Source organism: Balaenoptera physalus, assembly GCF_965194825.1.
Source record: "Balaenoptera physalus genome assembly, chromosome: 5".
Taxonomy (NCBI): Eukaryota; Metazoa; Chordata; class Mammalia; order Artiodactyla; family Balaenopteridae; genus Balaenoptera; species Balaenoptera physalus.
In genome coordinates, this window is record NC_138884.1 from 59,281,498 (window position 1) to 59,348,638 (window position 67,141).

The 67,141-nt window shown below is 40.1% G+C and overlaps 1 protein-coding gene, 1 long non-coding RNA gene and 1 pseudogene across 5 annotated transcripts in view; 2 read left to right on the forward strand and 1 right to left on the reverse strand.

The window, feature by feature from the left end:
- The window catches only part of LOC309661865 (thioredoxin, mitochondrial pseudogene), a 486-nt pseudogene extending 304 nt beyond the window's left edge, over positions 1–182 (forward strand). The window contains exon 1 of the transcript in view: positions 1–182. This exon is cut by the window's left edge and continues 304 nt beyond it. The product of the transcript in view is annotated as a thioredoxin, mitochondrial pseudogene (transcript).
- Positions 183–22,460: 22,278 nt separating this feature from the next.
- LOC309661871 (cyclin-Y-like protein 1) lies at positions 22,461–57,223 on the reverse strand. The gene is made up of 10 exons (XM_082464012.1): positions 56,559–57,223; positions 47,388–47,462; positions 45,467–45,501; positions 39,317–39,417; positions 35,721–35,756; positions 33,465–33,516; positions 32,373–32,492; positions 28,400–28,566; positions 24,963–25,125; positions 22,461–23,402 (listed from the first exon to the last, which is right to left on the reverse strand). The coding sequence occupies exons 1-10, from the start codon at positions 56,782–56,784 to the stop codon at positions 23,286–23,288; spliced, it is 1,092 nt and encodes a 363-aa protein (XP_082320138.1). The 5' UTR covers positions 56,785–57,223; the 3' UTR covers positions 22,461–23,285.
- Positions 27,482–32,420, forward strand: LOC309661884. 3 transcript variants are annotated; one of them, XR_014264334.1, is made up of 4 exons: positions 27,483–27,793; positions 28,676–28,728; positions 29,042–29,460; positions 32,282–32,420. It is a non-coding gene; the product is annotated as an uncharacterized lncRNA (long non-coding RNA). The 3 variants fall into 3 exon arrangements; XR_014264333.1 differs by having other exon boundaries at positions 27,482–27,793; positions 28,676–29,460; XR_014264335.1 differs by lacking the exon at positions 28,676–28,728 and having other exon boundaries at positions 27,487–27,793.
- Positions 57,224–67,141: the final 9,918 nt, after the last annotated feature.

The following is a 67,141-nucleotide window of genomic DNA, read 5'->3' on the forward strand; positions in this document are numbered from 1 at the left end:
AGCATGGAAAGGTGGTGATGGCCAAGGCAGATATTGATGACCACACAGACCTCGCCATAGAGTATGAGGTATCAGCTGTGCCCACCGTGCTGGCCATCAAGAATGGGGATGTGGTGGACAAGTTTGTGGGCATCAAGGATGAGGACCAGCTGGAGGCCTTCCTTAAGAAGCTGATTGTCTGACAAGCAGGGAAGCGTCCTGACTGCCCCTGCCCACCTGGGCCCCGTGGTCCCGGGTGACCCAGATAGAACTCATAGCCCTTCTGTGCCGGCCCTTCCTACCTCCTCCCTCTGCCTGGCCCCTGTGGGTCCGTGCTTTGGAGACCAGGCCTCCAAACACAGGAGCCTCAAGTGCTCCCAACCTGGCTGACCGCCAGGGTGGCCGCCCAAGGAGCAGTGCCGCCACCGAGCTGGGACAGCCGTCTCCTCACCCACTCTCTGCTCCTTCTAGGGCTTGTTGCCGTGCTCCCAGGATGCTGGGACAGAGTCCCGGGGCCAGCCTGCAGTAACAGCTTGGTCTCCCTGCTCCCTTCTGATCTGAACCCCGGTGCCTGGCTCATCTGCCTCCTGCATTTTTCTTTCTTGCTGCTGTTTTGTAAAAAAAAAAAAAAAAAAAAAAAAAAAAACAGAAGAAGCAAAAAAGAAACCCAGGGCTTCCCTGGTGGCGCAGTGGTTGAGAATCTGCCTGCTAATGCAGGGGACACGGGTTTGAGCCCTGGTCTGGGAAGATCCCACATGCCGCGGAGCAACTGGGCCCGTGAGCCACAATTACTGAGCCTGCGCGTCTGGAGCCTGTGCTCCGCAACAAGAGAGGCCGCGATAGTGAGAGGCCCGTGCACCGCGATGAAGAGTGGCCCCCGCTTGCTGCAACTAGAGAAAGCCCACGCACAGAAACGAAGACCCAACACAGCCATAAATTAATTAATTAATTAATTACAAAAAAAAAAACAACCCATAGAATACAGTACCAACAGCGGACCCTAATACAATCCACGGTCGTTGGTGATAACGACGTGTCAATGTAGGTCCATTTATTGTAACAAATGTACCACTCTGGTGTGGGATGTTGATGATGGGGAAGGCTGTGCATGTGTGAGGGCAGGGGGAGTATATGAGAAGTCGCTGTACTTTCTACTCATTTTGCTAATGTTTTGTTATCTGTAATTTCTTCTTCTAAAAAAAAGAGGATATTAAAAAAAAAAAAAGAAATGAGTTATCAAGCCATGAAAAGACACGAAGGAACCTTAAGTGCATATTGCTAAATAAAAGAAGCCAATCTGAAAAGGCTGCATACTGAATGACTCCAACGATATGACATTCTGGGAAAGAAAGTAAAAAGATGTGATAGTCAGGGGTCAAGGGTCAAGGCGGGGTGAGGAAGTGATGATTAGGTGAAACACAGGAGATATTTAAGGCAGTGAAACTATTCTGTAGGATACCGTATTGATGGATACATGACATTATTTGTCAAAACCTACGGAACTGTATAACACAAAGAGCGAATCCTAATGCAAACTATGGACTTTAGTTAGTAATGGTATATGAATATTGGTTCATCAATTGTAATAAATTGTAACTGCACTAAGGCAAGAGAACTAAGAGAGAACTAAGAACCGCACTAAGGAGAAACTGTGAGTGGGAAAAGGAGAGGATATATGGAAACTCTCTGTACTATCTGCTCAATTTTCTTTTTTTAAATTTTATTTTACTTTATTTCTTTATTTCTTTATTTTTGGCTGTGTTGGGTCTTCGTTGCCGCACGCGGGCTTTCTCTAGTTGTGGTGAGCGGGGCCACTCTTTGTTATGGTGCACAGGCTTCTCATTGTGGTGGCTTCTCTTGTTGTGGAGCACAGGCTCTAGGCGCACAGGCTTCAGTAGTTGTGGCACGCGGGCTCAGTAGTTGTGGCTCACGGGCTCTAGAGCGCAAGCTCAGTAGTTGTGGCACATGGGCTTAGTTGCTCTGTGGCATGTGGGATCTTCCCAGACCAGGGATCAAACCCGTGTCCCCTGCATTGGCAGGAGGATTGTTAACCACTGCACCACCAGGGAAGCCCTATCTGCTCAATTTTCTGTAAACCTAAAACTGCTTTAAAAAATTGTTTATTAATTTTGTAAAAAGTGCAACCCATGGCTTGACCAGTTCTGTATATACCACTTTCTTAGGCAGTAAATTATCTTTGCAGAGCGCCTTTGGGCAACAAGCAATGATGCAGCATAGCCCACATAGACAGAAGGGTTTTGAAGACAACAAGCCTTCAAACTCATCCCCCCACTAGAGTGTGAGCAGGAATGACAGAAGGGGGAACAGAATGTGGTGTGTGGAACCCTGGGTCCCCCTTTTAGCTACAATCAAGGAGTCACTGAGCACATGAAGGCAGCCTCGCAGGGGTAGCACCGCTCTAAGAAACAAGCGACACTTCTGACTTGTTTTACCCAAATAACTTAAATAAGTAAATAATAACCAAGTGATTCATCCTACATGGTCTTCAGTTTTCCCATTGATACAACTGACAGTATTATGCATTATAGATGCTGCTGTGTTGTTTTCAAGCCTTCCTTGAAAGCCTTAACAAAAACGTCAAAACATCCTCGCATATGATACTGATGATAAGGAAGTGGATATGTGTGATCACATATGAGATATCTTATTAAGGAAAGTGTGGGAGGGTTCTTCTTTAGGATATTTTCAAAAAGCTCTTCTAAACACTAGATATATTTTTTATTACTTTTACTGCTGTTATTCTCCTACTTGTTACCTGAAGTTTTGTCTAAGGACCGCAGGGGTTTTCTTAACCTTACAAGTAAGTTTCTGTTGAGTAGAACCTCGTCATGCTACTTGTTGCTATTGATAGAGTTTGTTAAGCCAACAGTGAAAGCAATCTGTCCTCTCAATGCATGGTAGCACTTCAATAGTGGAGATTCTGTAATGAATTTTAAAATCAGAGATGAGAAGCATTTCCCCCACTCACCTGGGATTGGAAAGAGAAAATTCAGTAAGACAAAACAGGATGCAGAGCTTAAGAAGTGGGTTAGAGCCCACGAAGTTCTAAGAATCACAACTGTTGAAGAAATATTAAGCAGACCAGAAAATTAGTGAAATGAGTCCAGGTTGAGTGAGACTGAATGCTTCCCCCAAGTCCCACATGGTAACTGCCTTTTTTCTTCTGTAGGGAGAGAAAGAATTGGGAAGAGATTTCAGATTTCTAGAGATTCACTTGAATAGTTCCTACTGCACTGCTCACTGGGACAATATTCTTTTTCCTCCCCAAGGTGGCCATATGCAGCAGCAGTTCACCCCATCCATTCACTCTCATCACTTAGAATGGAGTTGTCCCCATGCAAACATCGAGCAATGGCACCGTGAGAATTGATAGGCTCATGAAAGCAAGGCTGATGGGAGCCCTGGGGTGCACCCCCAAACTAAAAGGACTCAGGTTGCAAGACCTGTCACTTAACAGTCACAGCAGGATATATTTTTGGTAATTGAAGCCTAATTTGGATTGTGTTTTTGGAAAACGATAACATTAGTTTTCTAAAAACTAGAAAATTTTTTAGGGGGGAGTGGTGGTTCTCTCCAACTCAACTTTGAAGCTAAAATGGCAAACTGTTTAGAATACAAACTTTTTCTTCCCGTGGATTTATGTAGTAGATGTTTCAAAATGACTGGCAAATACATAGAATTCATACAAAGTTAGAGGCAAAAGGGTGCTCCAGAACCCTCTGGTTGAATCTCTTCACTCTATAGTTGAGGAGAATGAGGTCCAGAGAGGCTAAGTGTTATGCCCAAGGGCACACAGCTGGCTCACAAGATGAGACTTGAATCCGGATTGCCTATGTACTGGCCAATGCTCTTCCCTCTCTACTGTGCTCTACTTCCCAGCACCACAAGAGGACACCTACTGTGTCTTGCAGAATCTAGACTAGTTTTTGAAAGTTTGGAACTAAACTTGTGACTAATTAGAATACAGTGTTCCACCACCTTTAAGTCACCAGCTAAAATCCACTGCTCCCCGTCGCAGCACGCCCGAGGCCTTCTGGGTAACCAAAGAAAGATTATTGTCTCAACTCAGTTCTCTGTGTCTAGGTACCCACACAATGGAAATCACTTTACTTGGGGAAGAGCAAGAGGACAAGATGAGATGAAAAGGAAGCATGTTTAAAATGGATAAAAGGAGGCACTTTTTTCCCACTGCACACAATTGAACTGGGGAACTCACTGCAGCAGGATATTAAGATCAATGGTGAAGATTTGTGTTTTAAAAGATTAGACATTTCACATGCATATCATCAACAGCGACACTCAATGGGATGAAAGAAAGATGGATGAAAGTTCTCAAGCTTCAGTGCATAAGTTGATCACCAACTGGGTCAGGTGAAAAGAAAAAAAGTTGTCTACTGGATTAAAATTTCACAGAAAGGCAGATCTGGGGGGTTCCAGTCATTGCTGCTGTGTAACAAACCACTCCAAAGTAGTGGTGTGAACCAACAGGCATTTTATTATGCACATGGATACGGTGGATCAGGAATTTGGAGAGGGCACAGCAGGGATGGCTTGTCTCTGATTCATGACATCTGGGGCCTCAGTTGGGAAGACTTGAACAACTAGGAATGACTTGAGGTTGGGGGCTGGAATTATCTGGAAGCTTCTTTACCTAACCTGGGATGACTTGAAGGCTCACTCAGCTGGGACTGTCAAGTGGAGCATCTATATGTAGGTGTCAAGAGGGAGTGTCCCAAGAAAAAGCACTTCCAAAAAACAAGTGTCCCAAGAGACCCAGGTAGAAACTACACGGCCTTTTATGACCTATCCATGGAAGTTTTAGAGCATCACTTCCAACACAGTCCATGGGTCAAAACCGTCACAAGCCCACTGAGATTCAAGAGGAGGAGACTTAGGACCTCCTACATCCCTCCCTTATGGGGAATGGCAAGATCACATTGCAGAAAAACCTGTGGGAGGGGAGAGGTTTTCGCAGCCATCTTTGGAAAATGCAATCCCCCAGGGAAGTGGTGGGTGATGTGAGGTTACAAGAACACACAATCTAGTGGAAAAAACTGACATATGAACAGAGAATCACAGTACAATAAAATAAATTTCAAGGTAGTTATTTCCCCCTCTTTTACAAGAATTCTTTTTTTTTCCCTTTGATAAGAGTCATCACATTAAAATATTTTCATTCATTGTCTGTCTTCTACTAGATTGGAATCTCCATGCATTTAGTTTCCTACTGTAACCCCTGTGCCTAAAACACTACCAAGCCCAAAATAGGCACTCAATAAATATTTGCTGAAAGAGTATATGAGTAAAGTGCTGTAATAGAGAAGTAGTGGGAGGGCTGTGGGAGTACAGGCAATAACAAAGCACTCAGCTTGACAGAAATGACATTTGAGTGGGTCTTGAATGCTCTTGAAGGATAAACAACGATTTTTCTGGTGGAAAAAAAAGGGAATAAATTTTTCTCCTTAAATCTCCTCCAGAGACTTCATTAGCCAAATTTAAGTGGGCAGAGCTCATCCTAAGTGTACAAACTGCATGTAGTAGTTACAATGTTCTTGGTTGCAAGTGAAAGAAAACAGGGACTCAAATGTATTAAAAAATAAGCAGCGTATCGTATCACATAACAACAAGTCTGGAGGCCAACAGTTCAGGCAGCCTCAATGCCATCCTTCTTCACTGGGTCAACTTAGCTCCTTTGTGGTTGCAAGATGGTGCCCACAGTGGTAGGCATCACAGGCAGACAAAACAATACCCAGCAGGGGAGAGGACTGCTTCTCCTTTGGAGTAAGATCTTTCCCATAAGCCCCTGACAGACTTACCTCACACTGGCCCCCACACCACGCCTTATTGGCTAGAACTGTGTCCCATGCATGTATGTAACCTAAACGCTGATAAGAAGAAGGGGAGAAACACGAGCAGTTAGACTAATCACGTGTTACTCCTTGGGGCTTGACCTGAAGCTCCTGCCTCTCCTGAAGCACAGGGCTATGCAGAAAAGGGTGGATTCCCCAACAAAACAGAACAAAACAAATAACGGGGGTTTTGTTAGGAAGGAAAAAGGGGAGATGACTCCTCGGCACATAATCAACAGTGTTTGCAACATTAGGCTTGGGGAAGGTTAATGTTCTGTTTTCTTTGTGGATGACTATTACCTAACAATTTTATTTATTCTTTTTCATGCTTTTTGCTCCTTTCCTTTCTCCTCTGCACTAGTAGTCAGTTGAATACATCAAGCGCTGTATCAATAGGAAAGAGTGTCATGTGTACAGTGTACATACGAATCTAATTAATCAAAAATATGTTGATTAGACGTGAGTGCACTTTCAGGTAAAAACCTTGATTCAGATGCTTCTGATAGCATAGCCATGCCCAGCTGTTCACCACTTGAATCGTGCTCTTTCATGGCCTTGTGCCCGTTACTTGTGCTGATTCCTCTGGCTAGGAAGTCCTTCTCAGTTTCCTTACCTATAGTGGATACTAGTGATTGCCTCTCCAGCGTCCATTCTATCCTTCTAGTAATTTGCTTGAAGAGATGGCGAACTGCCAAACTACTTTTTTCAGACTCCCTTGCAGCTAGGGTCTTGATCTGAAATAAGTTCAGTCAATCAGGTGCACCTGTGTAAGATTTGGAGGCAGATGCAAGGAGAAGGCATCGTTCTGTTGCTGTTGCTGTTGGCCAGCAAGGTTTGAGCAATAATGTTAAGAGGCATTTAATGCTGTTGGACTCCATGTCCTGTTTCAGTGTCCAGTCACCAGTTTCATGGGTGTGAAGTGCCCTTGCTGCAGCACCATCCCAACTTCTGGAACATAGCTACTGTGGTAGGCCCATGAACTCAATAGCCCAGGGGTACCCCCCTGACTTCTGCCCCTCCAGCTCATCAATTTTGTAAGCCTCTGTTTGATTCTCAGTATTAAATATTTCTCTGTTTGAAACACCTAGAGTGGTTTCTTCCTGTACTAAACCCTGACTCATAGATCACCTAATTCATATTCAGCCTTCCAGGCACAGCCTGGGTCTTCCCTGAGCCACCAGGTTGGGCCAGGTGCTTCCTCTGTGCTCCCACCACGTCCTGCCTGGTAAGCCCATGCCTCTTCATCTTTGCACCCCTGGCACCAGTGTTTGGCTCACAGCATGTGCAGCATCAATATTTACCGAACTGAAGCTCCCTCTGCCAAGATACCAGACAGGTCCTGAAATCTAGTCTAAAGGGTGCCCCACCTCATGCCTGGTCTGCAAAGCCCAAAGAACAAGTGGCTCTAGACTTATACTGGATTCTAGATGAATCCAGAGCCCTCAGCTTTTCCGTACTTTAGTCCCCCACACAAGAGGCCACACCAGAATTGAACATTTGACCTGGTCCCCAGGAAAAGGATGATAAGGAACAAGGGAAGTTGCTTATCTCAAGAGTTACCATCTGGTGGTTTTCAGGACCCTCTACTGCTGGGCCTACAACGAGGCCTGCAATCAATGGCAGCATAGCCTTTGGAGCGAGGAAAACCCAAGTTGGAAGGTGTGTGCCGTTGTGTAGCAAGTTACTTTCTGAACCTCAGATTCCTAATCTATAAAATGGGGTTGATAATATCAACCTCACAGGATTCTTGGGGGTAAAAGAGATTATATATGTAAAATGCTTAGCACAGTGCATGCACATTGGAAATGCCCAATACCCATCAGTTACTGTTACGGCTACCATTGTTGCTGACTGTGCCATCACTGTACCACAATTCTGTTACATATTTTTTACTTCATATACATATACTTTCCTTCAGCCCAAACAGACTCACATGCAGTTAGACTAGAACGTACTTCTCTATACTTTCTCCCGAGGTGTTCCATTTTACATCATGATGTGATTAACCCTTTTCTGCAGAAGATCCAGCTAGGCCCAAGTTTGGGGCTGTGCTGAGGAAATAACAAAACCATCTATGTCAGTGGCTCTCGACCCTAGCTGAAAATCAGGATCACCTGGAGAGCTAAAAACAAAACGGCAACAAAAAGAAACAAATAAAACGAAACCAAGAAACAATGTCTGGGTCCGTCAGCCAGAGATTCGGATTCAGTAGGGCCCAAGCATCAGTAGATCTTAAGGCTCCCCAGGTGATTGTAATGTGCAGCCGAGAGCCATTGCTGAGAGTAGGAAAGATTAGCGCTTCCATCGCCTCTGGGAAAGAAGAAAGAAGCTCTTACTTTTCTATAATCGCCACCACAGTGGAGGAGGGGAGAGGACTAAAGATTACAGTTGAATGATTCCACTTATAATGTGAACAAGGCATTCTTATTATGAACCTGGATAAATGACTCATGATGTTAATCCTCTGATTAGTGTCTGGGTTTCTCATCTAGAGGTGTCTGATCTGATGAGAAGAGGAGTTATCAGAAATGCTCTAGGACATGGAAAAAGCTAGTCTGGAAATACCTGTGAGGGATTTCAAGTTGGCTTGTGGGTGTCTGTCCTGTGCCAGCCCTGGGCACACTCGCACACTTGCGGGCTGGTTGCTGATGTCAGGTGTACGCACTTTGATCCAGGGCAAGTGAAATGATCCCTGCTTTGGCATAAAATCTAGCTAATATCTAAATGCTAGAGATAGCTGGTGACAGCTGGGAGTGTGCTCAGACATAAAGTACAGGCATACCTCATTTGATTGCGCTTTGCAGACTTTGCTTTTTCACAAATTGAAGGTTTGTGACAACCCTGAGTTGTCAGATGATGGTTAGCATTTTTTAGAAATAAAGTATTTTTAAATTAAAATATGTACTTTTTTTAAAGACAGAATGCTCTTGCACACTTAATAGACTGAAGACTAGTGTAAACATAAGTTTTATAGACATTACTGGAAAACCAAAAAATCCATGTGACTCACTTTATTGTGATATTTCCTTTATTGCAGTGGTCTGGAAGCAAACCCACAATATCTCTGAGGTATGCCTGTACATCTAAAAAATGTAACTTTTTTCCCATTATTAAAGTGATACACAAAAGAAAATAGAGTGGGAAAACAGAAAAATAGCATGAACCCAGTAGAAACTAATAACAGACTTAAATAGAGTTACGAGGTGCTAGACATGGTTTTAAGCTCTTCACCATATAAATTCATTTACCCCTCACTACAACTCTATGAGGGGTAACTCCACTTTACAGATGAGGAAAGAGGACCTGGAGCTGTTGTGTGACTTGTCCAAAGTGGCAGCTAGTAAAGGAAGAGCCAAGGTTTGGACTCATGCTGCATTTAACAGGGTAGGGTCAACCTCAGAGATATATATAGCTCATAAGGTAAGCTTTATCCAAGGATTCAATGCCACTTGCTAAAGTTTAAAAAGTTAATCTCAGTTGCCATTTATTCATCCATTTATTTCACAAATATTTACCAAAGGCATCTATGGGCAGCACACTGTTCCAGGCTTGATTATCAAGATACTGAAGAGTATACAGAGGCTACCTGTCCAGTCATTCCTATAGCATTGAACTCTCAAGTGTCTCAATATGTCTAATCAATACAAGTATAGTAAGATTAGAAATGCAATAACTATTCTCTGATTACAAAATCCAAAACCAATACTTCAAAACTTTCAAAATGTCACAGTCTTACTAGATGGAATGTTTGGCATGATCCTCCGTATTTTCATCAATTAATAAGTACACCTTGGACAATAATTTAAGCTGAACCTCATGAATTCCACTTTTTAGCAACACGTTTAATATAACAGTAGTGTCTTCAAGTCAGAAATTTGGTGTTTTTGGATGGATGGATGGATGGATGGCTAGATGGAAGGATAGATGAGTGAATTAATAGCTAAGAATGCCTGGCAATGTTCTAGTTGCTTAAAAATTGCATCTTTAAAAATAATTCAGTGTTTTCCAGTTTGTTAAACAATAACTATGACTCAGAAGAAAATTGTGATTTCTGTCCTTTCCATGGACTAAACATGTAACTTCAAGGAAGCCATTATGATGCCAGTTCCATCTGATTGTTGTGAGGATCAAATGAGCTAACTGAAATGAATTATGTAGCACCCTGCCTAATACATGTTAAACAGCATATTTTAAACTGCCTTTAAAGTGAAATACTATATGCAGAAAAGCAAAAATTCAAATGATACAAAAAGCTATACAATGCAAAATACGTTTCTTTTGGCCAAGTTTTCCCGCTATTATTACTACTATTATTAGAGATCTCCAAGCAAAAATAACATCTCCCTGTTGATTAAGAAGGGAGAGGTTTACAGACTAGGAGATAACATCCTTTGAGTCAGAACCAAGTGAAATAACACATGTATTCTGGTTAAATTCCAGCATGAGTGATTAACATTCTCCAACTTCAAATAATTTTTATTATTAGCCAACACTTGTCCATCCCCAATAATACACATGTTGCATCCAGGCCACAGAATGAGGCAGCCTCTCTTGGCATGTTCACAATCTGTGCATACTTTCCACTGAGGGTTTCCCTTTCTTTTTGATTGCTATTCCATAGCTTTTCAACTCCCACTACTTTCAACCCTGGGATGTTTGCCGACACTGAGTGCCAAGTAGTTCCAAAAAAACCAAAAAAATATAAGCACCTGTAGAATCCCAGGGAATGAAAGAGGTAAAGTCCATTTTAAACATATTTATTAACGGTTTTAATGTTTGTGAAGAGATTTATATTTATTTCTTTTAACTTTGAGGCTGGGATTAATACACGTATTCCTCATTATTTCTCACAAAGTCTTGTTGATAAGCAGGAGGAAGAGGGCTATTCTGCAATTTTGTCTCCCAGTCTGTGTAAGTGGGATCCAGGACACAAGAACGACTCAGCCCTAAAGTGCAGTCCTGAGTCCCTCAAGAACTCAGGCCCTCCTGCCTTTTTCCCGCCTTCTTCCAGTAGAAGGAAGGGGTGGGGGGAGCGGGAAACAATTCAAACCCTCTTTGTAAGCGTGTGAATGAATTTCAAGAATGTTAAACACCTCAGTCTTCCAACCTAATTAGAACATGTAGAAAAGAGGCATTTTTAGGACATTTAAAACTTGCAGCATAATAACCCATCTGGAGAGCGCCACAGTGCGTCCCAGTGGTCGAGGCGCCCAGCAGGTCTTCGCGCGGGCTCCCGCAGCTCCGTGCGCCCCGGATCCCCGGCGGCGCGCGGGTGCGCAGCTAAGCAGCGGGTAGCCCCGGGTGGGGTGGGGGGCGGCCCCTGCCCATCACAGAGCCCGGAGCCAGTGTTGCTTTTCTCTGCGGGCGACTTCGAACTGCCTGGATTTTTAACCCGATAAACTGATAAAGGACTAACACGTCTGGAGTCTTCCAAAGACAGAAAGAAAATCACTTTCTTGTCGCAACAGTAAGATTTTGTTACGAAATGCAAAAGTAAAGGTTAAAGCCTGGGAGATAACCGGTCGCATATGGGGGGAGGGGGGAGGAGGTGGTAAAAACTGTGGCTGTCGCGTCCCAACTATCTCGGTTCGAATCCCGGGTTTGCCATTTGAGAGCCTACTCTGTGCTAGGCGGTCGGAATACCGCGCTGAACAAGATTATCTAGGTTGTGGCTTTCTTGGGGGAACTATCATTAGCTCGGTTCCCTTGGTATGCTTCTAAACTCTGTTTCTTCACCTATAAGAATTGTTGTAAGGATCTGAGACATCCTGTATTAAGATGAGAACGATTAACGCGCCGTCTGACACACAGTAGGGGCTCAGTAAGCATTTGTACTTCTCTCAATTTGAGCTCACCTGGTGAGGGCAGCGCAGAGAGGAGACAGGTGCCACGGTTAAGAATGATTCTTTGAGCAGTTCTTTTAAACAAGCGCTGGACTCTAAGGATGCTTAGCTGCAGATAGGAGACCCGGTAGGTGCCCTGGAAGCTAGGGTTCATAAGCTAGAACATTACGGGAAAGTGAGCCCCGCACCAGTGGACGCCAGCAGAGAACTCAGGAGGGACTTCTAGCTAGGGTTTCCCGCTCCGTGTCTCAAGAAGGCGTGATTAGCATTCGCCCCACCCCCCCATAGCTTCCCGGCCGGCGACTGGCCCACGCTCCTCGGCTGCCAGCTCCAGGCGGGGCCGGAGGGCGCCTGGGGAGAGGCTGAGCCCGAGGGGCAGTGGGCGGGGACGCGCGGAGAGCGTGGCGGGGCGGCCCACCAACCGAGTCCCAGCGCGAAGGGGCGGGGCCGGGGCGGAGCCTCCCGGCGGGCATTAGAAGCAGGTGACCCAGGCTGGGCGGGAGAGGCCAGTCAGCCCGAGGCCGTGACTCCACTGCGGCTCCTCTTCTGAGAAAGCCTATATAGTGATGAGCACACACTTTACTGTTAGAGAATTCTGTTTGCTTTTCTAATCTGTTGAACCATTCCCTCATTTATATATGAAAGCCTATGTATTGATGAATACACGTACACACACCACGCATACATACTTTACTGTTAAAAATTCTGTTTGCTTTCCTAATCTATTTAACCATTCATTCAAGAAGAGTGTGAGGCCATTACTGGGGAAGGGGGTGACAGTGCATTGGCCAGCAGAATACCAGTGACCAGGACTGAGTGGGGACTAAATTTAAGAAGCTAAAATGGCAAAAACAATTAAAATTTGAGGATGTCTCCCTAGAAAAACAGCAAGTGTAGGGATTTGCGCTTCATTTATACCAAAGTTGGAAAAGTCAGATTTAAGCCCAGGTCAGTTTTTACATTATGGATATTAAGTAAACAAGTGTATAGTTTCCATAGTGTATTTAAGCACTTTGCTGGTGGAAAGAAGCCTGGTGTTATAGTTTTCATGGACTTTCAGAAGCTATTCACGTTTCTAAAAATGCACTGCTCTTACACACTCATCCTCTGAATCAAAATTTCAGTATATTCGACAAAACCTTGTACACAGAGCTACAGAACTTTTTGCACATCTAATTCCTCTACTTGTTCAGAAGCTTCTTAGACCCTTGAAATAGATCCCCTGCCTGAGGGCCAGTTCCTCTCTTGTTTTTCAAATGAGGAACTTTTCTGATCACCTTGACCTCTTCCCTCAGTTAACATGTCTTCCCAGAAAGTACATAGATTATTCTGCTGCCTTAGGTCATTGTGCCTAATTTGGGTTTTTCCTCTTCCTTTTTTTTTTTTTTGTGGAGGAGTGTAAAGATGATGCAGAATGTATCTAAAAGTTGTGGGATGATGTGGTTGAAGTGATTTAATTCTTCCTGTTAAAACAACTATTTTTCATTTTGGCAACATACCAAACCTAAAAAGAACAACCAATTTACTTTAAAAAAGAAAAAAAGACAGTTAAGACAAAGGATACTAAGCCAAGGAGAGGCAATACAGGTAATGCATTTGGAGGTCTAGGTCCAGGCCAACTCTCAGAGCTGCCTCTGTTTTCAGCTTCTGTTCTCACCGCTGCTCTCCCCCTCCCTTCCCTCAAAGATGAAGCCCACCTGCTTCCCTCAAGTCTTACCTCAGCCACCCCTCCCGCTACCCAGGGCAGAGAAGCCCATCTACTTATGGTCGCCCCCTATTTCCATCTCATATGCTGTTTTCTTCTGATTTTTATTTTTATTAGGCAAACAATCCACACTCATGAAAACAATTATAAAATGGAAGGTTGTGGGGTGGTTTAGCAGCTTCTTCACAGCCAGCTCTGTGATTTTAGTGAGGATTTAAGGCCCAGTGTAGTTTCACATGTACAGCTTTTGGGCTGTCCCTTTCATGGTTCAATTGTAAGCAACGTCTCCCATCACAGATTAGGGGGTAAAGATTTAGAAGGAACTAATATGTGACCTCTCAGTAAATCAGTTGATAAGACTTAGGAAGTCATTTTAATTTATATTATTAACCTCACACTTTGAAGTTGTCTAAATTGGCTGAAAATAAGTATTCTTGGTGCCTTATTGGTTTATCCTTGCAAACCTTTGTCATGCTTTCTCGTAGTCATTTCCAGTGATAAGCCTGTGTGTGTGTTGTGTGTAATTGTGAGCAATGTACAAGCTTAAATAACGTGCTGACACCACTGTTTCCAAGTTGGTATTCATTAGGCCGTTTCCTCCTGGGCTAGGGCTGCGCTAATCCTGACACCGGCTGCCAGGAGAAAACCTCATGGAGCCCACACCGCACCTTAATAACAGCATCCGTGACCTGCAGTCTCAAGTACAGAATGGGAACCCCAGAGCTAGGAAATGTAGTTGTATATTTTAATGAACTGCTACCCCTGCTAAAGAGGCTTCTTTCACTTTTGTGCTCTACAGAAAGACCAAGGGGGGTAGGAGGGACAAAGCTTTGAATAGCTGCTTTCTAACACCGAATGTGGCCAACAGGACAGAGAACATCACAAATCTAGGCAGGTGTGAGGTACAGTGGCTGAGGATTTCCTGCTCCCCCTGCATGCCCTTTCTTGCCTCCAAAGTCCGATCAAGTGATCCTGGGAAAGAAATACGCCTGGGTTGAGGAGGGTGGTTTTGAAAGAAAAAGCTACCAAGACATTAAAGCAGGGTGAATGAAGGGTAGGCAGGATGAAAGTAACTAAGTAACCTGGCTCAGAACTCTCAAAAGCTTCTAGCAGCTTGATGACAATTACAGGATTTATTTCAGTCTGTGGTACATCATTTGAAGACAATATTACTTCATGTTGTTACAAACCGTATGTATAGTGTGTATGTGTTGTGGGTGCGTATATAAATAATATATATTATATATATGAGAGATTTAGTGACTTTTGATACGGGTTTGGTGCAGGTGAATTTATTACTGAGCCAAGTGAGGCACATACTGAGTCAGTAGTTCGAGTCCAGGGCATTCAGTACTTTTCCTGATTTCCATGTGTGTATAGTGCCTGTCCCATGCGGTATTGTCAGTGTCATGTCAAATCCAGAACTCACAAAGCAGAGCCAGCGATATTTTATTTGTAGACAGTCAACTAGAATCTATAAAATGATTACTGGCAGATGATTATAATTCCAGATCCCTAACACTAGCAAAAGGAAACCCAGAGCATCTTGATAAGAAGTTTTCTGTTTTTGTTTTGTTCCTGGAAGTCAGTAGAATAGCAGTTGTATGTGGTTATATTAGTGTCAAGATACTTAATTTGCTGACCTTATTATTTCAGAAAAAAAAAATTGTATGTATTATATTTGTGGGAAGTTAAAATAATGCTTTGAGATTTATATCAAATATGGAGAGTAGTTATTTATGAAAAACAAAGAAATGTCTATTTTTGTTTCTTTGTTCCCAATTAATGTAGATAAATTTTAAAGTGCATTAAAGCAATGGTAAAGCAAATAAGATGCTGTACAAGTATTTTTCTCATGCTTTCATAGAGAGACACTGTTTTCTAAGAGTATCTGAAGGAGGTATGTGCATTCTAACTTCATGATCAGATTTCTCGGATGTACTTTGAATATAAGTGGCAACGTTTTTATTGATAATAAAATCAAAGAAATTCCAGTCACCAGAAGGAGAACTAATGAAAACATGTTTTACCTGAATGAATATACTTCATAGGTTTCTCCTGCTGATCCTGTGATTGTTTCATGATTCACTTGAAGAAATGAAGGAAAATACACATAAGAACAGAGACATTACCTGAGATTGTGTTCTATTTTATCAACCCTCCATCTATACTCTGTACTGAAGCAATTTGGATAGAAGTGCTGCTGTTGTTGTGTGTGTCTGGTTTGCAGTCAGAAACTCCCAAAACTTCATCATTCAGCAGTTAGATCCACAACTTTGTATTAAGGTCTAAATACAAGTCAGGGAACCCAGATAAGATAAGAGGATATATGGTTCTCCCTCTATATTTGTGGGTAATTGGTTCCAGTAGTCTCCCTCCCCCCCGTGCCACCCCATACCAAAATCCATGGATGCTCAAGTCCCTTATATAAAACGGTGCAGTATTTACATATAACCTACGCACAATCCTCCCATCTTCCCCCGCACCCTCCTTTATACTTTAAGTCGTGTCTAGATTACTTATAACACCAAATACAAATCCTAAGTAAGTAGTTGTAAATACAATGCAAATGGTTGTTGGTGTGCAGCAAATTCAAGTTTTGCTTTCTGTAACTTTCTGAAATTTTTTTCCCTAAATATTTTCAGTCCATGGTTGGTTGAATCCACTGATGCAGAACCTGTGGATACGGAGGGCCAACTGTAAATTGATTTAGAGTTGGCACTTCCCTGACAATCTGGACAGATGCTTAGTAAACCTGAGATAATTAATTTAGCATCAAAGTGAGTACTGTGAGCATTATTAGATTGGTACATGTTAGGGCATTTGGGAGAACAGAAAAACCAGCAGTTGAGCTGGATCCTGGTGCAAGAGCCACTGTGCCTTACCCGTACAGGTCTCTAGTTGGCACATCTTCCCAATGCTTTCTCATTGTTCATTCCCCCCAGTGGAAAAGGGGGGCACTGTTGGACTTAGGAAGTTGGAGAAATAGGTAATAATGCTTCTTTTAGTGATTTAGTTACAGAGCTCTTACGTGCAACAGAATGAGAGGAAGTAGAATGGTTCTGTGCATAGATTTGGGAGCTAGACTGATTAGGGATTCAACTCCCAGCTCCATCATTCATGGGCTGTTGATCCTGAACAAATTACTTAAGCTCTTAGTACTTCGTTTGTGTACTGCATCTTAGTACTTTCTCATCTGTGAAAGGGGGATAATGATAGTACTTATATTTTAGGGTTGAGAGGATCTAAAAGATGAAATCAGGTTAAGGTAAGTAAACCAAGGAGGAAGCAGCCATTCAGGCATGGAATGGAAAGGGAATTGAAAGACTAGTTTTCAAGTTTGTGTCTGCATAAGAATCATTTGGGGTTCCTATTAGAAATGTAGATTCCCAGGCTTCAGCTCCAGGAATTGAGATGAATTTGGGATCCAAGAATTAGGTCTTTTTGTTCTGTTTTAGTAAACTTTTAGAATTATCTTAGGTTTACAGAAAAGTTGCAAAGATATATCCATTTTGCCCTAATATTAACATATTATCATAGCACATTTGTTAAACTAAGAAGTCAACATTAACGCACTACTGTTAACTCCAGACTTCATTTGGATTTCACCAGATTTTCCACTGATGTTCTTTATCTGTTCTAGGATTCCACATTGCATTTAGAGAAGCTTCATTTCTTACAGGGACTTTCAGCCCATGAGAGGCAGGTGGTCTGGAGACCACATCTTGAGAAACACTAGGACATGTCAAGGGCTGAGGAAGGTCAAATTGCCCCATCCTCACCACCATCCTGGTGGTGGGGGTGTTGGATATAGAAATTTGATTTGAAGAGTTGGGATGGAATCCTCTCCCTTAGATGAGAGGGGTTACCTTAAGAAGTGAGGCATCTATTCCTAATGCCAGATGAAATGAGTTTTGGAGTTTGGAAGGTGGGGTTGCTGCCTAGCCTGAGGAGATACATCTAGGGTTGTGGGCAGATCAGGGGAGTGAGTGCAGCAAATTGGGAACAACTACTTTGTGGGAACACAGGAGGGCTCAAGTAGTTGATTAAAGGGGATTACAAGGGGCCAGTTAGCCCGTGAGCCATAGAAATCCTGTATTTCCTGGAACCTGGCGATAGTGTTTTAGAAATGGGTCATAGTAGTAACCAACATCAAGCACTGCCACATTGGACACGAGCAGAGAGTCAAAGGGTGAAGCTGAGATGACCTTGTTGAGAGAGGGCAGTGGGAGGTGGACAAAACACTGATGCCCTGCGTTTGGAAGAGTCGGTTCCCACAGTGAGGAGATAAAGGGCCACCATCTGGGGAGCTAGAAGTAAAGGTCAGTAGAATTGAGAACGGTAAGATGAAGGAATAGATGTTGTAAGAAAAAGCTAGCAGAGTAATTTGAGGTCTTGGAGTAGAGATCGACATATTCTTGAGGACCTTAGGTTCTGAGGCTGTCACTGACTTTCTCTAATCACATTCAAATTATTTAGCTGCCCTCACAGCAGTTAAGTAATCACCTAACCTGTTCCTTTTTTTTTTTTTTTTTTTAAAGAACATTAACCTCTTTTCATTTGACTCTGGATTTCTCTTAATTTCTATACTACTTCACTTTCCTGGTTCTTTCTGCATGTTAGCGATCCTAAACCATAAACTGGTATTCATAACATTTCTTTCACATGAAGTACATGTTATCTCATCTGCCAAACCCATTTAAAATGGACTAGTGGAAATTGCCTCAGAAGCCAAACAGATTGCACCTGTGTACAAGGGACCAGGTGTCTCTGAAGGGCTCCTAGATCTTTTGTATTCTTGCTGGCACGGTGTCAGGCTGGCCAGGCTGGTGAGTGGCTAACAGTTAAGATTTTAGGTGATCTAATCCTTAACTTGATAGATGCTGGGTGTAATCTACAGATTCTGCATAGAAATTAGCACTTACCCCTGGGAGAGCCCCTACCAGCTGTCAAGTGCTTTACCAAACAGCTCTATACTCAAGAATGCGGCTTCTGGGTGAGGGAACAGTCGTAGTCATTTTACATGTGGTTAGAGAGAAGTCTTGGGTGATGAAAGATTTTAGCTAACCTACACGCTATAGGTAAACATTTCCCAAAACATTGCATAACCTGAATACAGAGTGAATTGTTTTCCAGTAAATACTGGCTTCAGCATTTTTCAAAAATCAAGGAATGGTATATTTTATAGAATGGGAAAACTAAGAAATGAAATTTGACCTGTTGTAAAACTAGGATTTAGTGCTGTTGAATTTCAATAATGGGCATACAGGGTACATTAGGAGTAAATGTGAAAGAATAGGGTCATGATGGAATCTGATACAGGGTGGAAAAAATTTCTCTTAACCAGAAACACTGGGCCCTAAGAAGTTGTCTTAGGGTCAACCACATGAATTTAACATACAAAAATGGCAATTTAATTTGGTTCAAACATACATTTCAAACTTTTGTCTTTTCCTTGTAAAGAATAGAGTTCAGTTCACGGTATACCAGAGTTAAAATTGCACAGATGTCAGTATTCCAATAGAGAAAAATAATTTTTTTTAAAAAGCGAAAAAGTAAAATTTGAGTTCAGGTAGTCAGATATTCTTTTATAGTCTTACTACTTTAGGGAACAAACCCTTCCTCGGTATAAAAATCTGGAAAAAAATGCCATAGTTGCCACCCTATTAATAACTAGTTTCCATGCCCCATATTTGTTGGAGAACCTACTTTGTGATGTTTAAATTTTTACCTTAAGTTGCCTCAATTTCCCATTTATTAAAATGGCTGTATTGCCTCTAGAATTAAAGCTGAAGGGGAAAAGCAATTTTTAGCGATTCCCCTTATTCTACCAACTTGTTCTTGAAGCTACAGTCATGCCCAATGTTCCTACCCCCAATTTTTTTTTTTTAAACCTTCGACCACTCGAGATATGTCAGCATTTCTGCTTAGTAACTGGCATATTACTACGCGGTGCAAACTATTGATATAAACAGTGACTTGTGATAGATTTTTTTTCCCTTCTGTACTAAATCAGATCATTTCTCCTCATCAGCAACTTAACAAGAACAAAGTTAAAGATGTGACCTTAGGAAGGTAACTAAGGTGGATGAAATACTACGGCAATACTATCAGGACTGATGGAATATTGCTCAAGTGCAGTGGCTAGGGTCTAAAAGAAACTTTAGAGATCTGGTATATTTCCAACTGAATGTTAAGTGAAATAGCATGTTAAAGTCAAATTACGTGGCTTGTTTAAAAGTCACCCTCTTAACAGCAACCACAATTCTACTGCTTCCTGTTCTTCCATGTTCTTTCCTGTTCAATTGCTTGAAGCTCTCAAACAACAAGTTCTGATTCTACAGTATTCCTGTAATTCCTTTCTCTGTGTATTTACCTACTTTTATCTTTCAATGTGCATTTCCATCTTGGCACCATAACAAACAATTCAAAAATGCCATCTAATGCATTATGCCACTGAGCACTGTAGCCAGTGATTTTAAGTGTACTAGATTATCTTCAGGTTGAAAAGAGCGTAAGCTGAAGAAATAAATGTCTACATCTTAACTAAAGGCAGGGGTCAAAACAACTTATGAATGGTTAGTTTGAAAATGCTTTAAGGCCCGACTATCAGAGCTGACTGAAAACATTTGAGTTAGGCAGAGTTGTAATGTTATGTGAACAGTGAGAAGTGTTACAAACACAGTAGCCATATATTTTAATTGAAATAGAGTTTATTAGCTTTTCTTTTAATATAAACATGAGGAAGAAAAACCACATAAGTTGTAGCATTCTTTTCAAAATAAAACTGCAATCAGTACTTGAATTTCCAAGCTCCAAACTCCATAAACAATATTTTTTGAGGTGGTAGATTGTAGTATTTTATATACCATAATTTATCATTTATGTCTCTGTCCCTTAAAAATGATGGAACCTGCAGCACTCAGTATAATGTGAAGCCTTGCTATAAAGAGAGAAAGTACTTCTGGCCCAGAAATGCTTTGTTTACAGGCAAAATTCCTAGGATTACATTTGAGAAGGTAGGAGGAGAAAGATTTCACATAGTTGAGAACACTTTTTTTTTTTTTTTTTTAAATATTTCAAGTTTAGGTGACATCGTTACCAATCTCCAAAAAGACTGATTACTGGACCTCCCTGCCTTTTAAAGCCTGAGGTAAGGGTTCCTAAGGTTTATATGTTTCCTCTTACATAGAACTTGAAGTGAGACACCTACAGCCAGGTTAACACACAGGATAGAAAAGCTGTTTCGTATCACTTACTCTCCTGTCCCTACTATTAGGGTCCAGTTCCTTTCAATTTATTACATGTGAATTAACACTGTTGTTCATAATTCCTTTACCAAATCTAGAAAAAAGAAACTTAGGTGATCAAGCAGGTAAGCAGCCCAGCCTTGCAAAGGACTATTTTAAAAAGAGGAGGGGAGGTATCCCCTCAAGTCTTAGTGCAATTTTAAGCTTTGATACTTGTAGAAGTATAAATGCCACAAACTTACAAAACATCATTTGAAAGTTTAATCGAATTTCTTCTAAACTCATTTAGTTTTGTAAATTTTAAACGTTAAGCGTTTATTGTTTTATTTTTTAAAATTTATGTATTTATTTATTTATGGCTGTGTTGGGTCTTCGTTTCTGTGCGAGGGCTTTCTCTAGTTGTGGCAAGTGGGGGCCACTCTTCATCGCGGTGCGCGGGCCTCTCATTATCGCGGCCTCTCTTGTTGCGGAGCACAGGCTCCAGACGCGCAGGCTCAGTAATTGTGGCTCACGGGCCTTCCCAAGCCAGGGCTCGAACCTGTGTCCCCAACAAGAGAGCCTGCGACAGTGAGAGGCCCGCGCACCGTGATGAAGAGTGGTCCCCACTTGCCACAACTAGAGAAAGCCCTCACACAGAAACGACCCAACACGCCATTAAATAAATTAATTCATTTAAAAAAATAAAAAAATAAAAAAATAAAAGCTTAATGTTTAAAATGTACAAAAGTAAATGAGTTTAGAAGAAATTCGATTAAAGTTTCAAGTGATGTTTTGCCAGTCTAGCATTTATACTTCTGCGACAGTGTTCTGGAGTATCCAAGCACACTATATTAAAGCTTAAAATTGTTCTAAGACTTTTGGGACACCTTCTATTTCATCACCGGCTTGTTAATTACTGGACCACCATGTTGGCTGGAATTATGAAAATATCCTTTAATACAAGTATATAACAAAGAGGAAAATCATCACAAAATCAGAAGCACCATTATAGTTAACAAGAAATGCAGCACGGACCCAATAGAAGGAAATAACCTACTTTCTCTGTTTATGATCGCAAACATGCTAATATGCTAATAAGTACTGCCTGCAAAGCATTTGGATGACATGTGTTATTCAGCAGCTTTTTGGTTTAAATTGATTGCCAATAATGACTAGCAGCTTCAATGATATAGTAGGGAGGAAGAACCCTGCAAAACCTAATGATGCTACAACAGTCTGTTCTGAAGTTTGGCTTTATGAGTTGTTAGGAGTCCCATGTTTTTTTTTTTGTTTTTTTTTCTTTTTTGTTTTTTTTTTCTTTTTGTTTTTTGTTTGTTTTTTTGTTATTTTGTTTTTTCTTTTTTTTGGTTTTTTCTTTTTTGTTTTTTTTTGTTTTTTTTGTTTTTTTGTTTTTGTGCTTTTTTTCTTTTTTTTTGTTTTTTTGTTTTTTTGTTTTTTTGTTTTTTTTCTTTTTTTTGTTTTTTTTTCTTTTTTTGTTTTTTTGTTTTTTTTCTTTTTTTTGTTTTTTTTTGTTTTTTGTTTTTTTGTTTTTTTTCTTTTTTTTGTTTTTTTTTCTTTTTTGTTTTTTTTCTTTTTTGTTTTTTTTTGTTTTTTTTGTTTTTTTGTTTTTTTTCCTTTTTTGTTTTTTTTTTGTTTTTTTGTTTTTTTGTTTTTTTTCTTTTTTTTTTTTGGAGTCCCATTTTTTGATGGTAATACTGCACCGATTCTAAAGGAATATGCAGCAGTATGGGACAGTGAGGTAAGAAAAACATAGAAGTTATATAGGTAGTGTCTTTAAAGTCTAAAAATTTAAACTATTAATTAAAAAAGTTTGGCTTTATGAGTTGTTAGAAGTCCCATGTTTTTTTTTTGTTTTTTTTTCTTTTTTGTTTTTTTTTTGTTTTTTTTTCTATTTTGTTTTTTTTTGTTTTTTGTTTTTTTGTATTTTTTCTTTTTTTGTTTTTTTCTTTTTTTTTTTGTTTTTTTTCTTTTTTGTTTTTTTGTATTTTTTGTTTTTTTGTTTTTTTTCTTTTTTTTGTTTTATCTTTTTTGGTTTTTTTTTTGCTTTTTTTTTGTTTTTTTGTTTTTTTTTTTTGTTTTTTTTCTTTTTTGTTTTTTTTGTTTTTTTGTTTTTTTTTTTTTTTTTTTTTTTTGTTTTTTTTTTCTTTTTTGTTTTTTTGTTTTTTTGTTTTTTTGTTTTTTTTTTGGAGTCCCATTTTTTGATGGTAATACTGCACTGATTCTAAAGGAATATGCAGCAGTATGGGACAGTGAGGTAAGAAAAACATAGAAGTTATATAGGTAGTGTCTTTAAAGTCTAAAAATTTAAACTATTAATTAAAAAACCTCGCATAGCTCACAGCTATCAGATATCTGTGCGTGGATTGGGAGCAGATATCTGTGCGTGGATTGGGAGCTTTTAGCTTTGGAGTGGTTTTTGTAACTCTGTTTACAATAAAAAGGACAGAAGAGCGTGTTACATTGACGAGGTCCCGTTCTTTCCTATGAGCATAATCTTCGCTTGTGCATCAGTCTCTTGAATTCAATGTCTTTCTTTAAGGTGAAAATACTAACTTTGCTGGTTTCTGAGCAGGAGAGGTGATATTTCTCCAGTCATTGTTTCGAGGGGTTTATGATGTTACAACCCCTCACTTCTCCCTTAAGAGAGGATGGCATTGGAGCGCCGAATACCAATGAAATTTTCAGCGCTGAAAGACCTTCTCATAGCAGCTCTACGCACGTCTTTGTATTTGTCGTCACACAATCTGGAAATGGCCTAGGAAAGTCAATCAGGTAGAACATAGGTATAATTAGGGGGGAAAAAAATGTTCGGACCTTAAAAAAACAAAAAAAGCATCATTGATAAGCCACACATCTACATTCGTTTAGATAGTTCATAGTTACTGCTACTTTGGATAGCTGATATCTACACTAACTGACAGTTCCCTAAGGTCATAACCTTTAAGGGCTATGATTGGATTGCTGGGGCAAGGGGTAACTTGCCCTAATAACTTAGAGTTACTTAAAAATTGGGTTCCTAATGATAGGCTCCTAATAGCAATATCATCTCTTACCTACACACGTGATCCTTAAACGTAATGGACATACACTTGGGCAAAATCAGTGTTTACTCAGCTATTCAACTTCTATTCAGTTTTCATTAGTTATTACATACTCTAAGAAAATTTTAATCAGGTAGGTATGTGCTGAAGGTAGGAGAGGTCTAATGACAAGCGCTGAAAGGTGCTATTTCACTTGCACATAAATTATGGTAGAAAAACATCTTATTCTAAAGTACCACCAAGGTACCACAGAAAGTATCAATTTTAAATGTGTTCATTTCAGTTGTGAATTTTGCTGTATACCCACCAAAAATCATAAGCCATAAGTAGTACTTTGTTCCATGTACGTTACCATTTATATTCAAAACTCATGTACTTTCTACATCCAGTATCTGAATCCACATTATACCTTCCAAGTATAGGTCTCTCAGGTTAGCCACAGATGCTTTGTCTAATAAACTCATGGGACTGAACTGTGATACACATACACACACACACACACACACACACACACACACACACACACACACGAACTGCAAGCTGAGTAAAAAACAGTTAAGAGGGAATTCCCTGGTGGCGCAGTGGTTAAGAATCCGCCTGCCAATGCAGGGGACACGGGTTTGAGCCCTGGTCCGGGAAGATCCCACATGCCGAGGAGCAACTAAGCCCGTGCGCCACAACTACTGACCCTGCGCTCTAGAGCCCGTGCTCTGCAACAAGGGCAGCCACTGCAATGAGAAGCCTGCGCACCGCAATGAAGAGCAGCCCCCGCCCGCCGCAGCTAGAGAAAGCCCGCGTGCAGCAGCGAAGACCCAATGCAGCCATAAATAAATAAATACATTTATTTATTTATTAAAAATGTCAAGACAGTAGAAATAGTCCAAAACATCAATTATAAAAAAAAAAAAAAAAAGACAGTTAAGAGTGGTAAGTAGATTATGTAGGTACATATGATTAGGGATACAATTTTAAGAAATTATTCATGTATGGTTATATGTAAGTGTAGAGGTTCAAATGGAAAACCATTAAGAACAGACTAAATATGATTTAAAGTATTCTGAATTATGGTTACAGAAGAGACAATTTTTTTTTTTATAATGTGGGATCCCTGTATAAACTATAAAAGACACAGGAAATATGATGCCAACGGGTCAATAAGCTCTTCAAACTGTTAACAGCTTTCCATTTTCCTAATCACTGCTTAATATAATTTAGCTACAGATGTGGCTTCGGTGGCTGACAGAAAACCCCAGTTAGTGATTTCACAGCCTTACCTCTAAGTTCTGTGCTCTTTCTTTGCTAAGAGGAGCGAATAGAACATTCAGGTTGTTGTCATCTGCTAAGGAGCGAAGGTCAAAGTAGTATTTGGCATACACACTGAAAGGAACATTCATATTAAACTGAAGTAGCTCCAGGAAGTGCCTTTCCATCTCATTCCTGGGGGAGGAGGAGAAGACAAAACCAACACAGGACAATTTTAGTCAACTGGGCTATCTTCAAAAATACCATTCTGAGCTACTAGGATGGCTCTAAATACTGTTTTGAAACAAATAATGGCTACCCAGCTGGATTAATACCCTAATGCTCAAACAAGGTACAGCTATTTGTGGTCCTTTCTGCGTCCCAGCACTTTGAGTCTGGGACAAGGGGGAAGAGGTTATGGCCCTCTTATGCACTCATGCTGCTGACTCAGGGGCTCATTCTTCAGAGTTCCATTAGTGCAGCTGTACGATTCATGCTCCACACTCACTCACGAGGCCCCGCTCTAGTGATCAGACGAAAGGAATGATGTATGCTGTTTATTAGCTCTGAAGAACTTGCAGACATTTTCACCGGGCTGATGACAGGAAGGGGCTTACTGAAGTAGAGACGAGCCAACAAAAGGAGTGGGCACATCACCACGGCAACAAATGGATCCATCGAGAGCCACTGCTATTATCTCTGAGGGGGGAAAACTCTTGAGGCAACAAGGATTCATCTCAAGTAAATAAATAAATAAGCTACATTCGATGGGAAAGGGAATCCCCCCACCCCCACCCCGTGCATGGGGCTGTGTCAAAGGGCATGATGCAAGTTTCTGTTCACCTTAAAACCTTACTAGGGTGAGTTGTCGTCACCATGACAGGACAGGATGCACTTTTTAAGCTTAGGAAGGCAGTAAGATTATGTCTCAGCTAGACTAAACCCACTTTACGATACGACCTCTGATAGAGCAGTTGTTGCCCCCGGTGTTAGGAGAGCAGCCCAGAATGTTCAGACCTACCGCCCCTTGCCAGGACAGACTGCACACGCCCACAGAGGGCGAATTCAATGAAGTGGGAAAGTAGAGTGCTGGGAGCAGGCTTCTGCTATATGACCATATCCAGCCATTTGCTTGCCAAATGTTTAAGTAAATAAATATAAAGTTAGAGTAAATCTTACCACTTTTCACAGCAATCACTTTAGAGAGTTGATTATATAAAAATGATAAATACCCAAACAAACATGCAAGTGGCTTATTTTACAATACATTTGGTTTCTTGGTTTTAAAGTGTTAATATTTTATCCATTGGATAAATCAACAAATGCTCCATGTTCTCCTGTATGGAGAGCAGAGTATGAGCAGAAATGAGGTTTCTCATTTGTTGAACTTTAAACCTAACTGAACCTACTTCCAAAATTAATTTCCTGTTCATACGGCCAGAAGTCTATAGAAATGTAAATCAGATAATGTTTTGATAATCAGCTAATCAGGACTTAATTTACTACAGGAATAAATGCACTTCACTATCCCTTTTATATTTTCTCCACTAATACATTTTAATTGTGTGGAAATACAGTACTTCATAGGATTAACATGTCTATTAATAGAGCTTTAATCACTGAAGAAAAGCATTATGCCTACAGAATATGCATCTTCTGTGTTTTTTGCTGTTTTTAAATGGCTAGGTGGCTGAAGAGCCTACCACTTACAGGCGCAGCAAACTGTCTGAACAGCAGCTGCTCAGTTTAACTTACTCTTTTGAAGGGAAATATATATTTAACAAGACACAGAGATGTTAGAAAGTTTTAAGGAAAAGCTGATAGACAGCAATTTTTCAATTCAGACTCAAAATGAGACCATTACAAATAGTAGTCAACAGCAGAGGGATGAAACAAATGTGTATTAAACACTTTGTTGCAATGCTTTCCAACTCCCAAAGATCATAAACAAAAGCAGCCTATTGTAAACATAACTCCTGGTGATTCTCCGTTCTACACAGAAAAGCGTTGTTTAGAATTAGTTTCTTCATAGCTGGACAGTGCCGCCAATGCTCCTGGGCTCAATGCCTATGAACACCCACACGTTTCCCTGCATGTTCTCGGATGTTGTACCTGGAACCAGAGCCCCAGTCAGCTCAGTTGCAGATTCTGAGAAAATTTCAGCTGCCATCATGGCAGGGATGGTGTTCACGATTACAAATTTTCCTTCCTTCAAGGCACCAGTTTAAAGACTGATGATAGTGTTGGTCAACGTCACTTTAGTTTCTGCAACTTCCAAAAGTACTTCTATTCATTTCAAATTCATTATCTGCTGTTACACTGTTTGCTAAGATTGCTACCAGCAATATCACCACGACCACCTGGTTTACATGATCACCAAAGTGGGCATTTTCACCAAAAGCCACTTTGACAGCTACTGACAGTCACTGGTCCCTTCTCTTAGTCACAACTTTCCTCGCTTCAGCTGTAAATATGCACTTTGGTAATTGTGAATTATCTAGAGTAAGGGGCAAAGGTAACAAAAACAAGCTCTTGCCCCTGCCTGCCACCTTGATCGGCCTCTGCTGTCCAATATAATCAAGAGGTGTCCTTTCACATTTTCCTGAATGCCACCCACAAAGACAGGTTCACTGTCAAGCGGGCACTTCGAGAGTCTGCTGGAATTACCTCTCTGGCTCATCCTGCTTCCCACCCTTGGGGCCCTTCACCAGAGCCAGATTGGAAGCCTGGCGTTTCATGCCAATGTGAGCGTGCCATCTGTGAGGAGAACCTGCCTAGTTAACTCAAGGCCCCACAAAGTGCCGCTGTGTTTGCTGAGTGCCCTGGGTGAGGCCCCAGGGATGCTTCCCGGACTACCTGAGAGGTAGGTGTTTCCTAACTCGGCAGACTTTAGGGGAGGAGACAGGAACACAGGGATCTGAAACCTTTATATGTGGCTACCTGTACATCATAGTTTCTGTAACAACAGAACCTCAGATAAAAAGGAGAAAAAGACCAGCAAAAGCAAATACACAATGTGTGACTCAGGTTGAAATTATAACCTGTCAGTAGTCTAGAGGCCCTAAGACCTTAACAGTGGCCACTTGCTTCAAAGACCAGGCATGTGCCCCTTAAAAATGGACTGGACCTGGTAGACAGCTTTAAGAAAGCTGTCAAGTTACTTACTGTACCATGTTGTTCTGGTAGTGAGCTTGTAAAATGTTTGGCAAAAACCACCAGAAAAATAATTTCAATTTATCAAGCAGAATATTACAACAATAACACATCAAGACCTACCAATTAATGAGGGGAAATACAAATTGTTATACTACAGCTAGATAGAAAGAAGGCTGTAATTGTATGTCTATTTCAGCTCTCTGCACAAGGTAACCTTTCTTAAAATGTAACATTTCTTAAAAATGTAAACTTACGAGAGCAAATGAGGTATTGGAAAATGGTTAGAAAGTTCATGGTAACCTTACAAACTCACATGTCCTCAACTGTAACGTCCTTGAGGATCTGGCAGTAGTCCACATTCCATACAGCCCGATCGTCCCAAACCTTGGAGGCAAGAAGAATGGCTCCCAAAACAATTCTTTTCCAGTTAGTGGGGCAAATGTCGATCTCAGCATAAGTTAAGAGCCTTTCTAAGTAAACCTGCAAAAGTAGAGCACTGATCTTTGATTTTAGTTCAGTTGAAGTGCTGTGATAAGAATTGTTAGGAATGACAGATTTCATCTCTTTTTGACACCCCTTTTATTCCTAGGTTCTACAAAGACTTTGCTCAGCCAAGCCAAGGCCAGAGGCCAGGTCACAGTTGTTAAGTCAGATATTTCTGTTAGTCTGATATTTCTACTCTGCCCGTGTGAATTTCCAACCCAGTTTTGGTCACAGGAATGAAAGGACATCTCAGCAAAGGGCATTCTAAAGACACGCATTGTATTATTACCTTCCCACTTGTCAAGGGCAGCACATACAGCCCAGTGTCGACTTCAACTGTTCAGTAAATGCTTGAGTGCCTATCACGTGCAATGTTAACTACAAGACTGGTGGTGGTTGCATGGCGATTTTACATAACGCTTGAGTGTGTAAAATTCTGGTAAGACTGAGCACATCTTTACCTTCTCTTCAGAGTCACCAGTCCTTTTGTGGCATGAACTTGAAGATAAAAACTGGTGGTCAAGAGAGCCTCCCAGTGGCTGCTGCGTGGCACAGCAGGACAGGCAGTACAAAGGGGCTTTACAACTGTCAAGTATTCCCATATTTTAGTGCCTTTTTAAGGAACACACATGCATACAAAGGGTAGTCCTTTTCATAGCCCCAATTTTTCACATCTCCATTATCATTTCATTATTCATTTCTGTCTTACATAATCTGCAGCTTAGTCAATTCTTTTGGTTTTAAGGTGGGAAGACCTGCCTGTGTCTGTATCCCTGGGGCTCCTCTAAACCTGCCGGTTTGTGAGATGATTTCATGGTTTCTTTTACATGTATCAAATGTCTACCCTACAAAGAACTGGATGGAGTTACCAGCTGAGCAAAGATTAGAGAGGTAAGCTGTGATTTGTTGTTACCTCTGTAGAAGAGTGTATATGCCATTTGACAAAAAGAAAAATGTCCAGTTTGAAAGAGTCTGTTTACTCTCTGAAGGGTTATCAGATTGACAGCTCAGATTCGCCCATGCCCTCCAAACTCTACTGTGTTTTCAAACACGGGTATTGAGATTATATGTTCTTAGTGAAATTCGGCTCCCATTCCCCAAAGAACTCAGCACTCTCTAGTACCCTAAGAACGACTCTCCCCGCAAGGTTCAACTCTCTACTTTATGGGACTCATCAGAGGCACTGCAACGACACTGGCAATCTCTCAACTTCCTCTCACCTTTGTACTGGCAAACTTGGTACACGTGCCGATATTCATTTATCCCACTTGCCCTCCTGTCTTGGAGGAAGCGAGATTTCTTTCTTTTCACTGAAGCTAACTCTCCTGTGAATGAAGTTGATCCCACCTCACTTCTGCAGAGCACTGTGCCCACAGTTAGTCTCTTTTTGAACAACTTCTCCCTCTCTGTCAGAGGCTTCCTCCAGTGTGAATGCTTCCATGTCCCCAGCCTGTCCCCCACTGCCCCTAGACGGCGTCCTCAGGGCTGAGGCCAGCTCCTCATCTCCCATCCTCTCCTTAACCCACTTCAGTCAGCCTCCTGCTGCTACCACTCTACAGAGACTACTCTTGCCGTGGTCACCGGTGCCTTCACACAAACAACCCAGAGCTCTTCGTCCCAGAGCTCCACTCCCCAGGCCTTCCCTCATAAATGAAAGAGCACTGCCACACGCCCAGTCGCTGAGACCAAAAACCTGCACTTGAGTGTATCCTGCTCCAATCTGTTAGAACTTCTTGTTATCTCTACCTTCACTGGTACCCTGACCGCTTTTCTGTCTGTCACTTCTGACTTGTATCGCTGCCACTGCCTAACTTCTCTGCCTCCCAACAGACTACAGTCTGTTCTCCCCAAAGCAGCCAGGAGAGCCTCTTAAATTAAGAGTACTTTATGCGCCTGCTCCAGATCTGCCAGAGGTTTCCCATCAAACAAATACCTTCTTCCCGTGGCCTGCAAGTTACGAGGCCCTGTGCGGTACGGCCTTGTCCTTCCGTGACCTCATCACCTATGCTCTTTCCCTCATTCCCCGCTCGGATCACAATGGCCACCTTGCTTTTCCTTGAACACACAGAACAAGTTCCTGTCTCAGAGCCTTGAACTTGTCCCCTCTGCCCGTAATGCCAGCGTACCTGATCTTCCTCAGTTCAGCCAGGTCCTGGGTTCAAACATTACCTCTTTAAAGAGGCTCTTCCTGAGCTTTCTAGTAAGCCCCTCTAATCACTTTATCCCTTTACCTTGCTTTCTCTTCATGGTTTTTACCACTACTTGAAATAGTCATCTTTTAAAAAACACTCATTAAAAAAAAAACACTTATACTTTGCTATACACCTGAAACTAACACAACACTGTAAATCAACTGTACTCCGATAAAAAAAAAAAAAAAAAAAATTTACGTCTTCCACACTTGCTCCATAAAGGCAAGAACTTTATTTATCCAACTTGTTCTCTCCTCCACCCCACACATGTAGAAAAGTGACACAGAGTAGGTATTCAGTGGCATGGTATTTATGACATGAGCAACTTCTTGGTAGCATTTAGCGTTTGGACCATACTCTCCTTCTTGAACCTCTCCTGGTGTCTCTTAGGGTTCTCTGCTGGGTTTCCTACCACTGTAGCCACTCCTCTGGGGATCTGTCCCTTAAGTGCTGACAGTCCCTAGTAGGATCTATCTTCTACCCACTTTTTATTTTACATACTTTCTCTGCATTTGAACAGCTACACTTAATTCCCTCCCTCTAGCTCAGATTCATGCTCCAATCCCATATATTCCAATGATTACTAGACACTGCCATTCTGCTGTCTCGCAGGTACATCAAGCTTAACTTGTCTACAAAGAAATGCCCCTCTTCCAACCCAAATACTCTCCTTCCTGCCTTTCCTAGCTCTCCATACGCAAGCACCATTCCTGCCTCTCTCAAGCATGTGCTAAGCACTCCAAGTGGCCTGTAGCTCCAAGAAAAGGCCTGTGTCTGATCCAGTACCCACCCACTGAGGGGTCTCTTTTCAAAAGGACAAGCCTCCTGTCCTAAATTCTGCCCTGACAGGAGCAGGCAGTGAGTGGCCTAAGTATTCCTTCCCTGCAGACCACGCAGCTGACTTTCCCCCCTACAGGTTTGCTATAGGGAGGAGTAAAACAATCCCAACTACCTCTCACTTGAATATGATTTATTATTCAAATGATAAACTCTTACCATAGAAATTAGGAATGGATGACAAAAAGGTCCTTACACAGCTGTAGCTTAGCAGGCTAACTAGAGTAAAGCCTTCTGAAGTCCTACTGGCACCCTAGTCCTGGGCAACTTCACATGCAGGGATGGTTAACACCATTATCCATTATCCAAGGAACAGAGAACTGAGGGCAGTAGTTCTCAGTCAGGACACACATCAGAACTGCCTAGGCAGTACAGTCTGGAATTCAGCTTCAAACTGCCCGGAACCTGTTTCTGCCTGTGGACCAGAGCGCTCAGTGATTGCCCCGCCCCACCACCACCACACGCGTCGTCTGTGTGTGCGTGTGTGCGCTGTGCGTGCGTGTGTCCCCTCAGGTGTGGAAGGAGAAACCAGAAATCTCTCCTGCTGCCTTTAATAGCAATTGTTTTGTGATGAGAAAAGCAATGGCAACATTTTAAATCATAATGATGATTAATGCTCAAATGTGTATACTTTACTTTCTTTTGATAGGTTTCTCTGAATAAAGTTCTAATGATCATTTCAGGAACCTACTTTCATTTGGGAAAAACAGGACCATACCATGTGTACAAGACAGAAATTTCTACAGATGCTTTACGAAAGAAAAACTATCTTACCAAAGTTACTACTGCACATTCAGCAGTTAGCTGTGCGGCACTAAAAAGAGTATGAACAAATCTGTAAATGAATTTGTGTTCAGGATCATGCTCGAAGTATTCCTCTGGAATCTTTTCTCGCTGAAAGGAGAAAAAATGCAATTTAAGTATCCATGGAAGAAAAATACTTAAAAGTACCCTCAAGATAGCAGTCTTCACACTTGGGCCCACGTGCCCCTTAAAATAATTTTGATTGGGTGACATGTCTTGTAGTCTTTTAAATATAAACAATGGGGTCCTAAAATACCACAGTGATCCAGTACTCACCACCATTCATTAAAGAAAAATACAGGCACAACCGCAGAAAATTTATGTATTTCCACGTTCCTCCCCACAGAATTCTAACCAAATGCAAACTACTGGGTTGGCCAAAAAGTTCATTTGGTTTTAAGTAAAAATAAAAGACACAGTTTTCATTTTCACCAAGCATTTTATTGAACAATATATTCACTAACCAAACAAACGTTTTGGCCAACCCAATATTTTTAGGCTCAAAAGTCTTGCTGATCACCATATGGCATACTTTTCTGTAATCAACCTTGAAAACACATTTCCAGTGTCCTGTAACCATAAGGCTCTAAGAATGTGCTGTCCTGTACAGCAGTCGCCAGCCACGTGTGGCCACAGAGCGCCCGGAGAAGTGAATTTTAAAACTTTGTCATTTTAATTCGTTTAAAATGTAAACAGTTTTCTAATTTTCTTCTTAGAGGCCTTATCAGATTAGGTTTATTTACAAATATTTATATTGTTTGATGCTATGGAAAATCATCCTTTAAAAAGAGACATTTTCTGTTACTTGGGTATGTTTACTTACCTGCTCACTATTCACACAAAGTGCAACTCGGTTCATATCCATCAACCCCTTATACAACACGCCTTAGGGAAAATGACTAGACACAACATGGCGTGGGGAAGAAGACTTAAAGGAAGATGAATTTGACTTCGAGCTGGAGGAAGTAATTTTCTTCTAGTAATTAATTTCAAAGCAAATCAGCGTGAAATAAACACAACTGTATAAGAGAAAAATACCACTTCAATAAAACTGACACTTACTGTGAGTGGATGTAATCTCTCATCAAAAATATCCAAGGATCTATCTGCATCTCTATAAAATAAGAATGTGCATTTAAAAAATTAATTCAGGGGTTACTATCTTAGTAACATATCTGCTAGGAGTAGAGAGAGGGGTAGAGGAAGCTTAACCTTCAACGAAGCAAACAGTTTTATAAATTCTTCTCCTGGATTCCACCCTTAGAAAGGTTTCCTGACCTATTTTTACTCAGCACATCAAGTTCTGTGAAATCTTTTCTACAACAACCAGCCAGAGTTGCCTCTATAAGCACTGACCCTCCCTAACAGGCAATGCTAGTAAACCAATATATTTTCACTCCTCTAACCTCACACTGGAATATGCAAGAACATTTTATAAAGCAGTGGTGGTGGGCAATAAATTCTTCTAACTTCAATCAATGTGAATATGAGATTCATGGTTTTTTCCCGTTTTTTTCTCTTTAGTTCTTTATATTCTTATTGTGTATTTCTTCTTGTCTCTTTTAAATAGTTTGAGTTAAAAATGTAATTGTCTTTTTATTTTAAAAGAAACCAGGCTTTTTAATTTAAAATTTCACCACACTAATACACTGCGCTCATTTGAACAGCGGTTCTCTAAATGTGGTCTGCAGGCCTCTGGGATTCTCCCCTATCCCCTCCTTCAGGAGGCCCAAGAGGTCAAAACTGCTTTTATAAGAATACTAAGACACTACCTGCCCTTCACATTGTGTGACATTTGCTATGGATGTATAAAAGCAAAAGTGGGTAAAACTGCTGGTTTCTGAGCATGAATCAAGGCAGTGGTACCAAACTGAATTAGAAGTCATTCAATTATTCACTGCCACTTGCAGTTAAAAAATCTGCTTTAAGAACATCCTTGATAAAAGAGTAAAAATTAATAGTGTTCTTAAACCTTGGTCCTTCTTTTTAATATTCTGAATAAGTGGAAAGTATGCATTAAGCACTTTTACATACTGAAATATGGCTGTGTTAAGGAAAAGCACTTGTGACTTGGCAGTAAGTCATTTTTTTCATAGAACACCATCTTTATTTGAAACACTTTTTTCATCGAACACCATCGTTATTTGAATGTACAACTGACACAGTCATTCTTTCAAAAATGAACAAAGTGAGCCTGTCACTTCAAGGAAAATAACTCTAAAGTTATTTGTTGCCAATGATAAAATTCAAGCCATCAAGCTAAAAATATCAGGATTTTTGGAAAACTTCTACCTTCTATTGTGAACTTGACAACTTCTCAACACTTCAAAGACTTTTCTGGTAAGACTGGTGGTGATACTAACAAAAGTGAGTTTTTGACACTGTCTAAAGAAATGTGAACCAATACTTTCCAAATGACCAATGTATAATATTATAGAGTCAGGTACAGGTAAAAAGATCTACTCAGTATGCATGACAGATCAATGGGTATTAATTTAACATAGTATTTATTACAAGTTCATTGATATGATTTAGAATTCCATTTTAACTAATTTAAGAAACTAGCACATGCAGACTTTTGGTACAGTATCACAGAATATACCAAATTATCTGAAGGCTTTAAAAATACATCTTTTTCCAACTATATATCTGCAAGCGGCTGGATCTTCTTCACATTGTTTCTTCAAAACAAATGACTGAAGACAGAATAGATATGAGAATCAGCTGTCTTCTATTAAGGAGATACTTTTCTCTCAATATTTTTTGTTGTGGAAAATAGTTATTTTTCATTAAAAAAAAAATGACTTATGTTGAACACTGGGGTTCCCAATCAGGGGTGATTTCGTCCCCCAAGGGGACTTCTGGCCATGGCTGGAGACAGTTTTGGTTGTCGTAATGTGGAGGGAAGAAGGTGCTACTGGCATCTAGTGAGTAGAGGCCAAGGGTGCTGCTATATATCCTATAACACACAGGACGACACCCCACAACAAAGCATTATCTAGCTCAAAATTTCAGTAGTGCTAAGGCAAACCCTGTTTTAACATACAATGGATTTAATTTTTTAAATTCTCAATTTCAATTTCTAATACAGTAAATTACCAATATAACCCATATAAACAAATACTCTTTGGGATGCTCAGTAACCTAAGAATTAAGGGTCCTAAGAGAAAAATAAATGATTCACTTCTATATTGTAATAAAAGCACTCTAATAATAAAAGCTTATGCCAGTAACATCTATAGTTATTACCTAACACGAAACTTGATACCTTGTAAATTAATTAGCTGGAATAACAAGATAGGTTTTAAAAGAGCTCACCTGTTCTTTATGTGGTAATATATTGCTAAGGTCATACTGTGGAGGAAAAAAAATACATTGTAATAACTGATTTTTATCATATCAGGCCTGAAGACATTTTTAAAAAGGGGTTAGCAAGGAGGGAAGACCTTCCAGAGGCCCAGTGGCCCCGAAATCCTCGAATTCAGAACAGTACCACGTGGGTGCTTTCCCCCTTGTTTTAGGTTCTTCAGCTTTTAGCAAAATTAGGAGACCCAAAATGCTAGATATGCTGTTAGAAGGCATGTTTTGGTTGATTATTATAATATATAAATTATTACATATTTCCCCTGTCATTTGTCCTTCTACCCACAAAACCTTCTGTCCTGTACAAGTTATATCTATCTATACACATGCTTAAATTGAAGCCATATAGTAGTGTGTGTGTGGGGGTGTGTGTGTGGGGGTGTGGTTTTTTTGTTAGCCCCTGCATTTCAGTTGATTTAGTTCGCTATCCACCTACCCATCCGTTTTCCATTATTTCCCTAAAAGTAAATAATAAAAGTGCTCTATACCAAAATGATTTCAAATCACTTTTACATAATTATTAGAAAATTTAATAGCAAAATTTTATAGCCACAAAACTGATGATAGGTCTAGCTATCCTGAAATAAGCAGTGCTAATAAGACAGCATAATAGTACACAGTATACTATTAATGACAGGTATTTCCAAATTATTTTAAATAAAGTATTAACGAACAGATAGATACAAGTCCTTAGGTAGTCTTTTTTAAGTTACTATAGTCCTAAGTTATTCACAGCTGTTGTATATTAGGCAACAAAGGGGTTCTCTGGTTAAGTTACATGCTCCCCTTTGTTCTCAGTGTCTAAAATGAAACTCAAAATAATTGAGGGAAGGCAAATCTGAATTTTATAATAGGTCTATAGAATCTTAGCACTTGTATAAAGGCCTGTAACACCGTTAGCATCAAAGATGGATACTTCTATAGTGCTTCAGAGTTTCATCTTCAAATTGATTTTAAAATCACAGCATTAGAAGTTTTATGATGGAAAGGACCACTGAACCGTGGATGACATTTAATTAAACAACCCATTTTACAGATAAGGGAACCAAGGCTTAAAACTGACTTACCTAAGGTCCCACTAATTATCAGAAGCAGTTCCCTTTCTCCTGCCCTCTAACCAAATAGTGGCTCCCAAGCTCAGCTGCACACTGGGATCATCTGAGAAGCTTTAAAAACTGCCTGGCTTCTGCTTCAAGATGTTCTGATTTAACCGGCACTGGGTATGACTTGGGCATCAGGACTGTTTTTAAAGATCCCCAGATGACTGCAGCGTGCAGCAAAGTTTAGGGATGAATGAGTTAGGGTTAAGATCGGAGAATCACTCGGGATGCTTTTGTCCATATAATCATGCTTCACATCATTCCCCATCTTGTCAAAAGGTGTGTGTGCGTGGGTGAGAGAGAGAGAGACAGACAGACAGACACACAGACACTGTGTCTTGGAGGCGGGGGCAGGCGGGTGGACTTTGTGCATCCAGAAACATACATCTTGAAAAGTTGCATAAGTGATTCTAATAAGGCTCACCTACCCCACTGAGAACAACTACCCCACTGAAAACTAACCCCATGATAAACATTTTCAAAATCATTCCTAAAAGTCAATTGGCCCTATTAATTTTCTCAGTAAACCTTTATTTCACCAATAATGAATGTGATGAATGATCATTTTTAAAACTTCATGAGAGCAACTTAAAATTTACTGTACTTCCAAAAATTAGACTAGGTCGGGAAAAAAAAGGATGAAACCTACTTGTCTGAGCAAGGTTAATCTTTTTTTTTTTTTTTTTTAAATTTTATTTAATTTTACTTATTTTGGGCTGCATGGGGTCTTTGTTACTGCGCGCGGGCTTTCTCTAGTTGCCAAGAGCGGGGGCTGCTCTTTGTCGTGGTGCGCGGCCTTCTCACTGTGGTGGCTTCTCTTGTTGCACGGCACGGGCTCTAGGTGCGTGGGCTTCAGTAGTTGTGGCACACGGGCTCAGTAGTTGTGGCTCGCGGGCTCTACGGCACAGGCTCAGTAGTTGTGGCGCACGGGTTTAATTGCTCTGCGGCATGTGGGATCTTCCCAGACCAGGGCTCGAACCTGTGTCCCCTGCGTTGGCAGGCAGATTCTTAAGCACTACACCACCGGGGAAGTCCCTGAGCAAGGTTAACCTTCAAAGTACTTTTGAATTATATACTGGACATCAGACTCTTTTGAATTCAAAAGAAGCTGCGACTCTAGCCAAAGCAGAGTGGTTTTTGTACCCACAGATTCAGTGTCTTGGCTGAATAAAAACATTCAGTGATTATGTGATAAGTGCCCAAACTCAGGACTTTAGAGATGGGGCTCAGTTTTTGCTGAAACATGATTTGACTGCAACTATTATTGTAAGCAAGAGAGGAAAGTTACATTATTATGACTGTGAACTTGCTGTCTTTAATTAAAGTAGAAGTTACTGATAATTTAAATAGCTAAAAAAAGAGCTGGCACATTAAAAACCAATTAAAAATATAATTAGCTTATAAAATTAATACAACAAATAAAATTAAGGATAAGGACATTAATATTTTCGAATAGCATTTCCCAAAACTGTGTTCTGGAAAATCAACATTCATATCCTAAGGAGATGTTAATGTTTCGTGGACAACCGCGAGGGAGGAAGCAAGAAGCTCTGCATCCCGTTTGGTTTTTTTCTCTTAAATAAGCTTGAAAGGTTCATCATTAGGGTGTTTTGAAAGTGCATCGCCAATTGTGGACTATGAGGTGCTCCCAGAAATTAAAGAATAGTTTCCATCATCATGACACTGTTCGTGTCTCCTTAAGTATAAGCCTGACCACAGCCATGTTTCCGAAACCTCACCTCTTTTATTGTTCTCTGCTGTGATTGATACAGTGTGTTGGAGATATATTTATATATATAAACAAAAATTAAATGTGTCTATTAAGTTAAAACCTCAGTTGAACAAATTTCATCTACAAAGAAATTAAGCTTGAGTGTGTATTTCTTAAGACTGGTTTGATATATTCTCCCCCTCTTTGGGGGACAGGAAGGAGAAGTCAAATTTCATACAGAAAGAGTGCAGGAAAAAAAAAAAAAGCACAGTGGGATAAATCTGACAAAATCCAATGAAATTTAAATGCAGATTCGCTTTGGTGCCAGTAGGGGACAAGCTGTTCCTTCTTCTAAGAGTAGCTTCCGAAGTAGTGCACATTGTTTGAGGACTACAACTCATACAGAAATAATTGTCTCTAGAAACAGCCAATCAAAAGCACCTCTCTTTCTCATCGTGTTCAACAATGGCTTAGCAACAGAAACGCGTCAAATGAAGATTTATACTTTTTCTGGGATTTCTTATTTGCTAACTGGCTTTCCCTTCTATCATGCGCTCTAAGATTAAAATGGAAACTGAAAATTCATATTTAGGTCCTTGAAATCAATCTATAGTTGACACCAGTTTTTTAACCTGATCACTGAAAAGGACAATTCAAATGAATGAAATTATGTATGGCTAGGATGCTTTTAGCGATAAGGGGGTCTGTCACTCAGCCCTTGGCAAGCTACTTGTACTCACCATTTTACTGTGATTCTAAGATTAGGCTGGCTGACTGTGCTGTCATCTAGAAATATTGTTGAGCATGAGCTGTACTTTTTAGTAAGCTGCCCTGGAGATACCTGAAGGGGAAGGGAAATAGAAGAAAATGTCACAGTAAGTTAAACCTATAAAGTGTGTTTTTTTCCTTGGTTAAAATGTCAAACGATAAAGCATTAAGATTTTTCTTACACTCCATGAACTGCCTGAGTGTGATATCATGTGCAGCTCTATGGGAAACCTCTATACTCTGACTTCCACAGACGAGCTTTGAGAAATGGGTTATAAAATGCTGCCTTGATATAGTACCTATAATCAAACCTGGCAAGCACCTATTATAAATTACCTTTATAATAATGTAAAAAGTTTAGAATAAGATTTCAGGGTTTTTTCCTTAAGCAATGAAATGCAGCTGAGATTTCCTATTTCTATTCATTTACTACAATAAAACGTAATGCTTTATGTAATACCGATGTAGGAGCATTTGACTGCAGTAAATGAACACCAATAATAAATGTATTAGTTCAGGAGACAGTGTGACGAAACAAACGTTTTCCAATCAGAGGCTGGGCATGCCAGGGCTGCTCTATCACTAAAAAGCTGGGGGCCATAAGTCTCCCTGGGCCTCAATTTCCTTATCTGGAGGACAAAAAGGTACTGCTTAAAGATTCTCTCGCATCCAAAAAAAACGGATAAAACAACTCTGAGAATTTAACTTCTCACTTCATGTTTAAGTCAGACTGCCAGTACATTACTCAAGTGAGAACCTCAGAGAATACTTGCCATTCATTTCAAAATTGTACTAATTCTGTTCTACGTGTTATTTGACACTCCTGCCTCACCCATGCTGCTCTCTGCCTGCAATGCCTTTTTCTTCCTCCTGTCCCAGCAAGCTTGACCCCATCTGCCTCTAGGATCCCTTTGCCAGCAGGCACACCACAAAACTTCTCACTTTCTGCACACTCACACATCTAATTTACCAACTGTTCCATGGTCTCAGCTGCTTGCATAGTACCACCCTCTTAAGTAAACAAGTTTCTCCAGGTTAGGAAGATTCTTCTCCTACCTCCAGCTACTGAGCACAGAATCTGGGACAAATTAGGATTCAACAAGTGTTTGAGAAATTATTTAAGATCAGTTACAACTGGAGGTAAATCTTACTAAAGATACAAATTCGTGAGAATTTATCTACAGTGGTGTTGGATAGGTGACAAAGAACTTTTTGAGACCCTCTAGAGAATGAACTATCTTTAAAACACTTTAGAAGTATCCATTTATTTGTGAAGAGCCCATGAACACGGCAATAGTCAAATACTAAAATGGCCTAAACTATGTTAGGACAACTCTCTTCCTTAAAGTAAGGCCAATAACCAAATCCCAATCACTGAAAGCCACTGGAAGGAAGAGTAGCATTCTTTAATACCACAGAATACAAACAATTTTAAAGCTGGGTTTTGGTTTTGGTTTTTGTTTGTTTACTAATTCAGATGAGCCTTCCTTCCTCCTATTAATATAAAATAGTTTTCACCATGCTGTCACACTCTCCCATCAATGTCCTCCACAGATACATGAAAGGTGAGGCAGGGAGAAAATCTAGTTGATGCTTTTTAAAATACAGAGCATTTAAATAAAAATTGTCAGTATCCAATAATCAGAAATATCCAAATGGCATATATAAAACACCATTTTGCTTGTTTCAGATGCTTTATGCAAAGCCACTTATTCCTTATTAACAAAAAGTTCTAGATGTAACATATTTGAAAAGTATCACTATTTGGAAGACTAATTTCTCCTTCAAGCTAGAAATGTTTTAAACTAAAACTCTGATATGGTCCTTAAGCTATTTGGTTAATGTGTAATTTTAGAATCTCAAAAAACAGATACAGCATGAAAAATGAAAATTCACTCATTCAAATACTTTGATTCTAAATGAAGCAGGTTATCTTTTAAGGTCACTACTATTAGGGTATAATATGACATACACTACACGTAATAAAAGTCAATTCTGACCAAAAATCTATATATATGAGGGGAATAAAAATAGTAAGGAAATGTACCAAAATATAGACTAGTTGGTAGAGCTTTGGGTGCTATTTATCCTGTTTTCCTCTATTAAAAACTTTTTTTTCTATTATGAATGTATATTGATTTGTCTTTGGAAATATTACTGCTAAAACATTTAAAATTTTTAATTAGATGTGCTCTATAGTCCTATGGGGGCTCATTTAATGTATCAGCAACTTACAGTCTACTGGCTCGATCCTACAAAAGAAACACTTCCACAGGCCTACTCCTGAAACTATTCAAACTTTCCAGCATCTAGTGTTCACTAAAGGATGGCAGAATTGAAGCCTCTGAGCAAAGCCTAGATATGTTAGCTGCCAGCAGATTACTTTCCTCTCATCTTGCTTGAAAATTTAAGATAACTGTCCTTTATGATTAAAGCCTTACCATTGCTGGCTCACAACCTCAATAAACTGCACTGACACACATAAGGGTATAAAATGCAAATACAAAAAAAAAAAAAAACAAGTAGCAAAAAACACTACTGACAGTTTAATGTTCATAGGTATTATTTCAATTGGTCACTGAAGAAGAGTATTTATCTTCATTCAGCACTAAGGACAAAATACATGGACTTTTACAATCTTTATAAGGGGAAAGGTTGCTTAGTAGACTTCAGGTTTAATGGTGAAGACTAGAAAATAATCATACCTAGGAGGCTAGTAAGTAACAACCCTCAAAGCTTATCATTAAAGGTCAAGTACCTGTTGAAATCCTGCCCCCACCCAGTGACTCTTCCCATTGTGCCTACTGCCTCTGATTTTAACCCATTAAAAGAATAAAGCTGGAGAGAGCGAGAGTACGAAGTGCGGCAACCCGAGTCATGGCAGGACAGGCATTTAGAAAGTTTCTTCCCCTCTTTGACCGAGTATTAGTTGAAAGAAGTGCACCCGAAGTTGTAACCAAAGGAGGCATTATGCTTCCAGAAAAATCGCAAGGAAAAGTATTGCAAGCAATGGTAGTAGCTGTTGGATCAGGCTCTAAAGGAAAGGGTGGAGAGATTCAACCAGTTAGTGTGAAAGTTGGAGATAAAGTTCTTCTCCCAGAATATGGAGGCACCAAAGTAGTTCTAGATGACAAGGATTATTTCTTATTTAGAGATGGTGACATTCTTGGAAAATATGTCGACTAAAAGAAGTCACTATTGAAATGGCATCACGTGAAGCTGCCCGTTCCCCCAATGGCATCACGTGAAGCTGCCACTGAAGTTCTGAAATCTTTCATCCTGTAAATAATTTCCGTGTTTCTTTTATAATAAAGTAATGATATCCAAACTAATGATATTCGGTGTCTCTGAAATTTCGTTTTCTCTGTATTGATTTAAACATTCCCAAATAAAAGTATATAAATGAAAAAAAAAAAAAAAAGAGAATAAAGCTGAAGTTCACTTTTTTCTTCCCCCTTTTCACAAGTTTTGGATACGTTTATTAAGAATCAATGACTTTAACTGAAAGGTCTGTAATACTCCATCTATGTTGCACATTAATGGACAATATGGTAGGGTGAGTGGTTTGAATAGAATTCATACTCAAGGCCTTAGTAGAAAAGTATAATATTCTAATTATAGGTATAATCAAAAATATTGTCTGAATTAATATCGTTAATTATATTGAATTAAACTTCAAACTCAGAACCTATATTCAAAGAATAAATCTAAGTTTGAGTAGACTGACCACAAATCTATTTCCTCTCCCCCTTCTTTCAGATATCATCTCATTAGAATTAAAGGCCTTTTTTATAAAAGCTATACATAAGACAGGATAAACAGCAGATGATTTTTAATGTTTGAAAGGTGAAAAGACTAGATAAAGGAGTGGTAACTGACATGGCAGAACAGAGGAAGCACAACCTTGGTACCTACAGAGAGTGACTAGGACAGGAACAAGAAAACCAGTTTGTCTTACAGAACCCAAGGCAGGCTCAGAGTTCAGAGGCGTGGTCCCCAAATCCTTGCAGTGAGGCCCATCAGTTAACGAGTTGTCCAAGTGATGCTTCCAATTAGATCTTAACAGACAGCCAAGGACCATCACACGTTTGAGGGAAGCCCCCAACAAGTGAGAGATCAAAACAGGAAGAAGGAATGGGACTTCCCTGGTGGCGCAGTGATTAAGAATCCGCCTGCCAATGCAGGGGACACGGGTTCGAGCCCTGGCCCAGAAAGATCCCACATACCACAGAGCAACTGAGCCCATGCGCCACAACTACTGAGCCTGCGCTCTAGAGCCCATGAGCCGCAACTACTGAAGCCCGCACGCCCTAGAGCCTGTGCTCCGCAACAAGAGAAGCCACTGCAATGAGAAGCCCACGCACCCAACAAAGAGTAGGCCCAGCTCACCGCAACCAGAGAAAGCCCACGTGCAGAAACCAAGACCCAATGCAGCCAAAAAATAAATAAATAAAATAAAATATAAGGATGCTTTAAAAATACAAAACAAAACAGGAAGAAGGAATTGATGGGAGTGATAAAATCTCAGGAGCAAATGAAAACTTGAAATTGCATCAGTGAAAAAAAGAATGACAGGATATAAGAGAACTCTATAAATTGAAAATAAGGTAGACAAAACAATATATTCAATAGAAGGATTAGAGCACAGTCAAGGAAATCTCCAGGAAGCAGGACAAAAAGACAAAATGCAAAGCAGGAGGGGAAAAAAGTTAGCGATCTGGTAAGTCTAAGACTTCCAACATCTGAATAATAGGAACCTGGAAGAAAAAAACAGAATATCAAAGAAACACACAAAAAAGGTCTATACCAAACCAAATTATGAAATTTCAAAATCCCAGGGAGAGGGAAGGTACTAAAAGGTTCCCGAGAAGGAAGGGATGGGGGAAAATGACTAAAATCGGTAATGTACAATGTACCATACAATGTTCAACAGGTTTAAGAGCAACAGTGTAAATGAGAAGATGAGAGGGAAATGTCTTTAGAACTGCAAAAATTAGTTTCAACTGAGAATTCTATACTTTATCAAATAGAAGGAGTTTCAGAGAGGCTAGATCTCTATAAACTTTCTGCCCATGTGCCCTTTTCCCAGGAAAATGTGCTCCAGTAAAACAAGGAAGTATAACAAGACAAGAGGGAAACAGAATCTAGGACATAGGGGATCCAACATAAGAGAGCAGAGTTATGTGAGATCCCAGATGACTTCACACAGATATCCCAGGGAAAGAGGCATAGAGCAGGCCTAGGGGAACACTAGTCTATATGGGAGTAGGAAGACAAAAGATTGGGGCAAAGTGTCTCCAAGAAAAAAATGGAACAGATGTGGCTTAGTAGACGGAAAATTTTTTTGATAGGCATGTGACAAATGTTAAAACATTTGGGGAAAAAAATAGCTGTTAGAAAACAGGCAAGTGAATATAGTCAGGAAATTAATTCCACAGAAAAAATGAAGAATGTGAAAGCAGGGAGACCGGGCAGGGAGCTACTTACTGCATTTGGCTGTGTGAGATCACGTTGGCTAGGAAAAGGGGGATTGGGTTATCCTAGAGAAGTGCAGAAGTGCTCCAATTTCATTAATATTTAAGAAAAAGAATGAAGGGTGTACAAGGAGGAGGCACAGTCAGAGAACTCTATGGCTCAGCAATGCACAATATTTGCAGAGTCGTAGTAATGTAAACATTGATTCTGATTTAATAAAAACTGATACATGTTGAGGGAACACAGGGAGGGAAATAACGTCATGGTGGAGCGAAGAAGCTAAGCTTTCACCTGCTATGACAAGAAGTCAATGGACAGTGCTAAAAATTAACTTACCTGTTATACTTTTATTACTTTGGTTAAAAAATAAGATCAAAAAAATAAGGCAAAAGAATTTAAGGCAGATCTTTATACTACAACCGTATTAGTGAAATTTAACTTAAATGTCAGAACCCTTAAAAAATGGGCACTACTAAGTCAAAGACTTTCCTGAATACATTTGAGAATTAGGAAAATAGAGATTTAGAAAATCTACAAAAAAGAGGTTCAGGCTAACAGTATTGGATCCATCATATTTTTTAGGAACCATGGCAGACATATTTTTAATTCAAACTATTAATTTCTTAACTTTTCAACTGTTTACTTACATGGTTTAAACGGTTGCTCCTCCTCTTTTCCCGCACTAAGAATAAAAAAAATTAACTGATGAATTCTGATACAAATGCCATAGAAAAATAAAAGTAGTCACTAATTATCTGATGGATTACCAATAACACAATGAGATAAAATTCCATTCTATTTTTTAAAATAATTTCCAACAAAATATATAATTTAAATCACCCAGCAAGATGAGTCCTATAAGTAAAATCTAAAAACTTAGTTTCACTTTTTTGACCTAATAGATATTCTGTATTAGGTACAAATGAAAGACTCCCCATTTACAAAAGAAAAGGACAAAGCAAATTAGGCCAGGTGAGAAACTTAGCTAATAAAAAAATGTACCTGCTGCATAGCTGAACTACTAGCCAGGAGTATTTTCTAAGTCTTCATTTACACACAGCTTACTTTAATTACCACAGTCTACAGATGACAACTCTACGAACCAGTTTCTGGCCAGGCACTCATCTCCCAACGCACCAGGATCTCTGGAAGCATCCTGAACCACTTAATGGTAACCTACTCAAATACCTTACTGAAAAAATACACAACTGGAAAGTAACCTATGTTAAACGTAAATTTTAAAATGAGTGTGCTGACCTAAATGAACATATCTACAGCACACAAAACTGTTTTGCTCCAACAAAGGCCAGAAGAATAAAAGCCTGAAGAGGGTCTTAGGCCACACTCTTGCTCACATTGCCTCCTTTAACTCCAGACAGGCATCACAGGCACGGATTCCTTAAGGCTGAAGAGAGAGACAGGCATGGGACAGCTTTTCTTTTACTGTCTCCAGAGCCCCTCTACATGTGAGCAGCTCATGGCTCTGGAAGAAACTGAGAAATAGAGCAATCCTAACCAGAAATGAGTGGCTCAAGTACACACACTAGAAAAATGCAAGTTAGAAACCCCAGGAGCTTCCAGGTTGGTGAGCATGTAGTACCCTTGCAGAGGGCATCAAAGCTCTGTGCCCTGTCCCCATGCCTGGCCCTATGCATCTCTTCCATCTGGCTGTTCCTGAGTTATATCCTTTTCTAAAAACCAGTGATCTAACGGAAAAAAACAAAAAGCAAAACAACAGCAACAAAAAACCAAACCTCCGTTTTTTATTGTGCTGCTTCACTTTAAATATTATGGAATGTTCACTTCTTGTATTCCTGCTCTCGTAATCAACTGAAAAACTTGGTCACGTGTGGCTTTTTAGCAAATAAACTAGGATTTAACATAACATTAAGGAAGACAAGCAGGCAAGCAGGAGTGCAAAATATTCTACGGTTCTGATTCTCATCTTAAAACAAGGAGGACACAGGAAATTTATATGAGTTTCACATGCTGAGGATAATCTTCTGGAAAACCCCATATGGCATGTTGCTCTTATTACCCTGGCACAGCACTACATTAGGATGAGAAAGTTTTGAATAGCTTAAAAGTTCTGAGTAGCATAAATCTGGATGTGAGATAGGCTCGTCTGGTTGAACACTGTGTAAAACAGGGCCAAAATCACAAGGCTCAATTCCCATATATAACAACTGATTTTTCTGATTTGATCAAATGAAAACCTAACTGTGATCTAAACCCTATCATTTGTCTTTAACATATGTGCTCTTCGGAGCAAGGGGAAAAGGACAAAGTAGCATGGAGAAATAGACCACATCTAAATCATGTGGCCAGTTGACTATGTTGATAAAGAGGTGGCAAAATGTATAAACAGATAGTCCAAGTGTTCTCCTCCCTAAAACACTGACAACTAAAGGAAACTGTATCATCAACATATTAAAATAAGACAAGTGAATACATAAAAAAGTGAAACATTTAAACCACTGTAAGAGTTTTTCTAAGTACCTCCTATAATACACAAAACAAGAACAGTTTTCACTCTTTTTCTCAGGGAAAAAAAAAGCATTGCCTTACCATCTGTTCGAGATTTGCTCAGAAAAAGTGTGCTTGCACTTGGGTGGTCAGAAGGGTTTGGTTCCAAAGCTAAGTCTGTATAGGAAGAAGAGAAAAAGGTGTGGTGATTTAGTTGAGTAGAAAAGTACATGATTTTAAAGATAGCTACACATTGATGGAAACCACTTTTAATAGTCTTGAGAAGAGCTTTTAGTAATGACAAAAAGGCAATTTTAGTAAAGGCACAATATAAAAATTCTATTGGGAAACAGCAAAATTGTAGAAACTCTCCATACATGTGGAATAAAACCATGGCTATGTCTTAGACTTCTTTAACTTGCACCTAAATAATCTATGCCATTTTTAGATGAATCATATATGTGACTCCCCTCCTATTTATCAATTAAAAATTCAGTCACCCTCTTTTAAAGCTGATATTACTAGCACATTCCAGGAACAGTCTCAAGAAGCAAGTTATGCTGTGGCCAACTACTGTCAGATACCAGCTCAATATATCAAATATGCCAAAACGAAGTGAGTTGCTTTTGGCAAATGTTCTTCAGACAATCAAATGGCTAATTCTAACTCCATTCAACAAGTGAACTCATTTAATTGGCTGTGGTTTATCTGGGGGCTATTCATCATGGCAGATTTAAGAGGACTACATAAAAGTTCAATGTTCTAATCTAGAGGAACACTTCCATGATAGTGATTTTTAACTTTGCCCTCTATTTCCAAAGCTAAACTCACTTCTTCATTCCACGCTGCATGATTAATTTGGGGCTTCACTAAGAGTACTTTCTGGAGCAGATCATAGGGCTACTAGAAAAAAATTTTGGCCATACCTACACGAAAAGGTGGGTCTGCCTGTAGCCCACCTTGCACCCAGGTGGGATAGCGTCTTCTATTTAGGCAGAAATACAAAACAAGCACAAGCTACCACACAGGATAGTAAGGTTGTTGTTTCAAACAAACAAACAAACATAAAAGCCCTATGACACTTCCTCAGCAAAGTCCATCTCAAGCCATTTAACCAATCTTTTAAGAAACTGGACCAAGATTCAGATAAAGAGTAATGGTTAAGGCAATTATTTCCCAAACCACATAATAACTGATCTGTTTTTGAAAGATGGCTTTGATGGTCAAAGTGAAATACAAATATATCCCTGCCTCTTAGAGAATCCAAAGAATACACACATTGATATATTAAAAACTAATTAGTCTAGTAGTGAATTCTGTCTAACCCAGCATTTCACAAATGTATCTACCTAGAATCCCCTTTTCCCACCCAGAAAGAATTTTGCACGAACAGTAATTTTGGACTTCCCGTTTTAACAGGAATCTGAGCCATCCATTTTAATGTCATTGCCAGCACTAGTAATTTACAGAGCTAAACCAACTGCTTTGTTCTTCATGAAGATTCCTTCACTGAATTTGAAGTTTATCAAGCTGCTTTTGGAGAAAATATTCTATTCAACATTTTTATGTAAAAGACCCATATAATTATTTTAAAGTTTTTTTCTCCTACATATTTGAAAAATTAAGACAATGGGAAAATAAATTATTTCAGCTGTACACAAAATGGCAGGCAGAGACTTTCACAGCTGCCTCTAACCTATAGCTTCCGAAAGAATTCATGACTACTTACCTATACCAAAAAGAAAGTAAATAGACTACATTTGAATCTAAAAAATAAGCAGAAATGTTTGCAAAGTAGCTGTATTATTTATCAGTGTCTATGGCATGGTAAAACTTAACAATTTTCAATGGAAGTCCAGGAAAATTAAGTGCCAGAATCAAAGAGAAGCAAGCTTTAACACACACACACACACACACACACCCGCCAAACCAAGATGTGCTACTACAGATCTAAATACAAAAATCAAGAAGGCTGGGATAAAAGAAATGACAACATGCAAAAAAAAAAAAGTAAACTTAGCCCAAGTGACCAGAAAAAAGCTGGCACTCTCCCTACTCTATCCTAGGGGGTTCAAAGGTAGGCACAGGACCCAGGACCGGCCAATCAATCACAGCTGTCCTGGGACTTGCCAAGAAAAGAGAAAGGCAGAACTGTACTCTAGGATCCTTAGCTAGTCTTGAGCTGCTGGACACTCCCCTTGCTATCATGAGGGGATAGGCTTTTCAGGAGACATCAACAGAGGAGAGCAGAACTGAGGAGATCATTTAACTCCTGGGTCAAGTAGTGCTTAACTCTGTGATTTTCTTTTAACTTGCAACTGAAGGAGACCTGGTTAATCAGCAGTACTGATGATCACACTAAAGGTGGGGAAAGGTAAAAGTCACTTGCTCATTCCTTTAACAAATATCATGAACAAAAATCTGCATGAGACAAAACGATGCTCTGTTTAAAAATTACACACAACCATTCACAATCATTAACACACAATGATTCACAACCGTTACTTTTAGTTGCTTTTCTTATACGTTATAAAAAGCTCTAATTAGTGTACAATTTATGTCTTCTTGTTACTAACAAGCGCTCTCCACCCCACTGTTGCATATTTATTGTTTAATGAATACACACTGGCCCATCAAGTGTTATTCCTATACTGGACTTAGCCAATCCCCTATTGCTGGGGATTGGTGCTTACAAAGTTCTATTCTTAAAATATTATGAGGAAAATCTTCACGTGCATAGTTTTTTAAAATAATGGTTTTATCTCCTTAGCAAAGATCTTCGGAAGTGGAATGACTAAGCCAAAAGGTTAGATCACTTTCACGGCTCCGTGTACAATGCTAAATTGCTTCCTAAAGAAGGTGGGGGGCACATTAGGGTATAATGCTACCAATCATGACATTTTGAGTTCCTACCCTTGCTTTGGATACTTGAAAAAAAAAAAAAAAATTCCTACTGATATGAATGAGGAACCTCACTGTAGATCTAATTTGTATTTCTTTTGATTACACAGTTTGACCATTTTCCCACAGTTATCAGTGTTATTTCCACTTTGGTGAGTTGGCCTATCATTTGAATGTACTGTAAACACCAGGGCCCTACTGCTGTCAGTCTGCATGAGGTTTTCAGAAAATATTAATCTTTTGTTTATAGCCTATATAACTAACAATTTTCTATATAACTTGCACTTTTTGCTAATGAAAAATACCACATCACTATCTTATAGAATGGACATGTGAGCCATTAGACAGTAAACTCATACATACACACAATATTTCTGCACTTGCCATGAACTATCTTCCCAAGAGCCTAAGGAGACTATGATAAAACCTACCACACTCTTCACTATCACAAAGGTAAGACTGCCAACTATTAAGCAAAGCTTTACCACCCACCATCCCTCTCATCCCTCTCCCCACCACATGCACACACAGTAATTTAGAGACTTCAGGAAATTACTGTGCATTCAGGAAATTACATGGATTCTTCCGAAAGTTATTTCTTTAGAAACCTCTAAGAATGTTTTACCCAGGAGAAATACTCTTGAGCTCATGATTAGGGGTTATGATTAAAACTGTATTTTAAGACCCATCATTTTTGTATTATCAATTTAAATTGCAACTTATTTGACAGCATGATAGGTCGATGTAGAAAAAGTATGATTAAAAAAAAATTAAACTCGGTCTTAATGTAAACATTCCTCAGAGGAAACCTGTAAAACACCACCGACACTGAATACTGTTTTTCCTCCAATCTAAGATTCTACCAGTTGTTAAGATCCATCTCAATTGCAGTTGTTAAAAGTGTGAAAACATGGGCAACTTAGAACAAATGAAATGCATTACTGAAGGCTAAAAGTGTTACAACTATGCTATCAAACTGTCGATAAATGATTTTTCCTTGTTAAAATATTAGAGGGAGAGGGAAGTGACCAAGAAAGCATCTGACAGAAGCAGCATATTTCAGAAAGCGATTAATATCGACATATTGATTTCAATATATTCCAAATAAACAGGAGATGTCAGCAGTTTCTGGGCCAACTGCTGAGCACCAGTTTACTTAACGGTAACCACTGCATTTACTGAACTGCCCTAGCATCCCTATACTGTGCAGTGTATTAGTTTTATGGCTCATAATACAAACATTACAATCTTTACAATTACCATGTAAACTGATGATTTCATCTCTTGGAGTCCACACTTTCCACCGCAGTCAGGGAGCTCCTGCCAGCCAGCCCTGAGCTGGGCTGCCTCACCAGCGGGTACACAGCAGGCTCCTGCACCTGCCAGGCTACTGCTCACCCAAGCCTTGATCCTGCTTTCCTAGCTTCTGACAATCCTGGCTTCCAAACTTCCCAGCTCTGGTTTCCAACTGCTTCTGTACCTGCCTCTACCCTGGTTCTCAGTTTTGCCTTATTTTAATCCTCAATCAGCGTTACAGTGATCATGACTGAGAGGTGACACATAGGTAAGTACACCTGGTTTTATATATTTCTAAAGAGTACTTTATTCAGTTTCTTGGACTTTTAAGAACCTTTCTGGGTTGCAAGTTACCTTCATTTCATTTCACATTACGCAGTGTTACTGTTTTAACTCTTAAGTTTTATTACTTTAATACACTAAAACAACAACAACAAAAAAGGGTGAGAAAAAAGGTAGTATTCCAAAGAAGCTCACATAATGTCAACAATAAATTCTGTTCCTATATGCCTGCCATGCATTTGGAATTTACAGTCCTACTCTCTATCAATACTCATTTTTAAAACCTTGGACAACTCAATTTATACCTAAGAGAAGAATTCCTACACTACCTAACTCAGAACATGGTGAGAATCAAATGAAATGCAAGAGCAATCTATATACTACAGCCTATTTTAGACCCTTATTAATATCGCTTTTTTGTTCAAGCCACTGTTGGCTCTCACCTGAGCTACCGCACCAGCCTCCTAACTGGTCTCCCTCTCTGCTTCCTTCCACCCTTACAGTCTATTCTCACACAGTAGCTGGTCTGATCTCCCTCCACCCTCTCTACGCCCCTTCCCTTTTTCTAAGAATTAACATCATTCCCCTGCATATAATCCTTCAATGGTTTCCCATTACAATTAGACTAAAATTCATATTTTTTGGTCAAGGCCCACTAGGCATACAAGGTCTTAATCCCCCACATTCCTCCTGGCATTCATTCACTCAGCTGCAGCCACCCATCTTTCTGTCCTTGGCACGCATCAAGCATATTCCCTTCTTAGGAACTGCACAGAAGCCTCTTCTCCCACAGCCTCACACGGCTCTCTTAGGACTGCTCATGGGTCGCTTAAGGAGAGAAGCTGTCTTTAACCACCCCTTGTAAAACTGTCCTCCTCCCCAGCCCATTACCTTCATTTTCTTTCTTACTGTTCTCACTACCTGATGTTATTCTTGTGTCGTCAGCCCCCAGGCACCTCTAGAAAGTAAGGACCTGAGTTAGGATACGGGTTTTGTCTTGTCTAACCACTGTTTGTCCTGCCTCTGGAATGGTGCCTAATAATCATGTTTCAGTGTACCCAAAACCAGTTAAGTTTCTCCCAATTTTCCCACATCATCTAAGATTTCTTCTAATGCTGTCTTTTGATGTGTCTGTCACCTAAGACCAGAGTTAATTTCAGATCTCTTAGAGTAGTAGTTTAGTTACTCAGAATCAAAGACACAAGACAGGTTACCAAGAACCACGAAAACCTAAAAGAGGAAATCTAATGTTCAGTGAAAAATCAATGGTAACTTTAATTTGGGAAAAGAACATTTAATGTTCAAATACCTTTACTACAAAATGACTCACCCTATGAATTTAATTAAGGCGTAAGACAAAGCGTACAATCAGAATGCTATAGGGAAGTATCAATACAAGGCATCAGTTTTTATCTGTGTCCCCTGAATAAAGCATTATAATGGGATTATAAAAGATGCTCAAGCATAAAGGCTGGGTAAATGAATTATGCTCCAACCATTCGATGGCACAGTAAACAGTTGGTAAAAGGCAGGCTGTAGAGCTATGCGCAGCTGCATGGAAATACATCACCCTGGAGCACTCTCTAGGTGTCAGCACGGTTACAGGAGCTTCATGTCGTTACTTTCCTTTCTAACAAAAAGTTACAAAGTGGCACATAAAGAACAATCCCATCTTTGTAAAATAAACACAGTGTTATGTTTATATGCATACAAAAGGTTCAGGAAGAATCAACACCAAAATATTAATAAAAATTCTGGATATTCTGAGTGTGAGTGAAGGACTTTTCTGTGTTTTCTAAATCTTTTACATCAAATGTTCATTAATACTGTCACCAAAAAAAGGAAAGATCTGTTGCTCAGAGGTTTTTCCACATCATATTGCCAATTCCTTCCCTACCCACTCTTCAGGGGGATGGGAGGTAGGGGTCACTTGAGAGAGCACCTTTCACCAGAAAATTAGCAAAGCTCCTAAGGTCAGAACATAAAGGCTGTATGAAAAGTTGATGAATAAAAATAAAATCAGATAATAGGACCGTAGCATCTTCTTTTCTATTATGACACTACCATCAGTTATATTAGATGTACTGTTAAAGACAAAGTAGTAAAAAATTCTTTTGAGTCTATCTGAAATCTATACTACGTTCTTAGGAGTTACTTTTTTGAGATGGCTTGAAGAAATCATGTTCTTCTCCAATGTTTCTGAAGAACAAGACAGAGCATCATTTATGTACGATTTTCTCTAAGTAACCAAATAATTCTTCACTGTAGAAAAGCCAAAATGTTTTATATCTGAGTAGGTATTTCTCAGTTTCCAGGGAAACTGATACAAAATTGTCTGAAAGAAAGACATTAAGAGCAAACTTCCAATGTGCCTGTACTTTATATTTGGTGTTCTGACCTTGTTTCTATGGAAACTTAATTAATAGGCAAATGCTGAAGTTGAGGTTTCTCTTATCACTTTATTGAATGCCCCCCCAAAAAAGACAAATTGAAATGAAATTTTAACAATCATGTTAAACATAAAAAGGTAAATTCTGTACTCATGAACTCTATTTTTCCAGTTCCTGATTTAGCACTCCTTCCTTATCATACATAGTCGTATGCTAAATGCTTAGTACCTTACCTGCCCGCTTACCAGCTTCCCCTAATGTCCCTCTGTCCAGGGCATTCTCGGCTTCAATTGGATTTCACCAGAACAAACTCTTTAAATTATATCAACGTGTTTACCTGACTGATAAATTTAGGCTATTTCATGACTTCTACTTTTATTCATATCCATTGCAATGTATGTACAGACAGAGAATGGAGAGGTAAATGTTGCTTCTGAGTTGTGTACAATAAACTGGAATGGCAATAATCAAAACTGGAGTATGCTGAGATAGGCCTAACTTATGAATAAATTATAAAATATAAGGTGCACTCTAAACAGTTTCTTAAGCAGCCCAAGAACTGAATTTGGCATATCTACCACCTCCCAAGTCTGTCTCTTTTGTTCAGTAGCTGTGTTACACAGTCATTTCAGATCTCTAAGTCTTGGCTTCTTCATCGGCAACAGAGGGAGAATATATACGGGCCTTATTTGTAGATGGAAGGGCCAAGTGAAATACACAAGAAAATGCATTGTAAATCTTAAAAGAATTCTATAAAGGTCCAATTTTCGTCTCTCATCCTACACTAGCCAACTACTAACTGTTTTTAAAAATCATTTAGAGGCTTACCTTATAGCAACAAGCAGAGCAGTTTTCACAAGTACTTACATGCTTTGTGTTTAAAGCTACAATTAATTCACATAATTTGTTCATTCTTTCACAATATCTAACTATTCTGAAAAGGGAGTACTTTCCACTTACAAAGCCACGTCCATCATAAGGGTGAATCCACAGGCTTAATTATTCTAACTTTTAAAGAAATTAAATAAACCCAACTAAAATTTAAATAGAAGAGCTGTAAGACATTTCGTCTATGAAATAATGAAATAATCTCTGGCATTTAAATGAAACAAATGGGCCAGTGGGGCTTTAACATCTTTATGATACAATGTTTTATACTTCAAAGAACAGTCTTTATTAAAGTGCCACTATGCTACCCAGAAATTTTTTTTTTTTAAACCTAGAGCCATCCCTTTCCAAAATTCTAGAGGCAAAAATCAAACATTTCCTCTCTTCTCTCTCTCCTCTCCTCCCCGACAACACCCACCCCCAGCCACTTAGTCTTCAGAACTTTTACCTGAACATTCTTAAAGTTAAATAGTATTCTACCGGGGGGGGGGGCGGAGGAGGGAGCCATGGAGACATTTTTCTGCAGGATGGATGTGGTATGTTAACTCCCAAACCTTTATATTACAAATTACAATCTGAATTTGTTTTTTCTCCTTTGAAACTTCTGTCCAGCAGTCTCAGGAACCACCTCACCCCTCCCTTAGAACAGGCAACGTGCAAAAGAAGTCGGTTAAGGCTGTGCAGCTGAAGACATACTTGTGTCAAAGTGGGAATTTAAAAGTAATCAGAACTCCATGGGGTCTCCTTTGGTAAAGAAAAAAAACCCAACAACTATTCTCTGCAGCCGTGGCAGTAACGTTTCACACCGTTCACAGTTATTTTAAGCCCCTCTCCCACCATTTTCTTTCCTGTCGTGTTCAAATTATAGTTAGAAGGGATAAAGTAGCTTCTATCAGGGCGACTGAAAACATTAAAATCCAAAGAATTTTAGTTAAGAACACCACACTGACTCTGTCCATCTCTATTTTGAATTTAAATGACAAATCCTCTAATGTTTGTCTTAATTGTCTCGAGTATCCACTACCTTAACGAATAGAAGTCTATCATCAGGCCCTTACCTAGTTCCTTCGCTTAGGTACCATCTGGATAGGGAGACGGGATGGATACGCCGAAGTTAGAGTATTTAAATTTGCATTAAGAAAAGAGAGAATACACCAGAAAGTCTCTGCTAAGTCCCACGAGATGTTAAATAGAACCACGAACAGGAAGGGCCGCGGATTGGAGGGTCTCAGGCTGGGCTGGGAAATGGGAACGGGGGAAAGAATTGGGCATTCGGGTAGGGAAGAGGGAAGGAGACTGGCCGGACGCGACTGGTAAAGAATAAGGGGTGGGGACGCCAAGCAGAGCCAACCTTCGTTCCCGGTGCCCAGCCCTGGGAAAGCCAACTCCGAGCAAGAAGGAGCCCTAGGCGGCGTCTCCCTCCCGGGGGACCCTGGGGGTGGCGGAGGCCAGAGGTAAGCCCGAGAGCAGACGGCGCCTACCCCGCGAGGGGCGAGGCGCGCCAGCCGCTTCTTACCTTCGGGCATCTCCCGGTCGCTGATGTGATGCAGGTGGTGGCCTTCGCCACCTGCGAAATCCAACTCGGCGGGTTCCACGGTAGCTGCCGCCGGAGCTACTGCCACCGCGTTCCCGGCCGCCGCCTTGTAGACCTCAGACTCGCAGTCCGGCTCCGCTGACCCCCTGCGCCGGCCCGACTTGGGGCTGGCATTGGGGCACAGGCAACAACACAGCGAGTTCCCCATGGGGCGCCTTCACTCCTCGCCGCCGCCGCCTCCGCACGTCCCCCGACTCCGCCGAGCTCAGAAGCCGCCCCTCCCCCAACAATGGCGCGGCGGGCACTGGCAGCCCCGGGCTATGCCGGGGCTGTGCCGCACATGCAGACGCAACTTCGCCCGCCGCTCTCCTGTCCGCCCAGCCGCCGGGCCCCGGGCAGGGGCCCGGCCCCGGCCGCACCCCCGCCGCCGCCGCCTCCCGGGTGCCAACTAGTCTGTGAGGGCGGTGACCAGACCGGCTTATTTAAAAGGGGTGGGAACCAGACAAGCGCTGAGACGCGCAGCCACTGAGGGAGAGAGCGCAGCCGGAGCTCCTCCTCCTTCCGCCGCCGCCTCCTGACTGAAAGTAACTAGCCCGGCCGGCCCTTGCCTACCGGAATGTGTCCTTTGGTTACCTGGTTACGACGGACCAATCACGACCAGAGTTCCCTCCAGGCGCCCTCCTCAGAACGCAGGCATGTAACTCACAATGCCCCGCCCCCGCCCGCGGCTGCCCCGCCCCCCGAGCGGCGCACGTGCCCCGGACTCTGGTTTCCATTCATCTCTCACGCTCCGAGCTTTCCGGTCCTGCGGGAAGTGCCACGGGAGTTTGTTAATCGAAGCCATCCTGAGTCAGTGGGCTCTGTAGAAAGCCCCTGTTCATAAAATGCCAGTTCAGTTAGCAACTCGGTTTCACCGGGTCCACAGTTGACTCATTTGATGTATTGCTCAACGAACTTAGTTTCACCCCAATTTTTGACCGTTTTTTATAACTGAATGCTCCTCCTGTCTTGCCTTCCAAAGAGTGTTAGTTTCCGCCTACAGTTTAACCATAGCAACCCCCGGGGCCCTGGTCCTACTCTCAATAAAGAGCTGTGGCTGTGTCTTGAATGAGACTCGAGGACACGTCACCCCTCCACTTCCTCATCAGTAAATTAGGTACCGAACTCCTCCCTCCCACCTCTGAGGCGCTGGGATTCAGCAACTCGCTTTTCTCGCCTGTTGCTCTCTTCCACGGCAGGAGTTTCCAGGTTTCCCTACTTTAGCCAACAACAACGCATAAAGCACGATTTTCTCATACAAACTTGAGAGTCACAAAGTGAAGTACCACGGTCTTGATTTGATGAAGATGATAACGATAGTTAACATTTGGTAAACACTATGCGCCCGCCCCCATTCCAAGTGAGGTACTCATTTAACCCTCGGGAACAAAATCCTCAGAAACCTTCATTTTACAGATTTTACAGAAGCTAAGTCACGTTCCCAAGGTCACATGATTGCTCAGGGGTGTGGCCAGGATTTGATCCCTGATTGTGTGGATCCCCAAAGGCACCTTATTGTGATCATCAGAAAATAAAGGTCGAAGTCAAATTTGGTTGGAAGTGGCATAGTGTATCAGGATTTTCTTTTTTTAAGGAGGAACAATTTTTTGATGTGGATTTTAAAATACTTTCCCTTCATTCAACATTGATTAGTCCCTCCTACATGCCAGGCACCCATGTGTGAACAATAGTCCTGCCCTCAGTGACCTCAGGCACGGTGAGAAAACAAAGGCTTAGAAAGCCCAATAGTCTGAGGTCACACTGCTGCAAAGTACTTAAACCTGAAATTCAAACCTAGATCTATTAATCCCAAGTAGATGCTGGGGTAAAGAGCTTGGTTTTCTTCCCAGAAACATGAGAGCCATTGAATGTTGTGAAGTTAAGGAGTCACTATCAGGTGGTTTGTAGTGAGGTCACGCTTGAGAATAAGTAGGACTGATGGAAGCAACAAAACCCATTAAGAGACTTTATATTCATCTAAGAGAGGAGTGAGGGTTCAAACTAAAGGCAGTGGCAGAGATTGGGGTGGAGGGAAAGGATCTGAGGTCATTTGGGAGGTAGAATAGAAGTGCTCAGTGACTAGATATGGAGCGGGAAGGGGAAAAGAGAAGCAAAAATGGCTGCTAGGGTTCTGGCTTAGGGAACTATGTAGAGTGTGGTTACTTTTTCTTAGATAGTGCAGGAAAAGGAAGAGGTTTGGGAAGGAAGATCATTTTGGGTTCTGTTAAGCAGAACATGGAAATGGAGCTCTCTGGTAGAAAGTAAGCCTCTGCAGGCTAAGTCCATTTTGTGATATCCCAACTTACGTTTTCAAAAATAACACATTAAATCAATTTAAAAATGTGATTGGGGAAATTCCCTAATGTTGACAGCTAAGAATATCACATTTTTCATGGGGCAACTTGGAATCTATGGTTTTAGTAAATGAGGCATCCTATGTAAAATAAAACTGGTAAATGAGAGCTCTACCCACCACCAGAGCCTCCCATCAAGCCTCTTAGATAGCCTCAACCACCAGAGGGCAGACAGCAGAAGCAAGAAAAACTACAATCCTGCAGCCTGTGGACCAAGAAACACAGTTAGAGAAAGATAGACAAGATGAAAAGGCAGAGGGCTATGTACCAGATGAAGGAACAAGAAAAAACCCCAGAAAAACAACTAAATGAAATGGAGATAGGCAACCTTCCCGAGAAAGAATTCAGAATAATGATAGTGAAGATGATCCAGGACCTCGGAATAAGAATGGAGGCAAAGACCGAGAAGATGCAAGAAATGTTTAACAAAGACCTAGAAGAATTAAAGAACAAACAAACAGAGATGACCAATACAATAACTGAAATGAAAACTACACTAGAAGGAATCAATAGCAGAATAACTGAGGCAGAAGAACGGATAAGTGACCTGGAAGACAGAATGGTGGAATTCACTGCTGTGGAACAGACTAAAGAAAAAAGAATGAAAAGAAATGAAGACAGCCTAAGAGACCTCTGGGACAACATGAAACGCAACAACATTTGCATTATAGGGGTCCCAGAAGGAGAAGAGAGAGAGAAAGGACCAGAGAAAATATTTGAAGAGATTATAGTCGAAAACTTCCCTAACATGGGAAAGAATATAGCCACCCAAGTCCAGGAAGCGCAGAGAGTCCCATACAGGATAAACCCAAGGAGAAACATGCTGAGACACATAGTAATCAAAGTGGCAAAAATTAAAGACAAAGAAAAATTATTGAAAGCAGCAAGGGAAAAACGACAAATAACATACAAGGGAACTCCCATAAGGTTAACAGCTGATTTCTCAGCAGAAACTCTGCAAGCCAGAAGGGAGTGGCATGATATACTTAAAGTGATGAAAGGGAAGCACTTACAACCAAGATTACTCTACCCGGCAAGGATCTCATTTAGATTTGATGGAGAAATCAAAAGCTTTACAGACAAGCAAAAGCTAAGAGAACTCAGCACCACCAAACCAGCTCTACAACAAATGCTAAAGGAACTTCTCTAAGTGGGAAACACAAGAGAAGAAAAGGACCTACAAAAACAAACCCAAAACAATTAAGAAAATGGTCATAGGAACATCCATATCGATAATTACCTTAAACGTGAATGGATTAAGTGCCCCAACCAAAAGACATAGACTGGCTGAATGGATACAAAAACAAGACCCATATATATGCTGTCTACAAGAGACCCACTTTAGACCTAGGGACACATACAGACTGAAAGTGAGGGGATGGAAAAAGATATTCCATGCAGATGGAAATCAAAAGAAAGCTGGAGTAGCTATACTCATATCAGCTAAAATAGACTTTAAAATAAAGAATGTTACAAGAGACAAGGAAGGACACTACATAATGTTCAAGGGATCAATCCAAGAAGAAGATATAACAATTATAAATATATATGCACCCAACACAGGAGCACCTCAATACATAAGGCAAGTGCTAACAGCTATAAAAGAGGAAATTGACAGTAACACAATCATAGTGGGGGACTTTAACACCTCACTTACACCAATGGACAAATCATCCAAAATGAAAATAAGTAAGGAAACAGAAGCTTTAAGTGACACAATAGACCAGACAGATTTAATTGATATATATAGGACATTCCATCCAAAAACAGCAGATTACACGTTCTTCTCAAGTGCGCATGGAACATTCTCCAGGATAGATCACAATTTGGGTCACAAATCAAGCCTCAGTAAATTTAAAAAAATTGAAATCATATCAAGCATCTTTTCTGACCACAACGCTATGAGATTAGAAATGAATTACAGGGAAAAAAACGTAAAAAAGACAAACACATGGAGGCTAAACAATACGTTACTAAATAACCAAGAGATCACTGAAGAAATCAAAAAATACCTAGAGACAAATGACAATAAAAACACGACGACCCAAAGCCTATGGGATGCAGCGAAAGCAGTTCTAAGAGGGAAGTTTATAGCTATACAAGCCTACCTAAAGAAACAAGAAAAATCTCAAGTAAACAATCTAACCTTACACCTAAAGAAACTAGAGAAAGAAGAACAAACAAAACCCAAAGTTAGCAGAAGGAAAGAAATCATAAAGATCAGAGCAGAAATAAATGAAATAGAAACAAAGAAAACAATAGCAAAGATCAATAAAACTAAAAGCTGGTTCTTTGAGAAGATAAACAAAATTGATAAGCCATTAGCCAGACTCATCAAGAAAAATAGGGAGAGGACTCAAATCAATAAAATCAGAAATGAAAAAGGAGAAGTTACAACAGACACCGCAGAAATACAAAGCATCCTAAGAGACTACTACAAGCAACTTTATGCCAAAAAAATGGACAACTTGGAAGAAATGGACAAATTTTTAGAAAGGTATAACCTTCCAAGACTGAGCCAGGAAGAAACAGAAAATATGAACAGACCAATCACAAGTAATGAAATTGAAACTGTGATTAAAAATCGTCCAACAAACAAAAGTCCAGGACCAGATGGCTTCACAGGTGAATTCTATCAAACATTTAGAGAAGAGCTAACACCTATCCTTCTCAAACTCTTCCAAAAAATTGCAGAGGAAGGAACACTCCCAAACTCGTTCTATGAGGCCACCATCACCCTGATACCAAAACCAGACAAAGTCACTACAAAAAAAAGAAAATTACAGACCAATATCACTGATGAATATAGATGCAAAAATCCTCAACAAAATACTAGCAAACAGAATCCAACAACACATTAAAAGGATCATACACCACGATCAAGTGGGATTTATCCCAGGGATGCAAGGATTCTTCAATATACGCAAATCAATCAATGTGATACACCATATTAACAAATTGAAGAATAAAAACCATATGATCATCTCAATAGATGCAGAAAAAGCTTCTGACAAAATTCAACACCCATTTCTGATAAAAACTCTCCAGAAAGTGGGCATAGAGGGAACCTACCTCAACATAATAAAGGCCATATATGACAAACCCACAGCAAACATCATTCTCAATGGTGAAAATCTGAAAGCATTTCCTCTAAGATCAGGAACGAGACAAAGATGTCCACTCTCACCACTATTATTCAGCATAGTTCTGGAAGTCCTAGCCACGGCAATCAGAGAAGAAAAAGAGATAAAAGGAATCCAAATTGGAAAAGAAGAAGTAAAACTGTCACTGTTTGCGGATGACATGATGCTATACATAGAGAATCCTAAAACTGCCACCAGAAAACTGCTAGAGCTAATCAATGACTATGGTAAAGTTGCAGGATACAAAATGAATGCACAGAAATCTCTTGCATTCCTATACACTAATGATGAAAAATCTGAAAGAGAAATTAAGGAAACGCTTCCATTTACCATTGCAACAAAAAGAATAAAATACCTAGGAATAAACCTACCTAGGGAGACAAAAGACCTGTATGCAGAAAACTATAAGACACTGATGAAAGAAATTAAAGATGATACCAACAGATGGAGAGATATACCATGTTCTTGGATTGGAAGAATCAACATTGTGAAAATGAGTATACTACCGAAAGCAATCTACAGATTCAATGCAATCCCTATCAAATTACCAATGGCATTTTTTACGGAGCTAGAACAAATCATCTTAAAATTTGTATGGAGACACAAAAGACCCCGAATAGCCAAAGCTGTCTTGAGGGAAAAAAATGGAGCTGGAGGAATCAGACTCCCTGACTTCAGACTATACTACAAAGCTACAGTAATCAAGACAATATGGTACTGGCACAAAAACAGAAACATAGATCAATGGAACAAGATAGAAAGCCCAGAGATTAACCCATGCACCTATGGTCAACTAATCTATGACAAAGGAGGCAAAGATATACAATGGAGAAAAGACAGTCTCTTCAATAAGTGGTGCTGGGAAAACTGGACAGCTACATGTAAAAGAATGAAATTAGAATACTCCCTAACACCATACAAAAAAATAAACTCAAAATGGATTAGAGACCTAAATATAAGACTGGACACTATAGAACTCTTAGAGGAAAACATAGGAAGAACACTCTTTGACATAAATCACAGCCAGATCTTTTTGGATCCACCTCCTAGAGTAATGGAAATAAAAACAAAAATAAACAAGTGGGACCTAATGAAACTTCAAAGCTTTTGCACAGCAAAGGAAACCATAAACAAGACGAAAAGACAACCCTCAGAATGGGAGAAAATATTTGCAAATGAATCAATGGACAAAGGATTAATCTCCAAAATATATAAACAGCTCGTTCAGCTCAATATTAAAGAAACAAACACCCCAATCCAAAAATGGGCAGAAGACCTAAATAGACATTTCTCCAAAGAAGACATACAGACGGCCACGAAGCACATGAAAAGATGCTCAACATCACTAATTATTAGAGAAATGCAAATCAAAACTACAATGAGGTATCACCTCACTCCTGTTAGAATGGACATCATCAGAAAATCTACAAACAACAAATGCTGGAGAGGGTGTGGAGAAAAGGGAACCCTCTTGCACTGTTGGTGGGAATGTAAATTGATATAGCCACTATGGAGAACAATATGGAGGTTCCTTAAAAAACTAAAAATAGAATTACCATATGACCCAACAATCCCACTACTGGGCATATACCCAGAGAAAACCGTAATTCAAAAAGACACATGCACCCGAATGTTCATTGCAGCACTATTTACAATAGCCAGGTCATGGAAGCAACCTAAATGCCCCTCAACAGACGAATGGATAAAGAAGGTGTGGTACATATATACAATGGAATATTACTCAGCCATAAAAAGGAACGAAATTGAGTCATTTGTTGAGACGTGGATGGATCTAGAGACTGTCATACAGAGTGAAGTAAGTCAGAAAGAGAAAAACAAATATCATATATTAATGCATGTATGTGGAACCTAGAAAAATGGTACAGATGAGCCAGTTTGCAGGGCAGAAGTTGAGACACAGATGTAGAGAATGGACATATGGACACCAAGGGGGGAAAACTGCGGTGAGGTGGGGATGGTGGTGTGCTGAATTGGGCTATTGGGATTGACATGTATACACTGATGTGTATAAAATTGATGCCTAATAAGAACCTGCAGTATAAAAAAACAAACAAAACAACTAATACTAAACTTTCATTGGGTTATTTGTATGGAAATATGTTAATATAAATGTTTCAGACATTAAAAAAAAAAATATCCAGCAGTACACACAAACACACACACACACACACGCACCAGTGAACTGGCTTTTAAAAATACCCCGAAGAAGCCTAGGGCTATGTTTTAGCTGAGTTTCTTCTATGTGAGTTAGAGGGTTGGATACATAAACTAGAGTACATCTGTTCACCCGGATATGATTACTCCACGCAGGTACCACAAGAACAGGCTTCGAGGGATGTGATGGTTTACTTTATGTGTCAATCTGAGTGGGCCATCGAGTGCCCAGATTAAACATCGTCTCTGTGTGTGTCTGTGCAGGTGTTTCCAGATGGGACTAGCACTGAATTGGTGGACTCAGTACACTGCCTTCCCCCATACCCGCCCATGTGAGTGGACATCATCCAATTCGTTAAGAGACTGAATAGAACAAAAGGGGAAGCTGGGATGAAGTGAGAGAGTGGCATGGACATATATACACTACCAAACGTAAAATAGATAGCTAGTGGGAAGCAGCTGCATGGCACAGGGAGATCAGCTCGGTGCTTTGTGACCACCTGGAGGGGTGGGATAGGGAGGATGGGAGGGAGGGAGATGCAAGAGGGAGGAGATATGGGGACATATGTATATGTATAACTGATTCACTTTGTTATAAAGCAGGAACTGACACACCATTGCAAAGCAATTATACTCCAATAAAGATGTTAAAAAAAAAAAAAAAAGGTGGAGGAAGGAGGAATTTGCCCCTTTTTTCCCGCCTCATGGTTGAGCTGGGACTTCGCATCTCATCTTGGACTGGGATTTACATCATCAGCCTCCTTGATTCTCAGCTCCTCAGACTCAGACTGAATTACATCCCTGCTTTCCTGGGTCTTCAGCTTCCAGGCGGCAGACTGTGGGACTTCTTTACTTCCATAATTAACTGAGCCAGTTCCTCATAATAAACGACCTTTATACACACGTTCTATTTCTCTGGACAACGTTGGCTAATACAAGCAGATTGTGGTGGTTCACAACCTCTGAAGCCTGTCGCTGAGATCACAGGGCACCTACAGGAAGCTGGCCCCTTGTTAAGCACAGTTGTATTTCCAGGAAGCAATCTTGCCCCTCTGAGGGCAGTCTTTGGTGGGTGACCATAGAGGAGCTGTTTGGCAGATCTTAGCAGGGGGTCTTCACATCACTGAAGTTTCAGCTCTTCTGGGAGAAGCCTCCTGTGACTACCTTTACCTAAGGTCCCTCTGTACCTTACCCCAGTTACTCTATGACATCACCACTTGATTGTCCCCTCTGTCTCTGCTTCCGCTAGGCTGGGAACTCTGTGACAGCAGGGACCATATCTCTAGGTCACAGCTACGTCTCCTGTGCCTAGAACTGTACCTGGCACTTACCAGGTACACCATAACTGTCAGTCTTATGGATAGATGATCCAGGATTATGCTTTATACCTTGACTCAGTGATGTATACCTCAATAAATCTTCAGAATAGGAAGTGTAGTTTTTGTAAATAGTAAATTTACTATTTAAGAGGTTCAGATAATGAAGCAGAGGCTAAAAGAGCTTAGTTAGTGTTCCCAAGGTCACATGGCTTGGATTTGTGGAACTGGAATCACAGTCGACGTCATCCCTAGTCTAGGACCTGTTCTTTCAATTCCTCCAAGTTGCCTACCAATCTGATGAGAACCCCGTGATGATTGTAAGGTATGTGAAAATGTCTTGGAAAACATAAAGGAAGTATAAAAGATATTTTTAAAAAATAAAAATAAAAGTAGTAATCTTTACTGTTTTTTTGAGTATACAATATTTTCATTGGTGAAAATAGTTATTTAGATAGCAAAGTATTTTTAGTTTCCAAGTAGAAATACAGATACTGTCAAGGGGCTCATTAGAAAGAACTGTGTTGAGAGAATGCCTTTCCACAGCAATGTAGCTTAGAGGAAAGAGTAAAAGAGTGAAATTTAGTATGTTTGTTTCCCTTTATCATCATTTAAAAAAATACATATTTTATATTTTGAAATTATCACAAACTTACAGAAAAGTTGCAAGGGAAATACCTTTAGAGAAAAAAGAGAACTGTTTTTCACTGAATCTTTTGAGAGGAAGTTTCCAAATCAATGTCCTGTCATCCCCAAATATGTTAATGTGTAGTTCCTACAAACAAGGACATTTCCTATATCACCACAAGACAACTATCAAAATGAGGGAATTGAAATTGATATCCTTACATTATTTCTATATAATTCTCAGATCTCATTCGAGTTTCTAACGTCCCCCATAGCAAAATGATTTGGTAATTGATATTTGTATTCTGTTTAGACTTGTCTCCCCGCCCCCCAAAAAACCAGAAAAGCAATAATTATCCATATAAATGACAAGTAATTGCTATTTTTGTGGCAAGATATGTTTGACCTAATTTATACGGTTAAATACTTGTAGAAGGAATAATATTCTGGTGATTTTAATTTTCTTTAATTCATGCTATACTACATGTTTACTCTTTTGACAGAACTGAAAGCATCCACACTCACTAGGAGCTTATCCAATTGGAACTCCTATGAGGACCTTCTTTAGTGTATCCTTAAATTGAAGAGTTTCTGTCTTCTCCTCAGAAGCCTCTGCTAATGCCATAGAATAGTCTGACCTGGGTCCCACCCCTTACTTCCTCATTTGCCCATCTCCCCAGCTGGTCACGAATGTGCTCAGTCAGCAGGTTTTTAAGCAAACAGAGTATTTTACTGAGCTGTGAGGCAATAGACTAGTCATGCTGTACAGGTGAGTAAATCGCAGGAATGCAGATCTGTTACTAATTACCATGCACAAAAGCTTCACACTCTTCTACCCATTCCACACAAGTAAACAGAATGCTACTGGGAAAAGATATTAATTGTGTTTTACTGATTACAGAAATAATGTA

Bases quoted from the DNA above. Each gene is read 5' to 3' on its own strand.
- LOC309661871 (XM_082464012.1), bottom strand. From the start codon at position 56,784: ATGGGGAACTCGCTGTGTTGTTGCCTGTGCCCCAATGCCAGCCCCAAG. The intron at 47,463-56,558 runs GTAAGAAGCGGC...CTTCCTATACAG, and splicing joins CGACCGGGAGATGCCCGAAG to ACTTAGCTTTGGAACCAAAC. The intron at 25,126-28,399 runs GTGAGTTTGTAA...CTCCTCCCCCAG, and splicing joins GACGTTACAGTTGAGGACAT to GAATGAGATGGAAAGGCACT.